Below are 72,089 nucleotides of genomic sequence, written 5' to 3' on the forward strand. Positions count from 1 at the left end.
TGCTGAGTTATCTGAAGACCTCAGTCATGAAGTGACTTTGCTATTCTGTAATGGTGAAGTTCCTTCTCCACCACATTCTCCTTATTTTGGTATGTTATCAAATTGGTTTGTAAGTAAGTCTGCCACTTGCCTGCCACTGGAACAGAGATTTTGCAGACCATGTTTTGGTTTCAGCTATATATTAATAACCCACCATCTTTTAAATGTGACAACTCTTGGTCTGAATTTAGGATCCAAAATGTCAAGAGTGACTAGCACTGAGAACAAAAATGAAAACTATATTTGGATTGGAAATGACCCCAAGGATTATCAGGTTACAACTCCCCTGCCACAGGCAGGGTTGCAAGCTGCTAGATCAAGTACTAGATCAGATTGCCCACGACCCCATCCAAACTGGCCTAGAACGCTTCCAAGGATGAGGCATCCACAACCTCTCTAGCCAGTGTGTTCCAGCAACCCACCGTACTCTTGCTAAAAAGTTCACAAATATCTAAGTATCTCCTCATTCAGTTTAAAACAGTTCCTCCTTATACAATCACTATCTACCCAAGTAAAATTTTCATTTTCTCATGTTTATTTACTTTTTTTTTTTCAAACACTCAAAGGCCACAATGAGACCTCTTTGCAGCCTTCTCATTTCTAGGTTAAACAAGGCCAGTTCCATCAACCATTCTTCATAGGAGGGCTGCTCCAGCCTTCTGACCATCTTCATGGCCCTCCTCTGGACCCTCTCCAAAACTTTACCTCTTTCTCATGCTGAGGGCCTCAGACATGGATGCAGTACTCCATAAGAGGCCGTACAAGAGTAGAATAGTACATGACAATAACCTCCCTATTCCTGCTGGACACCCTTCTTTTCATGTATCCCAGGCTACAACTGGCCTCCTGGGCTGCAAGCATACACTGCTGGCCCATGATAAGTCTTTCACATACTAGGAATCTTAAGTCCTTCTTGGCAGGGCTGCTCTCAAGGAGTTCTGCCATTTTGCATACATATGTGGGATTACTTCATGCCAAGTGCAAACCCTTGCACTTTGCTTTATGGAACCTCATAGGTTCTCATGGGCCCACCTTCTGAGTTTATCAAGGTTCCTCTGGAAGGCTTCCCTGCCTTCTGCTGTATCAACTGCACCCCTCAGTTTGGTGTCATCAGCAAACTTGCTGAGGGTGCAACTGAGTTCATCATCTGTGTCACTGATAAAGAGACAATGGGCCCAAGACAGACTCCTGAGTGACACCTGTCATCTCTGGCCTCCATCTGGCATAAAGCCAGACCACAACCCTCTGCCTGTGATCTTCCAACCGGTTTCTTATCCAGAGAATAGTCCAACATTCTAATTCATACGTCTCAAATTCAGAGATATGGAAGTAGTGAGGGACTGTGTCAAAGGCCTTGCACAAGTCCAGGTAGGTGACATCAGTTGCTTTCGCTTTGTCTATTGATGTTGTCAGTCTTTCACAGAAGGCCTGCAGATCGGTCAGACACAGACTTCCCTTGTTGAAGCCATGCTGGCTGCCATGGATCACCTGCCCATCCCTCATGTGCCTTAACATCTCTTCCGGGAGAATCTGTTCCATGATCTTCCCTGGCAGTGGGGCTCACAGGCCTGTAGTTGCCAGGTTTTCTTCCTTTTCTTATAAACAGGAGGGATGTTTCTCTTTTTCCAGCCACCAGGAACTTCACCTGAGAGCCAAGACTTTTCAAAGATGATGGAGAATGGCTCAGCAACCACATCAGCTATCTCATTTAGTATACTGGGATGCATGCTGTCCAGCCCCATAGGCCGATTCACATTCAGTTGCATGAGTCAGTCTCAGAGCTGTTCTGCCCTTACAGTTTCGGGGATTTTGCTCCACCAGTTCCCACATAGAGGTTCACAGATCTGAACTTCAGGGATATGAGAATGCTGTCTGCCACCAAATACTAAGTCAAATAGTTCACTGAATACCTCAGTCTTATCCATACCTGTTTTAGCAATTTCACTAAATTTCATTTAGCTCATGAGGTTCACTTCCTTTGGCCTGTCTCTTCTGACACATGTACTTGTAGAATCTGTTCTTATTGTTTTTAACATCCCTCAGTTCAGTTCAGTTTTGTCTTTGGCTTTCCTAATCCTCTCTCTGCACGTTCAGGCAGTATTCCTATATTCATCCCTGGTGACACGCCCTTACTTCCAATGTCTGTAATTTCCCTTCTTTTACCTCAGTCTGATCAGCTAGTCCTTTGCAAGCCATGCCTATTTCCTGCTTCCCCTGCCTGCCTTCTTATACTGAGAGATGGAAAGATCTTGCACTCTCAGAAAAGCATCTTTAAAGAGTAGTCAGCTTTATTCTACTTCATCTCTAAGGACTTCTTCCCAGGAGACCTTGTCTGACAATTTCTAAAGCAGCCTACAGTTCATTCTCATGAAGTTTAGGATCCTGATTCCATTCTCTGTGAGGACCATGATCCATTCTTAATATCTTAAATTATCATCTCCACACTGGTGAGCACGAAGTCCAGCAATACTTCACCTCTGGTCAGCCTGGCCAATACTCGAACCAGAAAGTTATCATCAACTGACTCCTGGAGTCTTCTGGATTTCTTATAGCTTGCTGTATTGTCTAGATCTAGTTTAAAGCCCTGCAGTGAAAAATATTTTAAGTAGTTTTGTTTGCTAAAGGCACCTGAAATTAATTTCACAAATTTCCCCTTCCATTGAATACCAGATACTGCCTTAAACTGTCTTAATGTTATTTTGCAAGTCAGTTCTAATTTTTTATTTATTGATTGTAATGCAAATATTGGTAAAACAATAAAATAAAATAAATCTAAAGACTACTCTGCTATTCTATGTTACTTTCATTGACTAGTCCCCTTCTAAGAGCAACCAAGGAAAAACTTTTCAATGAGGCAATATGAAATTGCAAAATTTTCAAAACAAGATTTTCTTTAAATGCCTACTTAGACCCAGCTACTATTTTAAGTGGAATTCACTTAGTGCCACATTGCAGGGACATGTGGATGGTAGCTGGGAATGTGCTCTAGAGTTGGTGTTTTCACATTCAGTATGGGTGTGGTTCCATAGCTGTCCTATGATTACCTCTGAGTAAGAAGTTAACTTGTATTTTGAAGCGAATTAAATAGTTCTAAATCATCCAATTATTTATCCACTCAATGGACTGTACATAAGCAGCAGTAGAATCTAAACACTGTGAAAGCAAGAAAATGGATGTGATTTTACTTAATTGTTTGTTCCTGTAACTTTCACCCTATGACATTAAACATATGCTCTTTCTGAAAATAGTCATTAACCTCTCACATGATGTATAACTAGCTTTATCACTCCAGAAAAAAAAAAATCCCACTTTGAGTTCTGAAAAGAAGATCCACTGGGAGGCACACAAATGGTAAACCACACCGAAGGACACAAAAAGGCCCATAAAACATCGGTAGGGTTATAAAGGTCTATGGATTTTAATTGCTGTGTGCCATTGGGCCTTTACAAAGCAATCAAGCAGGCAATCTCCGAAGACAGCCCTGCCATAATACATTTAACAATAGAGTTCTCACCCCATCAGCAGACTAGGGTTTATGAAGGTCCCAATAGCAATTAATGACCTTGTACATTGAGAGAAAAAGACAAAATTACTTAAATTGGCTATCCTTTCTGGATATATATCTTACAAGCATGAGAGTGTAATTTCAAGGCAAGGAAAGCAGAAGTTTTGATGACAGACCAAAAAAGTCTTACAGATCTGATGTTTCTGTACATGTACTTTTTTTAAGGCACAGAAATCAGCTTTTCAGATACTGCCTATTACATTTTCTGAAAAATGCAGCACAATGCTGAATTTTTAGACAAAACTCAAACTGCATAACTTTATTCTTCTCAACAATCTGGATATTTTTTATTATTATTATTATTATTTCTGCTAATAAATTTGAAATAAAAATGTAAATATTCAACAGTAGTAATAAAAAGTTATATAGACAATATAGCAAATTTAGTCAAAAAGTGAAAAAATGCACATTTGTGATAATCTCACATATGTTTCTTGTGTCTGCAAACATCAATGAAATTTTATGAGGGTACCGATTTAGAGGTGAAGGGCAACATTTAAAACAGCAATAAATGCATGAATGAAATCACTGCATTCTGAATACGACAAAGTCCTGGAATTAAAGCTGAATCTGAAGGTGGAAAAAAATGACAGCCCACAGCAAAAGTACATGTATATAGCACATATACTTCTTTCACTTAGATGAGCATTTATGAATTTTAATACTGTATCAGAAAAGAATATAATGTTATCTTCTGATGTGAGATGAGCTTTTCCTGTTGTGTGTGTCTTGAGGTGTAAGATCACCTTTGTGAAAAAGGAGCAACTAGTTAATTATTTTTTCTAATAATTCCTTCATCCCTCTCTCCCTCCCTTCCTTCCCTCCTTTCCTCCTCCCTTCCTCCTTTCCTATCTTCCTTTCTCCCTTTATTCCTTCTTCTCTTTCTCCCCCCCCCCCCGCCCCACCCCTGCATCCCTCCCTTCTTTTCTTCTTTCCTTTCTTCCTTTCCAGTAGGAAAAATTCTGGACATATATAGATAACTAAGTATCCACTTCCTCTTTCTTCTTCATTTTAAAGAAGCTACCATGCCCTATGAACAGTAAAGCCTCAGGAAATAAAACATGTAAGGATGACTAGAAAATGAATAATCTTCTAGAATTTTCATTTAAAATCTGTTTTAATTTGCATTGTTTGATCTAATTTTAATCAAGCACATAAAGGATTCTAGTTCTTCTGCTGTTGTGGAATTACTCTAACATAATTTTTAAAGGCAAGTTATCCATTTAGTAAATAACATAATTTATTTCCAGAAATCCAACTAAAACGTTTCACTGTTCAGTCAAAGAAACTGCACATGCCAATGTCATATCAGTGCTCAGTTGACAAAAAGAACTGCACTTGCAGAGAACTGATATACACAGTGTAGTGTTGGCAGTGTTCCAGGAAGCCATCATTCTATCCATGCTGCCACTTGTACTGTCCATATTGGTAAACACTAATCCTTCTGTCTTTATACCTCTCTGTTTATAAACAGGTTCAAATATAGTTGAGTAGCTAGAGCATTAAAGAAGATAGGAAGCAGATCTTAGTTTAAATACCTTTTTTTCTTCATGAATTTTTTGTCTTATTACACATAATTTTCAATAGTAACCAGCTGTTATGAGTAGAAAAGATCTAACTGGAAGAATCTGGTATTTTACTTATAGTATTTTCAATGTTACTTGCACTTCTTTTCCTCTACAATGAACAATCTAACACCATTACTGTAAAAAAGAAAAGTATTGCAGTCTTCAAGATTTATCTTCTGGCAGTAGCTGGTAGGAGAGTGGTGTCTCAGAACAGACTGTGTATGGCTAATGATAAACTTGCTCATTTAAAATCTGCTCAAGAATGTGGGGAAAATACATCTGTCCCACTGTCATGCACACTCTCAATTATTATAGTAAGTATGTGTCCTTGAAGAGTAAAAAGTGTGCATTCCTAGAGTTTAGAATATACAAAATATACAAATATTGAACAAATTAATGTTTACCTCCATGTTTTCTAGCAGTCAGATTGCTCAGGACTTCCAATCAAAATCTGAAAAAGGAAAATAAATATCAAATGAACATGGGAAACACAGGAAGAAGCAGACTTTCAACAAAAACAAAAAACAAGGAAATAAAACAAAACAAACAACAACAAGATTTTTTTTAAAAAGTGCTTTCCATTTAGCTTATCCATTGCTCTTAGGCATTTGACCTGTAGGCACAAAATGAAGAATACAGTTTTCACAAACCTGTGGGCCTAAGCTGCCACTTGGACTTGCTTGAGGATGAAAATGTGTATTAACATCTGTGGGTACCACTGAAGAACAAATTACTCTTGGTTGGAAGGCATAGTTATTGCAAGACTTTGTATTCATTTTAGTTTTTGGATTTTTTTAGGTTTTATTTTTTCTTTCTTCTGTTATTACAAAGTCAAGCAAGATATAGAACAAAGTGGAAAAATATGTTCTTAGGAGAAAAAAAATGAAAGAATATCTTCAAAGAGCACAGTTCATTAACCTCGGCAATGACAATGATTAAAAAGGGGATTGGTACAAGTAATAAAACTGATTAAGTCTTGTAACTAAAAATGATGGACACCCTTGACTGGAAGACACTGGCAAGAGAAGAAGAGTGAATACAGATAAAAAGAATGCCTATGAAAAACTCTAAGTCATTTCCAACTTTTTGACAGAACAGGTAATTCTACTTTGTGGTGAAAAACAAACGGAACAGATATTTATGTTTAGTCAATAAAGTTCTTTAAATAAAATGACTGGCTACAGAAAAGAAAGTGACATAAAACTCTTTGCAAATACAATTGAAATGTATTCTGAGAAGAAAACGTAGAAGAAAGCATATGAGTCAGTTGGAGGAAAGAATATGAAAACAGTTTAAATGAAACATTCTAAGGAGACGGCTGAATTTGAGGAGTTAAACATTTTTTTAAGATACATCTTTTCTTAGACCAAACTAGAAGTAAAAATCCATTATTGTGGTGGTAGTTTTTAAATTTCTTTATGATTTTTTAAAATTAATAATTTCATAATTAAGAGGTCAGTTGGTATAGAATGTATCTTTTAAAACATCTTCTATACTTTTTCAATAAAGAACACTCTTGCAGTTATGCTTAAGGAAAAAAAAAAAAGAAAAAGCAGCATACTGCAGATGGCAGACTGATAACACAGTTTAATTTAATTGATAACACAGGATTTAAGGGAGTATTTGTATCTCAAATTTGGATAAAAATCTGTGCTACTTAAATTAGCTAGCTAGATTCCCAAGGCTCCTTCTCTAGTTGAATAGAATAGAATAAAATGGAATGGAATGGAATGGAATGGAACAGACTTATTTATTTATCAGAAGGGACCTTGAAAGGTCATCTAGCCCAATTGCCTGACTGCTTCAGGGCTAAAACAAACATTAAAACAAGTTACAGAGGGCATTATCCAAATTCCTCTTGTGCACTGTTGGACATGGAACATCAACCACCTTTCTAGGAATCTTGTTCTGGTATTTGGCCACCTTGAACACAAACATTTCCTAATGAGGTGTCCAAACCTCTCCTGATATAACTTTGTGCCAGTCTCCCTCATCCTTACATCAGTGACTGGGAAGAAGAAACCTAGAATCTTCCTCTTCTTCCCCTCCTTAGGGTGCTTCAGAGTGCAATGAGATTGCCTCCTGGTTCTTCAGAATTGACAACCGGACTGTCACAGAATCACAGAATGGCCTGGGATGGAAGGAACCTCAAGGATCATGAATCAACAACCCTCTCTCCACCTCTTCCCCCCCCCCACTCCCACTCTCCACTGGCAGGGCCACCAACCTCCACATTTAACAGTAGAGAAGGCTGCCCAGGGCCCCATCCAACCTGGCCAGCATCTCCAGCAACAGGGCATCCAAAGCCTCTCTGGGCAGCCTGTTTCAGCACCTCACCTTTCTCATAGTAAAGACCTTGCTCCTTTTCTGGAGTCTAGAATTGCTCGTGGTATTCAAGGCTTTTCCAGAAAGTCACTCTTAAGAAGAAACTTCTCAGGTACTTTTTTCTGGCCTTTGCAGGTGCTTCTCTTCATTTGCTTATTATAAAAACAAGCTACTCTATGTTGGACAATGTGAACAGCCCTCTTGGAAAGGATCTACTCACTTCCTGTTCTTGAAAGCATATGTTGGTGCTACCTTCTTGAGTCATTTAGTTGTCTTATTTTGTTGTTATTTGTTTAGACATCAACCATGAAAGATGTCTAAATTTATTTTATGCTATTGAAGTTATTTAGGCACTTACATAGAACATATGCCTAACAATATGTTAGGTGCTGGATTTATGTAGCCCTTACATCTTTTATCTCTCAGAAAGTGTTGCTTGTATGTATTCAATTCTAGGGCTGTTCAGCACAGAGGTACTGTTTTCTGAGAAAGAAATCATAGGATCATAGAATGGCCTGGGATGAAAAGGACCACAAAGATCGTCCAGTTTCAACACTCCTACCATAGGCAGGGTTTCCAACCACCAGACCAGGCTGCCCAGAGCCACATCCAGCCTGGCCCTGAATACATCCAAGGATGGGACATTAATAACCTGCTTGGGCAACCTGTTCCAGTGTGTCACCACCCTCTGAGTGAAAAGTTTCCTCTTAATATCCAACCTAAACCTTTCCTATCTCAGTTTAAAACCATTTCACCTTATCCTACCACCCTCCACACTTGTAAACAGTTTTTCCCTAGTCCTGTTTATATGCTCCCTTCAAGTATGGGAAGGCCAGAATGAGGTCTCCCCAAAGCCTTATCTTCTGAAGACTAAACAGGCACAGTTCCCTCAACCTTTCCTGATAGGAGAGGTGCTCCAGTACTCTGATCATCTTAGTGGTCCTCCTCTGTACTCATTCCAAGAGCTCTGTGTTTTTCTTGTACTGCGGTACTCCAGATGGGGCCTCACAAGAGCTGAGTAGAGGGGGACAATCACCTCCTTCTCCCTGTTGGCCATTCCTTTTAATATGGCTCAGAACACAGTTGGTCTTCCAGACTGCAAGCACACACTGCTCGTTCACTTCCAGCTTCTCATCCACCAGGACCCCAAACCTTCTCCAAAGGGCTGATCTCAAGGAGTCCATCTTTCAAATCCATGTCTCTCCAATTTAGAGAGGAAATGTGGTGAGGGACCATGTCAAAGGCTTTGAAAAAGTCCAGGAAGATGACATCCATTGCCCTTTGCCCATCCACCAATGCCGTCACTCCATTATAGAAGGCTACCGGACTGGTCAGGCAAGATCTGCCCCAGGTGAAGCTATGCTGGCTGTCTCTGATCACCTCTCTGTTTTGTATGTGCTTTAACATAGCGTCTAGGAGGATCTGTGCCATGATTTTCTCAGGCAGTGAGGTGAGGCTAATTAGCCTGTAGCTCCCTGGGTCTTCCTTTCTACCTTTCTTAAAAATGGGAGGAAAGTTTCCCTTTTTCCAGTCACTGGGGACTTTACTTTTTTTTACTTTTACATTTTTTACTATTTACTTTTTCAGATATGATGGAGAGCAGCTCAGCAACAACATCAGCCATCTCTCTCAGGAGTTCTGAGCAGGCACGGTCACTACAGCACTGGCTGCCTCCAATCATAACCTCTCTAATGCTCTCCTCCACATTACTAGGTTCATTAAGGCTCCATCTAATACCTGAACTAGGAAGTTATCCTCAATAGACTTCAGGAATCTCCTGGAGTGTTTGTCATCCACCATGCCGCAGTCCCAGCAGATATCCAGGTGGTTGGAATCCCTCATCAGGACAAAGCCTGCAAGCTCGACAATTCCAGCAGCTGAAGCAAGAAGACCTCGTCCATAGGCTCCCTCTGACTAGGTGGCCACTAGCAGATCCCAATTGCTAGATGCCCTTTAATAGGATGATCCTTGATTGTAACCTGCAAGCTCTCAATCTGAACTTGGCTGTTCCTCAGACACAGCTCTTCTCAATCTATCCACTCCCTAACATAGAGGGCAACTCCCCCACTCCTCCTACCCTGACTTTCCTTTCAGAAAAGCTTGTACCCCTCAATCAGAGTGCTCCAACTGTGGGATTTGTCCCACCATATTTCAGTGATAGCAACTAGGTCATACTTTCCCAGTTGTGCCACAAAGTGCACAGGTCTACTGCTCTTTTACAATAAATAAATAAAAACATTCTTAAACTTACATAAAAAATCTTTTGGGGCATCTTTTCACTGAAAACAAAAACAGCTGCAACAGTGGCAACAACAAGAATATCATTAATATTCCTCCTGAAAAATCCTGAAAAAGTGGGGATTTTCCACTGAGAGAGAAAAATAACTGTGGCTACTTGCAGTAAAGACCAAACTGAACCACTGAGCTTTTATTGTTTTGGCTGTTTAGAAGGCACACAATTTATTAGCCAGTAAATACTTGATAGGAACAAAAAAGAGCTATCGGGGCTGACAGATAGAAGCATCACGCAAGATATCATGGCAGAAACACCATTTTGAAACATAGACTGTGGCCCATAGGAAGTCTACCAGGAGAAAACTGGAAATAGGTAGATTATTTAAAACAATAAATATTTACCAGGAATGAAAGACTATGATTTTCAGTAGTCATCACAGTTCAAAATAACAAATAAACAAAAATAAAGAGAAAATTATTTTTCATAATCACTAATCCCTAACAGCAAGGAAAACAAAATTTTAGTCCAAATGTTATGGTTCTGTCCATGTAGATAACTTCTCTGCTACCAGGTTAACAGCAGAAGAAGAATGCTTTAAAGTGGGGTGGGGAATTTACTTCCTCTCTTCCTTTGATCTGATATTTTTCTTACCTGATATAGAGTAGGTATAGTATGGTGATATTGCTTTTTTTGTGTGTGTATTCATGTGATGTTTATTGTTTTATTGAATTCCAGGCACCCAAAATACTAGCATATAGATGTTTCTGCAACTTTAAAAGAAAGTCGATTATTAGTAACTCTGTGTTTTTAAACACTTTTTTTACTTCTTGACACAACTTTGTGGCAAAGAGTCAGATTATATTCTTCTGCTTTGCTGACCTCTGTGGATCTGAGGTCTGCAATATGACTGTGTATCCTTTGGATAACTGCAATCAAATTCAAAAATACTGTTTTCTTTAAATTAAGCTACAGCATATTTCAGTCACAACTTTCAGAAGTTATAGTGCTGATGAGCAACGTATGTATACAGAAAAACTTACCACTTCTAGTCCATGGCCTGCTAAATTGGTGATAGGTAATGGAATATCTAGCAAATTACTCTAAGCTGCAAGTGCAACCAGGTTCTTCTTAAGAGGACTGAGCTTGTAATTACTTTTGAAGCTCCAGAAGGAAATTTTTCACCTTTGGAGAAATAAATTCCTAGTAAGTATCCATGAAAAGCAACAAAGAAATATGTTTCAACTGGACAGTAATGTAAAATACATATATATTAGAAGTGCTTATGTATTCTGGGGGCCCAAAAAAGATTCAGAGGGGATCTCTTTCCTGATGGCAGGTAGAGGGGGCACAGCACAAACACTGCACTAAGAAATTACTTCACATGATTTGTTCTTGCAAAGTTTGTTTACAAAGAAATTATGTTTTGGTTTAAATAGCTGTTTTATGTGATACAATTACTAGGTATGGATGCAGCTATTGCTGTACTAAGGTTTAGTTCAGCTTTGTTTGTTTATACATGCTGTAGCGCTGTCCCTCCATAACAGGCTACTTTGAAGTCTCTGCTGTGTTCAGAGCAGCTCAAGCCACTTGATACCACATTCATTTTGCTTCATGAAATGAGCACTGTAAGCAATTTCAGATTTTCAGCAGAGACTGCTTTGAATAATTTCATGCTGAGAATATGATTCGTATGAAAGAGTAATTTCTGGCAATTTATATGTTAAGTGTGCTGCCAACTTCAAATACCAAGCTACTTATGTCCTGAGCTTGTTTTTATTGTCTGTGATTTATATGTCTTTTTCTAATAATTAAGTTCAGGTTATCAAAGTATTATTATTTTCTTTATTTTTTTAATTTTTTTTTCAACCAAACCAACAATTTTAATTAATCTATATTGTGAGAAGAAGAAAGGACACTCTCTGGGCTGAATTTAGGAAATTTCTGGTCAAGCAAGACGTGTAACATTTAATTTTGCAAGAAGCTTTTCAGAAAGGACTTTGATTAGAGGACTAATAAATATTTCCCGGGAGTGCCTGGTTCACAGAAATTATTGCTAACAAATATGTGAATGGTTCTCCCAGTCCACACTTTGCCAGAATAAACTGCAGTAAGTGGCTGAAGATTAAAATCCTTTTTGTGTGATAGACAGGGCTACTAAGATTGAATGAAGCTGCAACATCTAAAATCCACCTAGGAAAGATGGAAACATTTTTATGAGTAAACCATCTATCAGAATTATGCTTGTCAGTTTTCCTCCGTACTTTTTACTGTTTCTCATTTGCCTTTCTCATATCGTTGCTTTCTTCCTCTACCCTTCCCTTCTTATTACATTCCTCACTGTACATACAAAATTCATCTACACTACACCTTTGCAGTCTCTGGTATATTGTGTTTCAGTGACCTTTTACTTACATGTTTTCCATAATTTTTCTTTTAAATACCTACCCCAGTGCTTGTACATTCTGGGTGGTTAAAAAAAATATGGTATTAACATAATTTGATACTCCATCATAGCTTTTTAACAGTGTTGAATCCACTGCTTCCATACTGAATATACTGACTTTCCTTGCTTTCAGTGTATCTATAGAGAAATACAAATGCATTCCTCCATTTCTGTCATAAATTCCATACACTTCTATGAACTCTCTTTTCTTCCCAGAATAATTTTTGTTCCACAAGATCTTTGTTGTTTAAGCCAAAAGCCCTTAACTCTGAATTTATTCAACATATTTATCTCCAATTTTAGTTTCCAATGAAATGTTTATTGAAGCATGTAAATTTCCATGAAAGTAATGCCTCCTGTTTATTTCCACAGAAACAGCAACAGATACAAAGAACAGAATAACACTATTTGCTAAAGCACATTCTCATTCAAAATACACTGTTCTTCAACATAGTCACTACCATTAGGTGATTCGCATGGGTGAACTGATTGAGATGTTCTTCATGCTGAGGTGTGACTGCTATGCATTGACATTTGGAACATAGCTTGTTTTTCATGTAACTCTTGTCATTGCTGAAATGCCTCATCATTAATCTCGTGCCTGCTGTTTGATCTCCAGTAAAAGGAAGGCTGGTGAAAGGAAGAGAGTAAAATAAAGACTACATACAGAGTGAGACCTCTTCTAAAAGAAATGGGTGCCCTGTTGTCTGGGGGCTCCAAGAAAATGGAGATACAGAATGCCTTCTTTGCTTCAGTCTTTGCTACAAAGACTGCCACTCAAGAATCCCAGATCCTGGAGGCAAGAGAGAGAGCTGGGGGAATGGAAGGCTTCCCTAGGTTGAGGAAGAAATGCTCTCTAAATGCTAGAGTGCATCTAGCCAAAATCAATTCACACAAGCCCATGGACTCTGATGGGATGTACTGAGGGAATTGGCAGAGGTTATTGCTGAACTGCTCTCTATTATCTTTGAAACATCTTGTCAAAGGAGAGAGGTACCTCAAGACTGAATGGTAGCCAGTGTCACTTCAGTCTTCAAAAATGGTAAGAAAGAGGATCCAGAAAGCTCAGTCCAGTAACCCTCACTCCCTAGAACGGTTATGAAAAGTGTACTGAATGTCAACGTCAAGTTATTGGAAAAGTGGAAGGTTAGGAGTAGTCAGCATGGATTCACCGAGGGGCAGTCATGATTGACCAACCAGGTAGCTTTTTCTTATGTCATAATTGGCCAGGTAGATGGGGTCGAGCAGTGGATAATGTATACCCTGCCTTCAGCAATGCGCTTGATGCTGTTTCTCACAGCATCCTTGTTATGAAACTTAGAAAGTGCAGGATAGATGAGTGGATGGTGAGGTGGATTGAGAACTGGCTCAGAGGCAGAGCTCAGAGAGTGGTTCTCAGTGACACAGAGTCTGGTTGAAGGCCTATAAATAGTAGTGTTCTCCAGGGGCTGGTGCTTGGTGCTCGTCCAGTCCTGTTCACCATCTTAATCAGTGAACTGGATGAAGGGACAAAGTCCACCCTTAGCAAGTTTGCTGATGCTATAAAGCTGGGAGCAGTGGCTAACACATAGGAAGGCTTTGCTACCATTCGAAAAGACCTGGACAGACTGGAGAGTTTAAGCAAGGAGGAACCTGATGAGGTTTAACACTAGACGTGTAAAATCATGTACCTGGTGAGGAATAACCAAGTTAGAGGATGAGCTACAGAAGAGAAGCTCTGCAGAGAGGGACCTGGCTATTCTGAAGGACGATAGGTTGACCATGAGCCAACTGTGCCCTTGTATCATGAAAGCCAATGTTATCCTGCAACTATGTTATTCTGTGAGTTTAGAATTGTAGAAACATATTTTTAATGGAAGTCTGATTGATTCAGCTGTATTAAAAATATTTGGGGGAATTTGTTTAAAATACCTCACAACTATAATCTTGGGAAGTATATCAACCCCAGGCAGTGCTATAGGCTTGGGGCAGAGTGGCTGGAGGATTGTGTGGAGGAAACGGACCTGGAGATACTGATTGATGCTTGGCTGAACATGAGCCGACAGTGTGCCTGGGTGGCCAAGAAGGCCAATGGCATCCTGGCTTGCATCAAAAACAATGTTACTAGCAGGAACAAGAAGGTAATCGTCCCCCTTTACTGGCACCTCGAGAACTGTGTTCAGTTTTGGGTCCCTCACTGCAAGAAAGACATTGAGGCCCTGGAACGCATTCAGAGGAGGGCTACGAAGCTGGTGAGGGATCTGGAGCACAGGTCATATGAGGAGAGGCTGAGGGAGCTAGGATTGTTCAGCCTGGAGAAGAGGAGACTCAGGGGAGACCTTACTACTCTCTATAACTTCCTGAAGGGAGGTTGTAGTGAGCTGGGGGTTGGCCTTTTCTCTCATGTAGACAGTGATAGAATTAGAGGGAATGGTTCCAATCTGCGGCAGGGGAGATTCAGGCTGGACATTAGGAAGTATTACTTCTTGGAAAGGGTAGTCAGGCACTGGAATGCACTGCCCAGGGAGGTGGTGGAGTCACCGACTATGAGAGTGTTCAAGAAACGTTTGGATGTTGTGTTGAGGGATATGATTTAACTGGGAAGTATTGGTGATGGTTGGATTGGATGATCTTCTAGGTCTTTTCCAACCTTGATAATTCCGTGATTCTGTGATTATTTAACCAATATAAACATAAACTAGAATTCTAAGGCCTAAGCTACATCTATTTAATGAATTCAGTTATACTGTGTTGTTTACTGACCTAAAATAAATATACATTTATTTTTTTTTTAATTCTTAGAAAGAAAATATTAATGAAGGAAAAAAGAAGATAGAGTGTCCAAAGCATATGGGTGTATGTGAAGGATGTATTATGAACATGGCTCAAGTGCAAAACGTATGTCGAAATGCAGGATTAATGTCCTTTTATTTTGTATCTATATTTTCAAATTTAACTTCAAAATATAATGTATTCATACTTGAATGGAAAATAAATATTCCATAACATTTTTCTTGTCAAATAATAACTTTGCAAGAAGGAATTCATAAAAACAAATGCCTTTTGAAATATTGCTTGAGATGTTGCTGGATCTCTATAAAGATTTCCAGACAGAAGAAATAAGTGTTCTTGCATAAATCATGTGCATGCTTTGTATAGCATGAAAGTTTCAAATATATATCTAAAAGTTTAAGAAAACTTAGGAGTACATTTGATTTTCAAGCCTTGAAAAGTGATCCAAAAGGGCAGTCAAGGTGAATTTTCACTTAGTGCTAATAGCTTTCTAGTTAGCTTTCAGTGTAAGTCCTCTCACAGTTTCTCCTAAACAATTTTAACTGGGCAGCTGGAAGAAAACAAGCTAGGGAAAATAAATGAGACATAGAAAAAATAATTAAATAAATCTACGAAAATGTATGGACAGTCATCTGTTCAAGTTTTCAGGTGGGTTGTGATGGCAGAGGGAATCAGGCTCTTTAGTTAACTAATGGTGGGGGTGGCAAAAGATTGTAGAGATTTATGCAGATAATCTCCTATGCTGAAGAGAAGTTGAAATAGATATTTAGTGGGAAGATCACCAGTGGAAGTTTTCTTTGAGCAGATTCAGTTCTGGAGCCATCTGCATATACTTTATATATAACCTTATATAATCATATATCACCTTATTCCCTTATTTTACCTGAAGGATATATCTTAAATTGTTTTTAGTTAGTACTGCTGGATTTTTATTTTTTTGTACTTTTGTTTGTGTGTTTCTTTCTTTCTATGACAGATGCCAAGAAAACACAGTAGACTTGTTTTTTCTGTGCATTTAAAATAGACATGTTAGTAATGATGCAAAAACTGTTTAGATTTCCTGGCTACTTTCCAAACATCAGGAGATATTGCAGGTTGTCATAACCAGAAAGTACCGAATGGTGAGACTAAAGATACTTAATTGTCTATGAATATTGAAATCAAAGTATCACCATGTTACCAAATACTTCGGACAAAGGTCAATGAAGTTTCAGAGCACCTTGGGTAAGAATGAAATTCTTTTTCCTCTCACTGTTTTTGACTCTAAGTTGATCTGAAGTGCAAGGACCAGGACCTTCTGGTCCTAGGAATCTTCTGTTCTTCTCTGCATCTAGGGCCTATATGTGGAGGTGTAATCTGATTACAAAAACACAGATCAAAAAAAGCATATAATTCCTAGAGCAATGGGAAGGGAGGCAAAGTACCACCTGTCTCCCTTCTTTCCCCTTCTCTGTTTTCAGCAGATAAGAAATGATTGACAGCAAACATAAAAGAAGAGTGGGACCAGGAACTGAAAGGCTGGGTTGGGAGAGGGAACCCAGAATGATTTCACTGGTGTTCTGGAGTGTTACGTGTGTATGTCACAGTATAAAACCAGGCTAAACATAAACAAGGGATATAGTGACTATATGTCTACAAAAATCACACTGAATAATATATGCAGAATATGCTAAGGAAGGATGAGGGATGGGTAGTCCTGGATGTGCACTCTAGGCATGGGGAAACAATAAAGATTATAATGCAGGTATGTGCCTCCTAAGAAAACATAATTCCTATAATTCCTGTTCCATATGGAAATTTAAATTAAAACAAAAACAAACAAACAGAAAGAAAAAACAAACAAACAAACAAACAAAAAACAAACAAAAAAACCCACCAAACCACTTCACAATAATTTCATGTCTTATCACCTTATCTTCTGAGAAGCCAAGGATAGTCAATCTTTCAAGCCAGTTTCATGTGACTGTAAATTTTCAATTGAGTTTTAGTATAACAGATTTCTTCTGTTGTACTAAATTCTGTTTTACCTTGTCCAAATTACAGAGAAAAGCTAATCAGTGACTGGAGAGGTTTTTCGTGCTGTCAAATGCTTGTTTTGGAAAATTCACAGAAAGGAAGAAGGAAAACACAAAATACAAAGCCAAGATGCTAAGATCAAGTTTGCCTATGTAATTAAAGTTATTTATGACTTGGGATTTGTATATGAATATTTCAAGTCACTCAGCCTGAAGGATCATGAAAAGCCAATGTCAAAGGGAATTTCTTCAACATTTTTTATAATTAGGCTACCATGGTTTTTTTAGGAATCCTCTTGCAGAAGATATGATAGATTAGGTTATATTTCTTGATCAGGCAAATATGTATTTCTGTTCAGTTTCCTATAACTCCACACAGAACCTGAAACAACTTTTACCTTTGCTTTCCAACAAAAACAGTTATTTACATATGCTTGCCAGGTAGGGATTCTTCATTTTCAGAGCAAAATATTTTAGGCAAGAAGTGAGTGGAAATTAATGTAATAGTGAAAGCATGTATGTAAGCTCATTAAAATGATCTATTAGTGAAAAGGCATAAAGAACATTCAAGTTCTGTGGTAATATTTTGAAAATGTCTATTTGTACTCAATAATTATATATATATTTGTGATTATAAAGTAATTCTTGAAGGACATTGAGGAGATCTATCAACACAGTATTTCCTTGATATACATGCAGTTGCTAAACAAATTAATATTTTTATAAGGACCTCTCTCCCTTTCTTTTTCTAGTGTCCACGGATGGTGAAAAGGAAAGGATGATAGAAACAGCAAAGCAAAGTCACTGTTCTGATAGGAATGTGCCTCTACATCAGAACTCATAGAAACATAGGCTCATAGATTGGCTTGGGTTGGAAGGGACTCCAAGGTTCATCAAGTTCCAACCCTCCTGCCACAGGCAGGGCTGCCAGACTCCAAATCTGGTACTAGACCTGACTGCCCAGGGCCCCATCCAAGCTGGTCTTGAACACATCCAGGGATGGGGCAGCCACAGACTCTCTGGGCAGTTTGTTCCATCATCACTCTCTGTACAGAATTTCCCCTTATCATCCAATCTAAACCTTCCCTCTATGAGCTTATAACCACTCCTATTTTATATTTTATATTAAGATGACACTGACCATTTGAAATCAGACCACTGTGAACTTCCTTTGTTTTCCTTCTCAATATCCATTTCTCTTCTAGAATTCTGTTCAAAGCTACACTCTAGCTTTGAACATCTTGCAGTCAGTCTATAGTTAATCAGAGTTGGCAACCCTTCTGAAGGTGAGCTTTAAAACAACCCAATCAGAAAAAAATTTGATGAAGTCATGAGAGAAAAAGGAAGAAAAATGCCAGAAAATCTCTTTCTTAAAATTACAGCCAACATCTAATACTAAGTACCTGCAAACACTGGAGAAAAATGAAGTGTCTGTTCAGTCTATGCACCTGAAATGATGCATTTCTTTTTCTGTGGTTTTTATGATTTCTGAACAGAGAAAGAATGTTTCAAAGAAGCATTCATCTAGATACAGGTCCTCTCCTCTCCTCTCCTCTCCTCTCCTCTCCTCTCCTCTCCTCTCCTCTCCTCTCCTCTCCTCTCCTCTCCTCTCCTCTCCTCTCCTCTCCTCTCCTCTCCTCTCCTCTCCTCTCCTCTCCTCTCCTCTCCTCTCCTCTCCTCTCCTCTCCTCTCCTCTCCTCTCCTCTCCTCTCCTCTCCTCTCCTCTCCTCTCCTCTCCTCTCCTCTCCTCTCCTCTCCTCTCCTCTCCTCTCCTCTCTTCTCCTCCTCTTTCCCCTTTCCCCTTTCCCCTTTCCCCTTTCCCCTTTCCCCTTTCCCCTTTCCCCTTTCCCCTTTCCCCTTTCCTCTTTCCCCTTTCCCCTTTCCCCTTTCCCCTTTCCCCTTTCCCCTTTCCCTGCCTTTCCCCTTACTTTTTCCATTCCCCTTCCCTTTTCCTTCCTCCAGAAAAAAACAAATTGAAAGTTATTACTATATATTGAATTATGCCAACCCATTTATTTCACCATCACAAATATTTCAATACAGATACATTTGCAAAACAATATTGCTGTTCTCCAATGAAAAGACTTTGAAAAATGAAGTTTTCATAATTCTTTAAAAATTCATAGTAAAAAACAGAATATGTAAGAAATATCACAGGGACACCACTAAATAACTTTATTTTAACAATTTCCTTCCAAAATATAATGGAAGGAATCTTCTTGTGCCTCTGATCTCTGTATTCCAGATCAGTTATAGAATACAGAAAATTCTGTAACACAGGCATTTTTAATAGGAATAAAACAAACATTTAAACCAAATGTGATGCATCATGTTGACATAACAAATGTGGACATTAATTAAAGAGCAGCAGAATCCAACAGAGAAGTTTGCCCTCCATCTGCTTGACCTGAGGTAATAACAACATTTGTTTAACTAGAGCTGACAGATTTTCTTGTGTTAGTCTTGAATCATTGAAGTTGCCACCCTCAGTATGAATAACCATAGCCATATGTGTGACATCACACAAAACAGGCAAGACACAGTTAACTAATCGTTTAGCTTGCTGTTTTCTCCTTAGTTGTTTTCCTCCTTTGATACTAAGGTCCAGGCTGGGATTTTGAGCCTTCCTGTGCTGTGTAGATAGGACATTATTGTAAAGATACAGAATTTTGGATAGTATTTCATCAAGACTTACACACTTGCACGTTTTCACTTAAAAGCAAGATATCTGATGAATGTTGTAAATTATTCAACCTATTGAGAAATAATGTTTCTATCTTCATTGCTTTTATTTTATTTTATTTTATTTTATTTTATTTTATTTTATTTTATTTTATTTTATTTTATTTTATTTTATTTTATTTTATTTTATTTTATTTTATTTTATTTTATTTTATTTTATTTTATTTTATTTTATTTTATTTTATTTTTTTTTTCCAGAAGTAAATAATGATTTTTAAAAAATCACTTATGAAAATACTACTGTGCAAGATAGAAGGGTGAGCTACCTCCACTAACTCTACAAAAATACTGGGACCACTGGAATTCTTGTAACTAGGAAAGATAATATCCACCCTCTGTCTACTTACTTTCACTTGAGTTTGCTTTATGAAAAGTAAACTCTATTTTGTTTACTGTATTAGATTCTTCACAGCTTTAAATGAAAACTGCCCAATGACTGAAAATTCATTGCAAAATTCTTTTGAATGGCTGGTCAGCCTGTTTGACTAAAAGCTTCTAGATAGTTCAAATGCACTTGTACCCATCTCAAAGGTTTATTAAAATCCTGAAACACTGTAGCACTAATATAAATGAAGGAAATCAGGCCATTAGGAATGGTCACTAGTCATTCCTATGGCTAATCCTAGTCTTCCAAATAAAATGTAGTAAAACAATTAGGGATACCACAACATTTGCTCATATGATAAAACCAACAGGTCTTCAGCAAATCACAGACTTGACACCATCAGTACTACAAAGAAGAAACTCTACTATTCAACTTGCTCATGAAGCAATCAGAAAGATTGTTCTATTCTCTGCCTGATTATGGATCCATTGTCAAGTAATTTTTCACTTGAAAAGTACAAATTGAAGTTCTTCGTCACAGATCAATATTTAAAATTCCTCTGATAGAATAATAATTAGCTATTTAGATAGTTTAATAATAAAAAGGGCATGTATGTGAAGTCCTTCACAGTTATCTGTTCTTCCTCACTCATTCTCTCTCTCTCTCTCTCTCTTTTTTTTCTTTCCTTCTCCACCCCTCCCTCCTGCACCCTTGGAAGTATTTCTTCACTGAAATAAATAGCATTCCTTTGAATTATCTAATTTGAGTTCCTCAGACTCTTTTTTTTTTTTTTTTTTTGACCCATATGACAAGAGTGCAGCCTCACAAGTTCAGGATCGTAAATCCAAAGATTACAAGCATGGGGCAAAATTCATGAGAAAACCTTGAACTCATGGCACCCCTTCCATGAATGCAGACTGGATGTCACCACCCCTTTGATGAATGCAGATGGATGTCACATAGGATTTTTGAAAATACATACTTTTAAACTTTCTCCTTCACTTCTGCCCACCCCAAAGTACCAGTTACTGTGGTCAGATAGGATTAACACATAGACTTCAGCCTCAATAGGATAAAAACAACTAGTTATACATCTAGGTAGATTGAAATTGTAGTTCCTAGCCCATGGTGATAACAAATAGCCTATATTTTTACATTTAGTCAGGAAATGAATTCATTTTTATCTGGTTGGGTATTTTGAAATAAAAAATTATCCTTTTAATACTAATCCAGAAATTGTTTGTTTGCTTGTTTTCTTGAGTTCTACATTGTTTTTAATGAACAGTTCTTTCAATTGAACACCATTTTTTTCTAGATTTTTTCTTTTTATTTTTTTTTCCATTTAACGCAGGGGAGATAAAAAATGAAATGTGTAAACTGTTGATTTAAAAAATCTATTTCAGTAAACAAACATTGACATTTACAGTTCTTAACTCTTCCTGAGAACATATTCACATTTCAAAACTTTAATTTATTTTTTTTTTTAAACAGTCTAAATTATTAAATTTCTATTGACCTCCTTGGATGCAAAACTGAAATACTACCCCATATCTATCTGCATGTTTTGCTACAACATTACGTAGGAAATTAAAACATTCTTTTTGTTGCTGGAATTGGCCAAGGAACAGACAGCATTTTTCTTGGTCTGGAACTCTGATGTCAATATGAGTTAAAATATTCTCTCTCCCTGATCACTGCTGCTTCTGCCTATCTCCTTATAAAGATTATGCTTCTGCTTAGTAAATGAAGAAAGGAATTAGTGATGCTCCTCTCATTTCCTGACTTCCCACAGATGGTGATAAATTCAAATTCAGACTCCATTAAACCTGAGCAGAGAAACCCAGCAGGTGGCTACACTAATGGAAAATCCTGGCCTTGGAATAATGGGAATTGCAACCGACAGCTCTTCTACACCACAAAAAAGATGATGTATTCCTATTGACAGTGTTGCATTTGAGTCCAGAAGGCTGATCTGATAGTTCAGGCTGGGCACAAGGGAGGCAGAAAGCCCCATGGGTATTTTTCTTGGCTACACCACTGTAATTTTTGTCATCTGAACCTTCTATTACAATTCATTGTACAAATCTCATATAAGTTGGAAGGAGAGAGACAAAAAAAAAAAAAAAAAAAAAAAAAAGATAAAAAAGAAAAGAAAACAACCTTCTGCATTTGGCCTACAGGCATACATTTGTTCTTTTTTCTTGTTTTAAAGGACAAATAAAGGTTGACACATAACAGCATTTCCAGCCACTTCTGTATTTTTAATGCTGACATTCTTGGCCCAAGTGCTTTTAGTGTTCCCAGACAAGCCCATCTGAGAGAGTTTGTGCTAAAAAGATGCATAGATTGCCCTGAAGGTGTAATGCCTGATGTTCAGATGTAATTTGTGCAGGAATACTGTGGTGGGTTTTTTTCCCCACTTTCTTTTAAATGTTGGGAATGTATTAGCACAGTTCTGTGAAATGCATGAGGGAAAGTGATTATAAGGACCAACAGACTGATTCTTAAATTTAAATTATATTTTGGAAATGAGCGGTGTGGGGAGCAACGAGGATGCTTCCCTGTTTTTATGCTCTGTCAGCAACTTTTACGTGTAATATGCCCCAGTTCTTTATCTATCTATGTATATTCCTCCAAGCTTTTTGAAACAGAGTTAGTAATGTGGAGGAGTTTCCAAGCAGAAGAAATGGAGAATAGTCCTTACTTCTACTTTATTAATTATAAGATTGATTGTACTGTAACTTTTTTCATGAACTCAGATCTATAGCATTATAGAAACAAGTAAAATAGTAATTGGTACAGACCTGAAAAGCAATTTTTCCAGTAATCTCAATTTAATAATAATAATAAAGCATATTATTTCAGAATAATCACAAAAAGCTGCAAATCTCCATTTTTAACTAGGAATATCTGCAGCAGATTTCCTGGAGTGCTCTGAACAGTATTTACAAAACATATGATTACATAAAATGTGTTGTTTAAATGCTGCATCTAGAAATTCCTGAGAACATCAGGCAGTGTCCATCTAATGTTGTCTTTTCTTCCTACCTTTATTTTCTAAACTGATCGTTCATGCAAAAATAAATAAATAAATAAATCTGTGTGTTTTTTGTTTATTTTGTTGTCATGCTACTGTCCTGCTTTTGCCAAGAATACTCACCATTTATATATTTTCGGAGTTGTTTTTCTATTTTATTTTTTCTGAATTCAGCTGAACTACTATACTGACTCAGAAAATATTAAAAACCAAAATGTTCTTTCCATCACTGATAAAATACTAAAGTATTTAACAGTACTTACATAATGTACATAAAATACATGAAGTAATGTGATTACTTTCTTATTTTAACTACTAACTACCCACAACTCAATTTCAGAATATTATCCTCCAGATTTATGATTTTTGTTGTTGGTATTTCCTTCAGATTCTTTCCAGTTCACTTCACTGTGAGCATTTTTCATAAATTTTATTTTTATAAAACTGACTCCTAAGGTGGAATTTTTTTGACAATTCTTCATGTGCTAGATTTTTTATTATATCAGAATTTCTTCCTTGACACATATTTACTCAAGAATACTTTGAGATCTCAACACAGAGAAATATCACTACAATAAGCAACAAGCATAGTTAATGTGATTAACACCGTGTAAATACATCAAAGTTTCATAAAGTATATTGCAAGAGGGAGCCGTCAAAAGCTCCTATTCACTATATGCCATTTTTAACCCATGGGAAGTCCAAAAGCCTAAGTACAACTGAAGTATTTCAGTCCTCTTTAAATCACATTAGTTGGCCTTAGCAGAGAATAAACTGAACTGAGTTTGAACCAGTGACTTTGCATCACAAGAAACAAACTGAGATAGAACTGATGCTGAGAAACTTCACCAGTATCACTCAAAACTTTTCACAGACAGCCCTTTTCATGGTAAAACTCCTGTGGATAAAAGTTCCGGTCCTGGAAGAGAATACTTGTGTCAGTCCGCACCCACAGTAGCTGAGCTTGCAACCATACAGTAACAGTGCTAAGAGATCCACCAATTTAACATTCTCTTCAGACCAACCTTCATTATGTGGAAAAAGAATGTCATTTAAAGGCTGAGCAAACTCAGTGTCCACACCTTTTCTTGTCACTGCTGTAAGGAAAGAATACACCATGAGGCATCTTCTTCAATAAGAACATGCATCCTTTACTCACCATTCTTGTTTAACATCTCAAATAAAGGCATGTATACATAATGGTAGCTGGTTATGAGGGCACTGTTGTAATCTTTTCCTATAGAAACCTGTTGTAGAATGTTAAATGTTCATTATTTTATCTGAAATGCTCACTGAATGCATAAATATAACGAGCAGACAGTGCTCTGAGCATGCAGAGAATCAGCCTATATGTCTCTCATATTGAAAACAGCCTGAAACCAGAGAGCAGGACAGCACTACTACATTTTTGTAACCCTAAAGGGAGGGACTTTCTGACTAAATCTGACTAGATCGCTCATATGAGAGACCTGGTTTATAAACAATGTTAAATATCTAACAGTACTGAGTACTGAAGATAAGCTAAATTGCAGTGCTTGCATACTGACATGAATATCTTATCGAACTAGCAAGCATTCATATTCCCATATTAGTGATATATCCCATTATGATGGCTGAATATATCTTGGCTTAGACAAAGTGTTGTCTGATAAATAGTCTTAATACATAAATGTCTGTCATGAACAAGCAACAACAAAATGGGGACAGATGTTTGGCTCTCTCTGCAGCTCATCAGCACAGTTCAACTGCTTCATCTGTCAGATGGGTTCAGCCCTAGTCCAGATATAGAGAAGCTTGGTATTTTGAGACTAAATAGAGATAAGTGAATAATTTTTAGCAGATTACACACTCAAGAAAATTTAACATTCTACTTAGAGAATATCGATTAACAGATCGTGATTTTTCTACATGTTCATCAAAAATGTGTGTTCAAAAGCTGCCTTTTGAAATATGTTACTACATGAATGAAGCAAATATGCAAAAACCATTATTGTTGTTGTAGTTTTATATGATGTTTCTGTTTTAAAATGTTAATTCAGAGAAGGCAGGTTGTGAAACTGTGGCCATAAAAATGCAGGAATATTAGTATTTGTGTGGGAAAGGTCTGCTATGTGTGCAGGTATGTGACAGTTTTGATTGTTGCATGCAAAGCTTTGGAAGACAGAGCTTCTTATATCCGGGGCTACAGTGTGAGGAGAGAGGACAAGAGTACAGTCTGCCTTTTCTGCTTCTCTCAAACACATAGAGGAACAATCTTTTCCCTAGAGGTGCTGGAATACAGCTTCCAGTTTCTGAATCTCTTGGGAATTTCCGTGATGACCTTTCTCATATGTGCTGTTTTGCCTTTGGGAAAATTGTGGATCTGGATGATGTTTTGGTCATGCAAAAATAATCATTGCTGATTTTTTATTTTTTTTTTTTAATTGTTATTTTATAGAAGATGAATTAGAAATTAGAAAGCTCTTGGGTCATCTGGTTCATCCTCCTGCAAGTGAAAAATGGCTCTCTACAGTTGGATTTTTTAAATTATTAATTGCTGATAATTTATCAGATTAATTAGAACCTTTTACTAAAAATAAATTATTCAGATTCTATTCATTATCTGGCCACTTTTGCAGGTGGCTATATATTACTCTGAAAGTAGTAAACAGATTATTTGAAGTCTTACCTGAGTGTCGCAGGCAGGATCAAAAGCTCATAGTACCAGGTCCTATACATACGTGTACAGAAATACTGATTCATTGACATGATATCTTTATAGTACAATTACACACAAGCAATTAAACCACATAGCAATAGAGATGACAAGGAAGTGATAACAGTGTAATTTGTGAAATTTCAGAAGATTGCTGCGTGTGTGCTCTACTTATTCTGAACTATGGGTATTTAAAAATAAATTTTATTTTCTATCATATTTATGTCTCTCTTACATAAAGCCTGGTGAACTTCATAAAAGCATCATAACATACATTTATGACAATACACAATATTGAAATATTTTTCATTCTTCTGACTTTCTATGTCTCCTTCCAATTATTTCTATTTCGAGAGGCTTTATATCTGCAGGAAGCAAATCATCTACTTTAGATCAGAAGGCAACAAACTGATTTTACTATATTTGCAGCAGATCCTAGGATTTCATCCTGTAAAACTCTGAGGGTGATATTTTTGAGCCAAATTTAATGTCTGCAGAAAACCTTCCTTCTTAAGGGAAGTTGTATGAAGTTATGTTAACTCTTGAGTACAAATCTTTGACTTTAGATTACAGTTCAAAGCAATAGTCAGGATGTGCGTCTTTGGGTGTACTCAGACTTTCCGAAGCTCTTCAGAACTGCTTCTCTGGTTTTTATCATAAATCATTAGCTTCCCACTCCTGATATCACAGTTCTGTAACAGCTCTCCAGTGTCTACCTCCACCTAACCTTAAAATAGATCATGCCTTCTGGCAAGGGGCAGGAGAAAGAGTTTTACTGAAAGGCTGTGTTTAAGCACAATGGGTGAAGACCTGCTGCTGTGTCATTGCCGAAGGGGAGGTGAGAAAGTCATGAACATATTGAAGATCAGGGACAGGGAATTTGATCTAAAAACTCTGTGTTTTGTTTGAAAGGCCAGTGGATATGTAACTTTACAAGAAGACTCCACCTTCTCTGTTTGTCAAACTGTGTCACTCATTTTATTACTGACTTCTACCTTAGACTTCAAGTACAGAAGAGACAGAACAACTGAGCTTCTCAACTGGAGGAAAAAATAGAAAAATATGAAGATACATTCACATTTGAAAGTAGTTCTAAGGGAAACATTTGGAAAACAAAACAAAACAAACCATTAACAACACCAATGACAAAATCAACCCCTTTCATCTAGCAATCATAATACTTTACACTTGTTATATAATCCACAGAATCTTTCATCAAGAAACCCAAACACTTGACACACATTATCATAGGTTTGTTTGCTGCAATGAACAGGGAAGTAATACAAAATTATTGTGCCTCCTGATGGTCTTTTCAATTTGGTGTTCTACTTACATGTCAGGATGCCAACTAGAGTAGGGTTAAAATATCTAAATATGCAAGGAGTCTATGTAAAAAAAATTACATATGCTGTTAGAAATCTAGAAGATATTTTGATAAAGAACAAAGAACTGTATTCCTCTGTCTCAAAAAATATATTGTTCACAAAAAGCAGAAAAGGCCCTCCTGAATAAGATGACAACTTGCAGCTTTGAAAGATGAAGTAAAATCTGTGAATGTGAAATTCAGAAATTATCATTGTCTCTCAGGATAACAGAATAAAGAAAAAAAGAGCACTTTCTGTATTTTTTGTTAATTGTAGATAATAAGTCTAAAAATCCAGCATTTTAATTGTATTACCTTACACTAAACTTTTCCATCTCCTCGTATTTTGTTTCCTTTGTGTCTGTCTTTTTCTTTCATTCTTTCCATCTTCTCTCTCTCTTTTTCTCTCTCTCTTTCTCACTTTCTGTTTTTCTCCCCCCCCCCCCCCTCCCCCCCCCTTCCCCCTCTCTTCCTTTTTCTTTTTTAATCTCAGAACAAACAAACAAACAAGCAAGCAAGCAAAGAAAGCTTAGCTACCATGGAGGAAAACACTTCAGGAAAGTTCTATCTGATGATTTTGGAGGCAGCTCCAGTTGGCACTGATCTGTTGACACTGAACAAGTATAATAATCAAAGCTGGTTGTTGATGCCCTCTAAGTCTTCATTTATGCAGCTTAATAATTGTTAGGAGCTGCAGCATTTCACAAGTATTTAAATGTCATCACCTGTCTAAAAATACATTGTGAAAGAAGATGAACCAATAGGTAGGGTTTTTGTTTGTTTGTTTGTTTTATTTGTTTGTTTGTTTGTTTGTCCATTGATACCTTATTACTTTGTTGACAATAAAGGATAATTGCTACCGACCCTGTAGTACCTTGTTTAACCTGGATAAATCTACAAGGTCATATCGAGATAACTGACAGTATAAATGTTGTGTAGGATCATGTTTATTCACATACAGTCAGTGTGTAAGTGAGATTTTGAACTAATAGGAGCACATATTTCCTCTTACTGTCCTAGTACATGTTTGTGCATTGCTGTGCTGTTAAGATAGGAATGCGAAAAAAAAAAGAACTTCTCTAAAGAATATCATCAAGCTATGGCACACTATGCAACTGCAGCATTTACAGCCTGTAGCAAAAATAACACTATCTTGTAAGTCTTCTTTTCTTTCATAGTCCCTGTTTTCAGTCCCCTTGTAATATTTTACTTGTGAAAAATGGATTTTCTTAAGTGCCGGGGGAGGTAAACACTTCACGTCAAAAATTGCTAAAGTAGCTAGGCAAGTAAACAGCAATAGTTGCTTTAAAAAACTATACCATAAATGTCTTTGCTTATGTCACATGCTAAATTTGTGCCTATTGAGAACTAGGGTAGTGGAAAGTTAGAAAAGTCATCTGTTAAAATAAATAAATTGTAAAAATGCACCTTATTCTTTTTTTTCTTTCTTTTCTTTTTTTTTGTTTTGTTTTGTTTTTCCTTTTTAAATTAACTTTGCATAAACATACCCTAATTTTTCATGTGTACATTTTGGGGTTTACAAGAATTCCATTGATTTTTTTTCTAGTTCCTAAAATACTTATCTTTAGATTGAACTACTTAAGCTTTAAAAATATTTAGTTGCTAAATTAAATTTTACAAATGAAATAAACTTATGATTTAGGGTAAGATCTTTGATTTTGATATCTTCAATGTTTTTCTGTCTCATTAAGAAGAAAAAAGGAGATTTTTGCAACCTGGACAAAACAAAGTCTTAGTATTACTCAGACACCATTCATTCCTTTGTACTTCATTTGCATAATTGTTACCATTTCTGGATGAGCACATTTCTGTATGTTTTCTTCAAAGCTGTTTCCCCTTTTCCTGGTGAAAACACCTCATGTGATCTTTGGAACAGAGATAAGAGGGTGTTAAGGGATACTGCCTGGAGAGCCTGTGTCTGCATTCTACATAGACTTTTCTCTTCAAATCTTGATTGTCCTGACAGTGGATGGTATTGAGGTATCCTCCCAAAGGTGACAAGGACTGCCCGGGGGTGATGTGTACCCTCATCTATGTGGGAGTCAGAGTGTAGGTGGGAATGACAGCAGGGGAAACCACCACAGAGCCACCTTCACCCTCATTATAGGCAAAGCCAAGATCTTTCATTCTGTCAGCTATGATGTGCCTTCCTTTATGTTGGCAGCCCTCTGTACACCAGGGTCTGCAGCCAGAGGAATTACTGTTGAGCTTTCAGCCATGCTGGTGTGGCTAAGAAAACAAAACAAAAAACAAATCTCAAAAAACTCACTTCCCAAGGCCATTGATGAAACAAAAGAGGTCAGAGACCAGGTGCTGGTGATAAATTCTGTACTTGTTTGACATCAGAATTTGTCCTATACATGAATTTACCCATTCATATTTTCTACAGCTCAAAACCAGGAGATTTTTAGTAAAGCTACTCACTGGACATCAGATCCACCTTCCACTGCTCATTTCCTTTTTTGCTAATGCATTCAGTGCTAGGAACTAAGGTGCATTTCTGACAGTACTGAAACCCCTTGAATGTGATTGGCTCAGCATATCTCTGGGCAGCTTGCAAATATCCTGTCAGTTCACATTAGTATATTTCCAGTCTAGATATTCTTTTAATTTTTTTCTTTAAAGACTTCTAAAAAGAACAGGAAGAAAGTTGGATGTTTCCTAAAGCAACATTCAAAGCAATTAAATGAAACCTTTTTAACAGCATGATCTTTTTCATTTTCACTATCACCTCCTTAGCCTTAAGGAAAAACCAAAAGAAACCTTTGAAAAATGATGATTTTTTATATTTAATATGTGATCTTTTCATGTTTCTGCTGTTGTATGCTTTTGAGCTGTCTAACAACTATGGATATGTAGCTGCCAGAAGGGCAAACTTGCCTCATATCCTGTGAAGAGGTGACTACCTGAAGTGTGGGTATGAAAGAAGGCATAAGAATTCTCTGAAAGGTTTTACTACAGAGAACATAAGGCTGAGACCTTCATCTAACCCTGGATGCACATTATTCTTAATAATGCATATCTGTACAGTTTTTTTTTTTTTTTTGCAGACTTTAAGTAGTGAGCTTACTAAAACTGACAATATTTTACAGAAACAGAAAAAAGTCATGTTTCCTGTATCTTTCACAGTTCTTTAATTTGTGACATATCGCTTTTATCTCGTCTTGCTTTAACACTAGATTTAGTTTAATTAAATTTATGTCAAATGAACACATGAAATGAAAGCAAAATCAGAAAGCCTGCAGTTGCCCATTAGTGAGTCAGTGACTGCACAGCGAAAGGCTTTTGAAGCCTGGCTTACTGCCAGAACAAGCTTGCAATGATGCTCAGAGACACCCATGATGCTTTGAAGAAAGGACTTAGCTGACCTGAACGTGCTCTGTGGAATCAGTCCAGATCCTCATAGGCTGGTTGTAAAATCTGTAATCAGTCTTCGGTCTTCAACCATTTACCTATCAAGTGAAAAGAGTCAGGGTGTGGAACTACGGTAACTGTACATAATTAATTAGAATAGGTCACCCTTCATATGTGCCTAAGCCCTGCTCCCCTTCACATATATCCCCCCCCAACACAAACATACTCCCAAGCATTTTTTAAACCATTACATATACATTTATCATTAACCAGCTTTTTTTTTTCTTTTTAAAATAATTTAAATGGATTGCCAGATCTTCTAAATACCAATCATCACTGCCTTACCTTGTGCAGTGAAAGCAATGTATGTGACTGTAACTGTGTCTGCCAACCACGACCCAAATCTAATGTATTGCACTAACATACATACAAAGTACTTCATGAGTATGGGGTGAAGAGAGTCAGCACTTTTAAACAGGTCACTGCTATCAAAGAACAAATAGGCTGAAACAAGCTAAGAAGACTGCTTAGAAAGTGTAGAGTTCTAAGTTCTAGGTCTGCATCTTCAGGCAGACCTCGTTATGAAGTACGGGAAGCTGAAACTATAATTATTGTGTGTGACCTCTCTTTGGGTATAGTCCACAGTGAAAACTGCTTTGCATGGTCAGCTTAATCCACTGCCAAGCGGACTAGAATTTGCACACTTGTTCCAGAAAATATTCTTCTGTATGAACCACTGGTTTAAATACCTATCAAGAAGTAGCTATTCTGTACTCTCTTCCAAACCTTTTCCTCTTACAGAAAATGTCCTCTAATATATTACTTATATTAATATATGATATTAATATAATATTATTATATTAATATATGATATTAATATAATTAATATATTGTATTAATTATAATATATTATAAATATATTACATGAGTTTTGATTACTTGCTATTTTAAGGTAAACATCTTCATGTTGTGCAACTTTTGGACATATATCACTCATGAATTACAGAACAGTCAATAGTGTTATACAGTAATTTGATAGGAGTTTTATTGCCAAACAATACTGAAACAATAAAATCTCTCTGCAATTAGTTTGTTACTGTCATTCTAAAAGATCAGTTTGCATTCTGTTTGCACTCAGTTTAACAGCTGCTAAATCTTGATTCCTATCTCAGTGCTAAGATTAATTAATTAAGTTTTGGGGTCTGAGCACTACATATCAACCTTTTGACAATTCTTTTCAATGTGAGTATTTAGCTAAACTTGAAGTGAAACAGATAGTTTGGATTTACAGTGTGTAAACAACTGTGGCTCAGTATATATTTATCTGACATTATTTCAAATTTTAAGGTTTGTCTTTAGTATTTCTTTGGTCCATAAGTTCTTAAAACAATTTATTTTTAGTAAAAGTGTAAAGCAATTCAGCAGTGACAAGAAAGTTTTGCTCATCAAATTACATTGATTTCAAAATCCTCTAGAACTCTTTGTGGTATTTCTTTGCATGGTTATATGCATATATTTCTTAAAATCCTATGATTTGCATTAAGATCACTGTCCACTGTTCAAATAAGTGAAATAACATAGATCACATTCACAACCTAGTTCCTGGGTTTCTGGCAGAGAATATGTAGGAGCAGAACCATTTGATCTTGTGTATGTGTCTTGTATATATATCTCTATAAAAGAAATAGAACCTTTCTCAGTACCTACAGTTCATAATCACACATATCACTCTGTTCCTCACTGAATTGTACACTCTACATCATATAAACATGGAAAAAAAAATATTATTAAGATTATTAAAATTACCCCAAAACTACACCAAATATTCAGGGTGTTAAAAAATCATGATGAAACCTATTTCAAATGTGCATGAACCTAAGAATTTATCTAAGAATTTCATCGGTGCACTGCAGCTGCCATATATCCTCATGTTTGGATGTTAGGAAAAAAATAGCAAAGTGCAGATTTTGTACATTTTTACATGCCAGAAAGGGAAAATATATTGTTATTTAAGTACTAGAAATAAAAGCACTTGTACTAATGCCAGCTAATTTTTATTCTGCAGGAGTCAATACGTCAGAATTGTGTGTTACAGTTTAGACTAAACCCAAACCATGATCTTATTTTACTTTCCCTTTTGACTCCCCAAGATCTTACAGCACAAGATCTGTTACATATTTTCAGTGTTTTTTGTTTTGCACATTATCTTTTGCCAACTATGGTCTATCCATAAAGATAAGGCATTTTCAATTTTACTTTCAGTAAAGTGAAATCAACAAAGAAGAATATAATGGATCTTAGAACTGCATATTTAAGCTTATAGTTTGCATGGTAGTAAAACTGTAATATAATGAGGTCTTTGCTTTCTATCATTTGTATTTAGCTCAATCTTAAAATTCCTTTTCATTTCCAGATTTGGAAAATAGTTGTATTGCTTTCTGCTTCCCCACTTTATGAGAATAGGGTGTATTCAGGATAGCAGAAAAAAAGATTACAGGTTTTGTTTGCATATTCCATAAACTTGATGTCACCAGGAAAGATGGATTTTGTTTTTTAATACTAACCATCATTCTTAAAAAGCCAATCTTCTTCTTGTATTGAGTAAAATCCTGTTTTTATAAACCTTGAAAAAGTTGTTAAGGAAAACTTTTGTGCCATCAGCTCTTGACATCAACTGCATAGTACACATATTATTGTCATGAGAAATGTCAGTTTCCATGTTATGTATGCAACTACTGATTTTGCTGCAGAGCCTTTTGCAAGTATTTCAGGGAGATTTTATTTCCTTGAAGAGAGACCTAAACCAAGGAAAATAATCCATACGTTAACTTGGAGAAGAAGATGAAGGATACCAAAGAGCAGCAAAAAAATTATGTTGGGCAAATAGCAAAGTACCTAAGTAAAAAGGGCGGACAGACCAACAGAGGTCTTCAATTTTTGAAGCTTCTTCTTGCATTTTGGAACACCTGTACTGTCACCCCATTTTTTTTTTTCTTACAGACCCATATTAGTGATAACTTTTGTCAATAAAAAAAGGAATATTTGTTCTGTTTGATTCAAATTTTAAGCAATAAAGATATTTTATAATTTTAAACAGCAAGAATAACACTTGAACAAATGAAGTTTTATTTACACTCTTCAGAGAACAATGGAATTTACCCTATGACACTCTGCAGATATTTCTTACAGCACTGAAATTCGTTACTGCTATTGATTTTTTCCTTCCTTATTTGTTTGTTCCAACAGATTTTCCCTTACCCACACTTCTATCCTTTAATGGAAAGATTCTTTAGGAAGGATGTTTTATGGTCTTTCTGGCTTACATTATTGTTAAGCAATATCACCTCTTTAGGATGTTTGACATTTCCAAGCTTGCTTTGCAGTTCTTTTCAGGAGCATCCTGTTTCCTTTTGTAGTAGAAAACAAAGAGATAAACACAGGGAAATGATGCGAACAAGATTACAGTTTTCATCAAAATGCCATATTCATTGCAAATAAGAAATAAACCTCTGTATAAAGTACACCAACCAGAACATATCACCACCTGTCAGATTGAGAAAAAAATACCTGCCCAATTTGAAATCCATGTTATACGTAAATGTCACAGAGTTTCAGAGCTGAATGACAGCTTGATTTGAGGAATCATCCAAATCTCACATTTTTCATTATGATTCTGCAGCTTTTTTTTTTTTTTTCTTTCTAAAAAATTGCTTGTCTTCCTGAAGTATATAATAACAAAATGAATTTAGCAAACTGATAATTGTGTGTAGAATGATTGGAATTCAAGTAATTCTTTGTTTGTTTGTTTGTTTGTTTTCTTTTTATTTTTAATATTGTTTTCACAGCATAACTTTTGACATTGGAACAGATGCTTTTTAACAGCCTGATTCTATTGAGAAGTATTGATAAAATTCCAGATTAGAAGGCAATTTTGCACAATCCAATGAATCTTTTCATGGCAGAGAATCTTCCTGAAATTAAAATCAACTGATGTCTCAACTCATTTAAGAAAAATATTCAGATCTATGCCGGTTTTGTTAATGGAAGAAATTTAATCTGCGCAAATCAACACAGATGGCTGTTAAAAATGCAGTAATTTTTATTTTATTTTATTTTATTTTATTTTATTTTATTTTATTTTATTTTACTTTATTTTATTTTTTACATTCTGAATTGGAGAAGTGATCTTCGCTACAAAGAGTTAGTGCATACCTCTAACTACCAGAAATAAAATTCCTCTTAAAATTTTGCAGTGGTAGGTGAATCAAGGTCCTTCCCTGTTTTTACTCTATTGGAATTTTATTTTATTTTTCCATTCAAATATGTACTGATATAAGGAAAAGCAGGTGCGAAGATTCACAAACATAGACATAGAAGATCACTGTTCCTGCTGAAATTATAATTCCACCTGCATAACAGATTTGGTCATTTTAAAGATCCTAGTCTATTTATGACTTGCAGAACAAGCTCTATACCTATCAGTTTACACCTGTAACAACTGCTGCTTTAGTATATAGTAACATGGTAAAAGAAAAATATTTTGGTATGTGCTTTTCTTTGAAGCAGAATTAACACAGAAAAAATACCTTACATGTACAAAATTAAGAGGAAGAAGGAAGAGTTCTCATTAATTTTCTTTGTGAAACATCTATTAGGCTGCTTAGTTCAGGAGGTATTGTTCTGTGGGCTGGAAGAAGCAGTAAGATATGTGTCTCCTGGGAGAGAAAGAGAGAAAGAGGGAAAGAGACAGAGAGAGAGGGAGGGAGAGAGGGAGAGAGAGGGGGAATTACATGCTGATTAAGAATATGCAGTGAATTTATGACCTTACTTTTACATATACTATTTAGTAGCAATGGGATGAGGTGTCCGAGTTTGCAGTTCAGAGGTCATGCTGCAACTTACAACAGAAAAGTAAAATATAACCAGATGAATATATGGCTTTACATTATACTGAAAACTTCAGACTGCAGCAGTTTATGCACTGATAAGTGACTGGTTGCTAGTTTTTGTACATTTAGATGACAAAAATTTACAGATCTTAGGTAACTGTAATGATGACAAAATTCTGCCTTTCTGTGCTGATTTTGTCATCTGCTTCTATCTGGCATTCTATATGAACACATATTTTTGCATATATTTTGTTTATGTGCAAGCCTTGGCATTTTAGCCATCTCCTGCAGAGGCCCCTTAGTACCATATGCTTCTGTTTTTCTTCATTGTGTGATGTGATCTCTTCTGACTGTTACATGCACGTGAAAGGACAGTGGGCTTTTGGGGGAGAAGAAACCATGCTTTAAGAGAGCACACGTCAGTTGGCCTTCAGTGGTTTGGAGCTGATTGGATCTGACAAGTGTTGTAGCTACTCATCGTAATGGATGTCTCTGCTTTAGCAGAGAAGAGGTGAAAAGGATGCAATTCCCAGTGGAAGAAGGCAACATGAACTATTATTTAATTACTGGCTAATATAAAAATCCCTTGGAATCCCTTGTTGGTTTGCAGACTTGCCTCTTCCTTTCTGTATGAGGCAACAATAAGGGTTTTTAATGCAGCACAGACAGCTAAACCTGCTAGGAAAACAGTTCCTATAAGATGTAATGTACACATTCCTTTATTTTCTGGAGCACAGAAGTCTGCCTAGATATGCAACCACATCTTGAAACTGAGAAATCAGTTGCCTTTTTATCTCACTTAAAAGATTATTTTACTTAATGCACAACCTGAAACAACAGTTCTACATTCAGTAGCAACCTTTCCTGAGACATGAAAGTTGTTTACTTTATTCAGAAATGTTTGAGTACTTCTTCTACTGAATCCCTTCACCTTCTCTCTTTTCAAGCACTAATGTTGCAATTAAGTTCAAAACACATCTATCCCATTCCTCTTTGAAACAAAAATTCACATATTTTTCTTTTCTCATCTGCTGAAATATATATATATATATATATAATCTTTTCTTTATTACAGCCATTGCATGAAGAAAAGAATATAAAAATCTATCAACAGATTTAAAACCATTTTCTTTCTTTCTTTCTTTCTTTCTTTCTTTCTTTCTTTCTTTCTTTCTTTCTTTCTTTCTTTCTTTCTTTCTTTCTTTCTTTCTTTCTTTCTTTCTTTCTTTCTTTCTTTCTTTCTTTCTTTCTTTCTTTCTTTCTTTCTTTCTTTCTTTCTTTCTTTCTTTCTTTCTTTCTTTCTTTCTTTCTTTCTTTCTTTCTTTCTTTCTTTCTTTCTTTCTTTCTTTCTTTCTTTCTTTCTTTCTTTCTTTCTTTCTTTCTTTCTTTCTTTCTTTCTTTCTTTCTTTCTTTCTTTCTTTCTTTCTTTCTTTCTTTCTTTCTTTCTTTCTTTCTTTCTTTCTTTCTTTCTTTCTTTCTTTCTTTCTTTCTTTCTTTCTTTCTTTCTTTCTTTCTTTCTTTCTTTCTTTCTTTCTTTCTTTCTTTCTTTCTTTCTTTCTTTCTTTCTTTCTTTCTTTCTTTCTTTCTTCCTGCCTTCCTTCCTGCCTTCCTTCCTTCCTAGAAATGAAAAGGGAGAATGAAAAATAACACAGGAAGGAGAAGGAGGAGGAGAAGCAGAGGAAGAGGAAGAGGAAGAGGAAGAGGAAGAGGAAGAGGAAGAGGAAGAGGAAGAGGAAGAGGAAGAGAAAGAAAAGAAAAAGGAAAAGAAAAAAAAGAAAAAAGGGAAAGCATATCTAATGTTCAAGATAAATGCACACAGTAGCCAAAAGAAACTTGTAGCCTCATTAGCGCCTAATGATTTCAGTTAAAGATGTAATACTGTTTTTAAATCTACTTATTGATATTAATTTCCTTTAATGTTCACTTAAACCTAACTAGGTATTCCACTATTGCTATGATTAGTACTTTAGAGTATTAAGAATAAAATAATATTTGGATAATTTAATTCTAAATTTTAACTTACACATGAGGTTTTGGACATTACTGTAGGATAAATTAATAAAAAATAAAGAAATAAAAAGATTTTTTCATACATTGAAGAATATAAAATATGGAAATAAAGCTTCTTCATGCCTAAATTGCTGTTTTGTTTGTTTTGGTTTTTTGGTTTGTTTGTTTGTTGTTTTTGTTTTTGTTTGTTTGTTTGTTTGTTTGTTTTTGTAAGCTACTGCACAAGGAAATACGCATGCTGGAATTTATTAACTGTCTCAATACAAGCAGCTATGTTCCCACTCAAATAAAATCTATTAAACTAGCAGTACTATACCACAGTTAATTATTGACTTTGCATAACTGTTCATAGCTCTTTGTAAATTATATGTCACAGACTTATGAAATTAATAATAAATTATTTAAAATATATGTTGCAAACACTTTGCAAACTTAAAAAATATAGAAATAATCCAACAAATACTGATATTTTGAATTTGACCTTAAAAAAGGTGAAGCAATTTGTACAGTCAAATAACAATGTCTGGAATTCAAGCTTTGCCAGTAGGACTGATCCCAGTTTTCCAAGTCACACTGTCTCTGTGTTCCTCAAAGCCTCACATCCCATCAGTTTGGTTTTACTCTTATTAATAACACTATTTTTGTTATGCTAACACATTTTGGGCATCCCATATTCCACATTAATGCTTCATACTGAGAAGTATCAACATGTGACTTTAGAGAAAAAGTGCAGTCTTCTTACAGCACCTGTATTTGCCACCAATAACACCGCTATACGCTATCTTAAAGTTTGAGTGTTTGTTTTAATAATTTAATAATAATAGTTTATAGCTCACTATCTACCATATAAAAGACCTCTAAGAGTAAAATGAAATAATCCTAATACTAGGGTTTAGAAAAAGGATCACTTTTTTCTAGTTGTGCATTTTATTTTGAACTTTTTAACATCGACATCTAGCAGATTGTAATACATGAATATTTTGCCTTTTCAAAAATGGCTTATAGAAACATCTAAATTAATTTAGATATGAATGTATTACATGAATGCTTTGCTGTCTGTTATCTGCTAAACATAGACCATTCAATTAGAGATGCATATTTCTAATTTTCTCTTGAACATCTCAGATATAGAAAGCATCTCTCCTTTCTTGTCATTCTCTTCCTACATCTTAGAATATGAGGTGATCTCAAGCATTGCTGCGCACAAAATCATGTGACACAGACTGATCCAGAGTCCTACTGTTAATTGATAGCAAATAATAGATAAGGTAAATGACTGGAGTGGCTTTCAAAACTGTTCACAGAAATAACCCCTGAGAAAGATCAAATGTGCTTTTGATTTTATCAACACACATTACTTTTTCCCTCAAACTGCAGTTTGCCAAATAAGAATGTGTTATCCTGACTAGTATTCAAAAAATCAAAAGATGGGTAGTTCATATGAGAAAATCTGAACAGAAAAGAAACAAACAAACAAACATACTCACTTCAAGATTGAAAATAAGGTTGAAAATCCACCGTAAACTGAATCAACAGACACAAAATATGTGCTAGAGGTTAACCTTCAGTGTTTTATTTGTACAGTTAGAAAAGTGCAAGGTAAATCTTCCTAACAGCACTATCAGCAGAAGGATGAGAAAATCAGAGGAATTCCATGGAATATCTAATGGAAAAGAAAAAAAGAAAAAGGGAAAAAAAAAAAAAGAAAGAAAGAAAGAAAGAAAAAGAAAACAAAGAAAAAAAAGAGGTGGATAAAATCATTTGAAGCGTGAGTGCTGTCAGGTTTTTTTATTTCAACACTGTATTTCTGCTTTTAGGCAGCATCTGTGTTGAGAGCAAGACAATGTATAAAGGAAAAGAGATGCTTGATTCCATTTACTAAAAAAAATGTTATTGTGAATGTTAAATATTAACAACAACAATTTATCATTCCTCAATCAACATGAACAATTGCAATGACTAACTGTGTTTTACAGTACTGAACATGTAAGAGAAACCTGGTGAAAACTGGGCTAGAAAGTATAAAATGTTTAAAAGAATATAGCAGTGTAATTGTCAGCCACGCCATAGAGAAACAGCACACCCCATTGTCACAGAGAAAGAACCACACTGTTATATCTGCAGTCAACTCTCGGGAGACTGGGTGCTTCCTAGCTGATTTTTGGGAGAAACAGAATCAGGAAGTGCAAGGAGATCGGCATCCAATTTGCCACTGGAGGAGCAGTAGAAAGGTCGATGTCTCTGCAGACCAGTTCTGGAGGGTAGGATATGAAAAGCATTCCCTGTGGGTACAGTTGATATTGCTCATGTTTTCTTGTCTACCAACAGTATGGCACACAATTTAAAGACATCCATGGCTGCTTTAGCCCTGGGCTATATACATTGGCCAGGTTCCTGTGAGCACATTGCCTTTGTCAAAGGAAATGCTCCCCCCTTTTCCATGACAGCACATCTTCAGTACCCTCTGAAGCACACACCAGCACAGTGCTGCTTGCAAGAGAGGAAACATAAATATAGACAGTACTTTATATTTCTTCCTACAGTTTTGCACAGATGGCAAGTGTTTATTCCTTTCCATGTGGCTGCACACTGGACAAGATGATCAGGACAGATGATTTATAATAGAGATCTCTGGAGATGAGTTTCAGTCTACAGTGGTTTAATTTCACTGGGATGCCCATAAATGCGTACTGTTTGTTGTGGCTAGCTAGCTAGCAGCATCTTGTTATTGCTAGAACTGCCAATGTGTAGCATGCATAGATGAAGATTCACCTTTTGCTGTTGTTCAGGGACTGAACTTCAGAACTATTTAAACTTACTGGAACTGAAAACTGCTCATGTATTATTACTACTTTTTTATTCTTTTATTATTTTTTTTTTCCCTTTTACCACCACTGCCATTTACTCAAAGATACCAAATATATAAAGTGTCTGGGCAGGGTTGCTTGTGTACGTCAAGTAACAGCGGAGGAGCATGGGGGAAAGGGAGGAAAATAGATCTTTCTAATTCTGGAGTGAAACAGTGACACAAAACAACTTATTCCTACTAAAAACTAGAACTGGATAGTTCTTCATAATCTGTGAAGTCTTTAGAAGAAAGTATGCAACTGAAGGCTGAAAACTTGAGCACAGATCCAGAACAGAATATTTGAGATTTACCAACTGCACTTCTTAATCATGAAGCAGGGAGGCTGTTTCTTAATTTTGTTGGTCCACTCACACTCCAAACAAATCTGAAACCATTATGACTCATGACAGTTGGTTGATAGCGTGGAAAAACCTCATTTACTGACTGGCCAGACAGTTTTAAAACCTTCAGATATTTCTAAGTCTAGGTTATTAACTGTCTGACTGTAATCACATCTTCACCATAGGGAGCTTCAAAAGCTTTTCATTTGCATTGAATCAGTTGCCTTCCTCCCTGTCTTTTTTCCCCCTGGAAATAAACTTAAATAATTCAACAAACTGCACACATGGATAGTGATTACTGAACCATTCTGAAACACTCGAGGCAAATGGACCATTATGTAGTGGGAATTAAAACTTTCCTTGCAGTCACTAGGAGAAAGATGTATACATATATATGTATAATATCTCTCTCTCTCTCTCTCTTTCTCATGTATATGTCTGTGCATGTTAACAGAGTATGTGAAGAACAATATTTATAAGCATTCCCTTCTCATAGAGACCTTCTACTTGTCCAAAAAATTGCTTTCATACAGTATGTAGTGACTGTGTTAAAAAATGACCCGCAACCAATTATACTGAGTGCAGTGTGTGCATTGTTAAGGCAGCAAAAGGCCCTTTTCTTTTAGGGGGACTATATCTTACCACACTGAAAGAACATAACATTTTCCTTTCATACCATGCATTTGTTGGAAGGAATCTATGGCATTCAGCTGATAAACTCCCTAAGTGAGGTAATGTACTGTCTTGTATCATTGTATGTCTCTGTTAATAATTTTAATACTTTACAAAAAAATGCATTTAAAAATTTCCGCAAATTGGCTGTTTCCATTGTATGCTCTATTTTTCTTTTAAAAAAAATGGAAAACTTGTTTTAAATTATAAAAATAATCTTTTTATGACAAGTAGCAAGAAAACTCATTGCTTACAAATAACACAAAACAATTTGTCTCTACCTAAAATGTCCAGTTTATTTTCAAAATTTCTTGCACTTAATATTTCCAAACTGATTGCTGCATCTCACCCAGCATCTTGGCCTTTTTCCATTTCAGTACAGATCCTTTCATGGCACTCCAAGTACAGGTTGTCAGACTATTAATCTCTCAGTGTCTGATTTTCACTTATCTACAATCTACCAGCATGTGGTTTGTTTAGGTTTGGTTTTGGTGGGAAATATACAACTTTTGAAGCAAGTGGCACATCACTGCTTACCTGAAGAGATGGAAAGAAACAAATAAATCTAGCTCATAAAATTTCAAATACTGGAGTCTGTGATATCAGAAAAATTTATGATATCTAACAGAAAAACAAAGAGGGAGAACAAAATCTCACTAAGTGAACTACTTAACCTGAAAATATCATCCTTACTTTTGAGCATAGTAACAGCTTTCTATTTAAGTAGAGATACACCAATCTGGGAATATCAGGTGTATACAGTATATTAAAAATAGACTCCAATGTAAATATATTGATAATGTGCTATGACATTTAATGCAAGTAAAATTTTAAATCATAACTTTAATAATATTTCTTAATCTTTCCCAATAGTTTAATTCCTTCATTTCTTCTTTCCTTCTTGGAATAACTGACCATTCTTCAGATTTAATAGGTTAAAGGAGAGCAGAACTTGTCTTTTAAGAACCTGTCTACTTTCATATTATTATGGAAATCTATCTTTTATATAGCATCTCATACTATTTAAAACACTGTGTTAAGTATCTACAGGACTAGATGTTGTTGAGGGACCTCATTTTGGCATTCCAGTGCTTGAAGATATAAACAGGAGGGAGACTGACATTTCACATGGTCTAATAGTGAAAAGACTAAGGAAAATTTCTTTAAACTAGAAGTGAGGAGATTTGGACTAGATATTATGAGGAAATTTTTACTCATGGTGGTGAGGCATTGGCACTAGCTGTCCAGAGGAGCTGTGGATGTCCCAACAGTAGAGGCATTCAGGGCCAGGTTGGGTAGTTTTCTGGGTAGTCTAATCTTGTGAGTGGCAACCTTGACCTCTACAGGGACTTGGAACTGAATGGTCTTTGACTTTGCAACCCAAGCCATTTTATGGTTCTATAAGATTTTACAAGCTGACAAAAACATCTGGCTTTTGAGATACTACACCACAACTTGCTCATATAGTATTAAAAAATCCTCTTGACCTCTTCATTTATGGCTAGGTCCAGCAGAAGAACTGACTGAGCTGTTGTGAAACTCTTAAAACTATTTTATGTCCTTGTCTATCTTGGTCCCACTGATATTGTTGAAAACTTTGCATTGAGATCTGGTAAGAACTGAAAGATTAAAAAACGAATTATGCATAATAATCTTTTTGATACCCACTTTATGTTGGCATATAGCACTCGAATTAACTGTTTTTCTACACTAAGCATGAAGAGGGAGATCTCTGGATTTGGAACCAGGCAGAATAATATGACAGTAAGCCTAGAACAACACAAAGTAATGAAAGAGGAAGCACGATCATCTACTAAGTAAACTAAACTTTCCATCTCACTCAGGAGAATATGAAAGGGAGATAAATGTGTGACTTTCTTGCCCCAGCAGCACTGACAGCTACCCATCAGATCCTAATTACAAATGTGCAATTGAGTAGGACATTTTGATTAGAACTTTTCGTATGTCTGTTTTTTAATGCTGATATTGAAATTTAAAATGAAAATTAATACAGGGACACAGTGTAGTGGTGGTGGTGGTGGTTGCTTGTGGTGTGTTTTGTTTTTTTGTTGTCCTTTTTTTTCAGGCAAATCTCCATTTTGCATTTTAAATAATTTATATGATTCAGCTATGATCATGAACTATATAACAATACTGAAATCATAGATATTTATATCATCGCTATTTTAACTTTCAAATACATTTACTCCTCTGCATGTTAATTTCTTGCCAGTTTCTGTTGAACACTGCTGCCTGCTGATCACTAAAAACTACAATATTAATTTTCAACTACAGCTTAAGTGTTATATGGCAGAAATCTAAGACATCCACTTGACTACATCTCAGTCTTCTTCATGCATGAGAATCTTCCATATAAGTGGTTACTTTCCAAAGCAGAAGCAGTTCAGCATGATAAGAATTCAAAATGCCTTTAAGTTGTATTTCACTGTCCTATTGAAAATCAGTCCAGTGTAAATATCAATAGTTTGGTATTGACAGTGGCTCCCACAAAGGTAAAAAAAAAAAAAAAAAAAAAAAAAAAGGAATTAAAAATAAATGAGTCGATAGACAGACAGAAAGACAGGTAGATAGATACACAGAGACATGACTGAGGACACCGCACCCATGTTACTGTGCTAAATAAAAATGACATCAATTTTAGTATCTAGAACAAATTTCATAATAGCTAGAACAATATTTCAAAAACAAAACCACTCTCTTTCCACAGATGCTCCTGGGTTTGAACTAAGCAGGTTTAAAGCTGAAGAAAATATTCATCACAATTTGAAAAAAAAAAATCAAAAATCTACCAAATAAAAAGACAGAGCAAAACAGGGTTAATAATTAGTGCTTAGATTTCTGGCAAATCTGAATTTGTGGATATTAGGAAGTGATAACATAATTCTAATGAAAATCGAATAAAAAGGGCTTCTACGCTGCCATTTCTCGCAGTCTAGGCTTCAAGGTCTACTTTGGTTTTAATTTATTTATTTATTTTTTTTACATAGAGCTTTATTTTTATATTTCTAGAAAAGGAATGCAAAAATAAGATGTGATAAGAGAGGAAGAAAAATAAATAAAACTTTCATTATAATTCAAATTTTCGAAGCACTTATATTTGACCCCAGAGAACTGAGAGGCTGGCAAGAAATCAAGGGCTGATTTTCCTTTTGTGCCTTCTTCTAAGGCTCCTTTGTATTTATGTGTAATGTTACTTTTTCACTTGTTATACTGTTTCTTCCCCTTTCAACAATTTGTCACATCTTTTCTTATTTCCAGTGAACTTGGATCTAACTGGAATGAAATTCACTCTGTACAGTAACACAAGGATAAATTCATGGCATTATTATTACTTTCTTGCTGTTTACACTGAGTTTAAGATCACTGAACCTCAAGGCCAAGGTGGTCCAAAGCAGAACAGCACATTACATACAGGTAAGCAGAGCTAATTCATGCTAGATATGAGAGCATAGGTGTGAACATGATCTACAAATAGTTCAAATTGCACCTTCACTTGCATATAATGAGGTTGCCAGGATTTATGACCAGAATTTGGCTTCCATTTTTTCACATCATGTTGTTGTCTGCTATAATGGCTCAAACAGGGCAGAAGTAATATGAACTCCTCAAATCTTTATATAAAGTCTAAACCAAATTCAGAGGTCCAAAGTTTGGAAGGGAAGGTAATGAAAATTTATTTTTTTTCTTCCTTCCACAGTACTTCTTATTTTTTGCACTCCTTTGCTAGAAATATAAAAATAAAAGTTTATTCAGGAAAAAAAAAAAAAAAAGTGTCTGTGCCTCATTTGCAGAATAAAGAGATTTGGAATTTTCAGCTAAGTACATGAACTACTGTGTGAACTTAAATTGCAAGACTAATATTCACCTTGTATTAGTTGGTAGCATATGCCCTGCTGTGATTTACTGGTTAACTTATGCATTACCTGTCGACATTATGAAGTGGAATTATACCTTGGGCACTGGTAGCTGAGATTTTCCAACACTAAGCAGTAATGGAAATTGCTAATCCCAACACATTCTTTCATGGAGTTCACATTATGCAGGTCCACACATTTTGCTGTACTCAGCTGTTTGATATAGTTCTTCTAATAGTGTTAAGATGAAAGAATAAAATATGCCTCTGCGCCCTAATATGGATTACAATGTGATTTCAAGAAACAATATAATGTTATTCACAAATATGGTTTACTCAATTATACACCTGATACTACATAGCTCAACATCTGATGATTAGACAACATTCAAAATACAGACACACTTTATTTAAGATGCAATCATTTGACCACTGGAAACAAATATCAATTTGAAAGTCCTTGCTCTAATTTCTGAAAACTATGATGTATGAAGAAGCTCTAATTTCCATGGCTATTAAAAAGAAAATTATCCAGTTTCTAGATGAAAGATCTGGAAAGAAGCTCTTGGAATTCTTAGACTTTCCACATCTTTCTCGGACTTAGTTTTAGAGTATGTTTTATAACATCTTAGCAAAGAAAGCTTTAATCAGATTATACATTAGGCTCAGCTGATTAATTACTCTGTTATAGAGGCAGGATTGTACAGGGTTTTAATTCTGAGAATCAGCTTCCCTAGACCTACCTCCTGCCATCATCTGTCGGATTATGCTTCATTACTAGTCCATTCATTTTCCAGATAGATCAGGCAAAAAGGGAGCCAGGAACACACTTCAGTGCTTTCTATTTTGACGATTATGGAATAGAGTTAGCAGAAAACAGTAATTCCCCATCCTCCTATACTATTCTTCCAAAGAGACAACACAATTTCCTCCTAGCAACTATATCATGTGCAGCATAAATAAATAAACAGGATTTGTTTGTTTTTAGCAGATTTAGAAGAAGTATTTGTGGGTGTAAAAGGGGCAAGGGTTGCTTAAAAAAAAATTATTTAACTATTTATTTAATTATTAATAGTGAGAAATAAAGTAGGGTGCAGATTTACAGTTTCTCATTCATAAATATAATCTATTTAATGCCATACATGTAAATAAAAGAAACAGAATTGAGTAAAAAATATATGAAAAAAAATATCCCACCATGAACCATAGAAAAACTGTCCATACAGAGTAAGAGTTTGATAAAAATACATACTTCATTATAAAAAATACATACTTTGTTACAAGTACATATTTGGAAAGCTGTTTGTTTTCTTTGCAACTTTCTGTTACAGTATAACTTCTGTAACTTCTTAAGACAGCTATTACTAATGGAAACTCTACAAATTTTTCTTTAAATAACTTTTAAATGATGAATTTTCAACACCTGTAAAAATATGTCACTGTTTCTCCCATAAAGTATTGCAATACTATAAGTTATCTACTCAACTACTATATATACATACATACATACATACATACATATATAAAGATACTTTCCTTCAAATAATTGCCTACTTATCTATTCAACTGTTTTTCAGAAGTGCACATCCTGATATAAAAGGTAATAGAAAAATAAGGTATGACATGCTATTTATGCATGCTAGAGAAAAAAAAAAATAGCTGGAAAAGGATTTGTCACAGAAAATATTAAGCTCCTTTTACTGCCTATATGCGTCTTGATTTTGAATATACAAATTAGAAAATTGAATGTATTTTTGTAGTGAAGAGATTCAAAATTAGAAGCCTAGGGCACCTACCTGATTTATAAAAGTGCTGAGCATCTAAAAGTCACATTGCCTTCAGATGTTTTTTTTCTGATATCACCTGAGACTTTGATCCAGTGATGATCTACATTTTGCATACTGCAAGAATAATCAAAACGTACTAGTTATCAAAATCATATCAGGACACGCAGCAAGCCAAATGACAAAACGAGAAAGCAATCAAAGCTAACTGGATTATTTTCATTCTTGTCCTTGCATTTTCTCAGAAATACTGCTTCTATTGCAGGGAGATGTCAGAGAGAAATATTAGAAATTTAAAATTTTCCTTAAACAAATATATTTCTAAAAATTCAGTATGCTGATTCCTTGCTTCCCTTCCCTTCCCTTCCCTTCCCTTCCCTTCCCTTCCCTTCCCTTCCCTTCCCTTCCCTTCCCTTCCCTTCCCTTCCCTTCCCTTCCCTTCCCTTCCCTTCCCTTCCCTTCCCCTCCCTTCCCTTCCCTCTCTTCTCCTCCCCTCCCCTCCCCTCCGGTCCCCTCCCCTCCCTTTCCCTCTTGTCCCTTTTCCTTTTCCTTTTCCACATTTACTACTTTTACTACATAAAAGTATCTATGAAGGAAACAAGAATTTCAAAGGCAGTGGGAGAATGATTTCTCCATGCGACATATCTGAGTAAGAGGAGAGGTAAATGGATGAACTGGTGAGAGCCCCAAGAGGCATAAGTTCACAAAGAAATATATTATCAAATTTGTCAAAAGCAATTTAACAGCTCTGGATGAAGACAAGCTAGAAATCCTGCTTCATGTAAGACAGGGCAAAAGACACTGACAAAAGCAAATAGAGAAAAATGCCTGAGGATGGGCATTATGAGAAGGAGCTAGAAAGTTTATGGGTGAATGGTCACTTCCTGGTTACATCAGTGGAATGGATGCAGTGATTAGTTTAAGAAAGCAAGCAAGAAATTATAGAAGGGAATAGAGTGACAGGGCATTACAGGTAAAAGAAAAAGTTAGTAAGGAGCAGTAAGAGAAGTAATTTCTAATTAATGAAGGATTTGTGTGCTTTTCTTCTAGAGGCAGTCATGTCAAAAAGAAAGGGATATATGCATGCGAGGATCTTGTTTGAAGACAACAAGTGCTAGTTTTGGAGTATAGAAAAATGGATCATACCTATAAGTTTTGTGATGACATGCAGCTTCTATGATAGGCATGGGTCAGTAAAATCATGAAGGAATTTATAGTCATCTTGCCACATTCTATATACATGAAGCTCCAAAAGGTAAAATAGTACCCCATTAATCCCATATGGCCTCTGGATAAACAGAAAAATCCTTTAATCTCTGACTCTAATCCTTCCCTGTTTCTACTGATACATTCACCAAATAATAAAGATTGTGGACAGTAAGAAAATGGAAAATGCTGAAAGCCTGGCAGAATCATATACCAAAGGAGAGGCAGTTTAACCATGAAAGCGTGAAAAATTGGGCTAGTTACAGAAAATACTGGGGAAGACTGGATTTTTTTTCACTTCAAGATGCAGGTAAAATAAACAGTGACCTCAAGAAAATCAATGGACTTCCAGGAATGTCTTGAAGGCATAAAGTCGCAGAAAATTATGAGTTAGATCAGATGTTCAGCAAAGAAAATATTGAAATTTATGTCATTTAAAAGTGCAAATTCAACACGTACTTAATTGTGTTGTTATTAGAGAAATCTGTTTGAGTTAGACAAAATAAAAGGGCAAATCATTGTAATTTACTTTACAGATGATCTGTAAATTCATTTATTCATCACTTTTTTTTTTTACTCACACTATGGTTGCCTGAATTTTCACTTTGCATTTAGCTGAGTCCAACATCTGTTTAGTTCTTAAATCTATCATTTCAGTATGTTCTTTTACTGTTCCATTCGGTGGCTGCATGTAACTTCATAGCATTATACAAGCAGTGGTGTGAAAGTGTACTGTGCCATAAGTATGCAACTCAACAAGTATTTTCAATCTAGAATTTGAAGACAATTTGGCAATATCTTAAGAGCGAACAAAGTAGAATGACTCCCTTAGAGAAAAATAAATATGCATTTAATTCCTCCAGGTTCACTATTCTGAGTTTCATCAGAGACCCGCAAGGAAGAGTAGCAATGAAAGGAGTGAATACAGGCTCTAAATAGTGAATTTCAGAGTATTTTCTTATAATTTTTGCAAAAACTTTGCAAATCCTAAATGAAGCTCACTGTAAATACATCTATCTCCAAGCTGGTTGACTATGTGTTCTACAGATAATTATATAATTTGAAGTATCTGTAACTGAAGGAGAAACTATCAAAGAATTGAATAAGATGTTATCCAAAATATCAGCCTCTTGTATTACCAAGGTGTTAAGCAGACTGATAACATTGGTTAGAGAGATGGGAAGTTTACATAAATGAAAAGATAGGGCCTATAGAAGCACAGAGGAATGTTTTCCCACTCATTATTGAGAGGAAGGGATTAAGTTTGTTTATTTTCTGAAGGCGATTGATGAGATCTGAGAGGAGAACAGAGGAGACAAAACTGTCACCAAAATTGACAAGGATATTGGATGAACAATGATATCCAAGGTGATAAGGTTGATTCAGGAAGAAAATTATTTAGTTTATTTTCAACTATACACAATATTTGCACATTTCAGTTACTAAATAAACACACACAAACTACATTTGAAGACAGACTCTTATATTAGTTGTTACTATTTCTTCTGCCCAGAAAAAGCTTTTGTTACATACGAACATGTATTTCAGCAAAGGTACAGAATATTTAAAACTTATTAATAAACTCTGAAAAGCTATTTAAATGCTTACATTATTAAGCCATTCTTTAACACAAGGGTGCATTACATATCTGGCATAAGAGACAAATCAGATGAGCTCTCAGTATCTTCAGTGCTGTCAAACTCTTTTGTGAGAGCAATGTTATTGAACCGACTCCACACAATTTTTTTGTATTAATACAATACAAGTGTAGATTTAATGGGCAATTTTATTAGCAGAAGAGAATCTTTTTGACCGCAACAAAAACAAATGTCTTCCTTTTGCCAGTCAAAATACTTTTTCTCTTAAGACTGCATGAAGATCTGTGTTTTGTTACTCACCTCCCATTAAAATAAGATTTAAGGTACTCTTCCTATTCAGAGTTATATCATTAGGAATTCAGTAATGGTAGATGAAATAAAAACCATTGTACAGTAATGATGTTATCAAATCAAGAAGCTTTTCTTTCAGAAGTAACTTCAGAGTTTTCTAACTTAGCAAAGAAACTTGGAAACTAATCCTAATCACTGGGTTTTTTTTTTTTCAGAGACATTTCCTCATTCAAATAATGGCAAAAACTCAAATCGCTAACCAGGACAAAGAAAAGAAATGTGGTCTTTCACAATTTGATTCATTTTAAGGTCCTGTATATGTAAATGATTCTGTAAGTATCTCAATGGTAAAAAAAGAATATTACATATCTGAAGTGGAGCAATGCTCTGGCATTCTCTAGTCCTCATTTCTAAGGAACTGGAGACATATTACCAGTGCTATCAAAGCAATTAAACATATGCTTGTTCTTAAACAGGTATACATATAAGCAAACAATTGGATAACTATTTATAAGCCCTTCATTATTCAAATAGCACACTGTTAGTATACTGTTTAATAACAGAGATCATTACATCTTTAAAATTTTGTTCTTTACATGTAACTTTCTACCTTTTCAAGTAAGTCTTGTACTCTCTACTTCTTTTTCCTTTCTCTACCATGGGAGTCTTGATTTATTCCTAAAGTTTTTCTCTTTCTTTCCTTTTCTTTCTTTCTTTCTTTTTTTTTCCCCATTTGCCTCTCCTAGCAACATTTCCTCTAATCATCTTCTCTAGGTTATTTATTTATTTATTCCCCACTGTTTTCAACTTGTGGATTATGCTCTTTTGCCTACATCCTCTAGACCTCTTTGGCTGTAACAGTGGAATAATTCCTGAATCTCTAAAGGAAATTAAAAAGATCGTGCTACAGAAAGAACAGGATAAAATAAGGAAGTGAATGGAGGAAGAAAAAGAATGTCCTTACAGTGCAGGATGGCAGGTCATAATGATGCTGAGGAGGAGAAATTAATTTGAAACAGGCATAGGAACAACAAAATGTCTCCAGCTTGAAATTCTTGAAGTTGGCTTTGGATAATGATATCATAAGAAAATTTTCTGAAAGTATGAAATTTAAAATCAAGCACAAATTCTAGTCACGGAAATTATGTATCCCAACCCTAAGATAAGGAGATTTGATACCTATCTCCCCGACTTACTTAATAGAATTTTCCTAGATATATTTACACATGGGAAAACTGGATGGAACTATAGTCTGAATAAAGCTCTGGAGAGGTCCAATGAGCTAGGGAGCACAACTGCATCAGTAGTTGTTGTAATAGTGGCTTTATGCAGATGAGCAATTTCCATTCCAAATTTCTATGATCATTGTTAACCATGAGGATCAATTGTAAAAGAATTGTAATGCCCCAGATTCTTTGAAGATTTAATTGTAAAGATGTCAAGTCATATTGCAACCTGTAATCAATTTGTAATGTAGGGCACAGAACTATTGAGGATTCAAAATTCCAATTGGCTGAAGGTTTTTCTGTGTCAAAAGCAGAGTGGTAAAACAAGACATACGTTGATTTCTTCAGATACACACTTTAAATTCAGTTTGGGGGAAATATGGAAACATTTGCATTCTTGATTCCTCCAGTAAGGCATTTCATGTATTCTAATTGTTTTAAAATCAAAAAATAATGAAAATTTATATTAGAAAATGCTTATTTTCCAGTTTACCTGTATGTTGTCATTTAGGGACCTTGATATGCCATACAAACATTTAAAGCAAAGTAGAAAATTAAACAAACAAACAAAAACCAAATAAAAAAAATCAAGCCTACCATTGAAAGGATGGATTACATTCCAAGAAATGCAAATTTCTTAAATTGTGTAATCTGCATTACTTATTAGAGCAGGGAGCCAATTAAGAACTCTCCCCTATTCAGTTTAATTAGGCTAACTACAGGTAAGGGAATCATATGGTAGAAGGAAGGGCATTCAGTAGAGAGACACTCTCATGTATCTCTTTCATGTCTGCTTCCTCCACTGTGACAGAGTTAAAGGCATCTAGTGCTTGACTTTCACCCTTCTAATGCTAGAAAGTAAATGAATCACGCAGTCTATAATACTGAGACTTTGATCCTGTAAGCCCCAGACAATCTCTCTGATACTAGAGAATGAGAAGTGGGTTGTAAGGAAGAGAGGCAGCTGGTATAGTCTTTTTTTTTTTTTTTTTTTTTTTTAAATCAAAAATGCTGTAAAGTTTTGTATAATTCCTAATTTCAGCTATGTTATGTACATATGTGGTCAACAATTTCATGTACATATCTTCCAAAGTGACTAGAAATGAGAAAATACTTTGTACCCTGAACTACATTCTAATGCCAAATCAAAGTGCAGTTCAAATTATCAAAACTAAGAGAGATGCAAAGTTAAGATAAGGTATGGAAGGTGGAGAGGCGGGGAGGGGAGAGGAGGGAAGAGAAAGGAGGAAAGGGAAAGGGAGAGGAGGGATGGGGAGGGGAGAGGAAGGGAGGAGAGGAGACACAGTTTTACAGTTAGACAATTCTTTCTTCTCACTTTTTATTATAACACTTGACAGTCTAGGAACTTTTACTCTGTTTATGCAGCTTTGGAAGGTAAGCCATGCTTTGCAAGTGGTGGTTCTTAGAGAGAAGTGGTCTTTTTTTTTTTTTTATTCTGGGAGAAAAGATCAGATTGGACTCACCACAGTCCTTTTGTCCTGATACTGTGACAAACATGTGTTGCTTTGGTGTGCACATGGGTACAATTCCTCATAGGAGATGCTCCCCCTTCCTTTTCTCCCACTCAGCCTCAGAATTGTTCCTGGAGTAATTTTCAGTTCTAAAGGGTCAGCTTCTGCTCCCATTTACAACACAGGAAACCTCCTATTAATTACAATGGAAGTATAACCGAAAGTCTAATGAGCACACAAAAATCCTTAGCATCAACTGTGTTTACATTCACATACTCTTAGTTATTCTGCTTCTCTTCCTGAGTCATATCTCCTTTAATGAGAGAAGATGGTCAGTAAACTGCAAAGATCTTTAGCTGGCATTGAGCTATGCCTCTAGAGTAATTATTTTGTACTGTAGAATGATTACAGGCTGGCTGTTGAGGTGAGATAGCTAAAAGCATGCAATTTAGGAGCTGAGGATGCAGCTCCTAAATATTTCTGAGGAAATAAACCTTATAAACCAGAAATTGTACACTAGATTTTCAAGTATTCTGTACTGTTTTTACCTTTGGATCACAATGTTGACATCAATGACAAAGGCATCTGTATACAGAATTTTGGAATTTTTCCTGCTCACAAAAAATCTTGATTATCTATATCATTAGTGATGCCAGTAAAATGACAGATCAGGTCCAGTACCCTATGATTCTATGATTGTATGATTCTATATTCTTGTACAATTGAATTCATAGAATCTACATTAATGCAGAATTTCCAAAATGATATCTTCACTGCCAGTTCTGGAATGAAATAGGTGAACACTTTACTTTGCAAACCTTACATTAAGACCCACATTTTACCTATCTGTTATGAGTCAGTATGTACCAGGACTGTACAATTTCTACTCAAAAAGAGAAAAGAGAAGTTTTAAGAAAACTTAACTGAAAGGAGGGTTTAATTGCAATTAAATGGAGAAAAAAAGAAAAAAAAAAGAAAAGGAAAAAAAAAGAAAAGAAAAAAAGAAAAGAAAAGAAAAGAAAAGAAAAGAAAAGAAAAGAAAAGAAAAGAAAAGAAAAGAAAAGAAAAGAAAAGAAAAGAAAAGAAAAGAAAAGAAAAGAAAAGAAAAGAAAAGAAAAGAAAAGAAAAGAAAAGAAAAGAAAAGAAAAGAAAAGAAAAGAAAAGAAAAGAAAAGAAAAGAAAAGAAAAGAAAAGGAAAGAAAAGAAAGGGAAAAAAAAAAAGAAAATAGATATATCAGCTAAAACAAAACAAAACAAAATGCTTTTATGACTGACTCTCATTTGAATTTCTAACTAAGTTGACCTGAGATTCTAGACAGAAATAACTATTTTTAATCCCTAAGAGAGATGTCCAGATGCACATCAACAGTTTTCAAGACTCAAGTGGCAGCTGGTAAACTAGATTGTATTCTTTTTTGAAAAGCAGTATGACGAAGTTGTTTATTCAGCAAAACAAACTGTTCCCTGTGTCCGTTAACAAGGCTGGCTTTGTGCAGCACAGACTTCTGCAGTGCTGACTCCTGTTTGGAACCATTTCACACTAATTAGAAATAAGAGAAAAGGCTGTGTTCATAAACAACCTATCAAGACCCTTTTCAACCCACTCTTTCTGAAAATTAACTCAGTTGTAACCCTTCATGAATAACAAAGTTGCACAAACAAGTTGGGGAAAATATATTGTTAATAATCATCAGCTGGCTGTGCAAACTGCCAATGCAAATTTCATATAACGTTAACCAAATTATAAAAAATGATGAGCTGTTGGCTGCTGTGAAATTCCCTCTGTAAGCCTACAACCACATTTGTTTTTTAAATGTTTAGCAACACTTCAAAATGAAGAGTTAATGTTCTGGAAAAAAAAAAAAAAAATCAAATTGTGTTGATCGTGCAGTGTAGATCTGTATTTTGTATATATGTGTGGAGTATGGGAATATAGAAAGGATTTTCTTGTGGAGGACAATTTTATTTTAATTATATATTAATTAAAATAAATATAATTATATATATATATAGTTATATATATGTGTGTGTATGTATGTATGTATGTGTGTATATATATATATATTTAAGGGTGATTCTTTTCACTAGCAATAAAAAGAAGGTATGTTTACATGTTAAAAGCTGAAGCTGAAAATGGCATATAGGAAGTGTTCTCAATAAATAATCATGCAAGACAGAGGTTCATTTCTAATTTCTATAGGCATCTTGCACTTTGGGCAGCATTTGCTCATGGGAGTAATCCCCCTTAAATCCATGGGGTTATTTGTGGAAATGCCAGATGTTATAAGTCAGGACTGTAGTGTTGAGTTCTAGTGCTTTTCACCTCATAGAATGATGGCAAGGTGTCATATTTGAGATATGTACATTTGGAACATTTTCTATTATCAGTTATGAAAGAATTAAATTTGATGTTTTGGACATTTCCAGCATGCTATGTTTTGCTGATATTCTTAAAAAATTCAGTTAACAGAGTTAGATGCAGATAACAAAGATATGTGCTTCAGAAGAATTTTATGAAAGGAGAAATTCAGAACCAAGAGTAAAAACTGTATAGTTAACTTGTATTACAGAATATCTCATATGCACACACACACACACATACTCATACACATAAACACAAAAAAAAACCAAAAACAAATAAATCTGAGAAATTATCTGAGAAAAGTTTAATCATTTTCAACATAATTCAGTCTCATTACTAAAAACCATCGTGTGCCCCGGTGGCGCAGTGGTTAAAGACGCCGCCTTGCAACACTGGGGCCCGGAGTTCGAATCCCCCCTGTGGCGCAAGTGGTAGAAGTGCCGCTCTGCTACACAGAGGCTCGAATCCCGGGGGCTGGACTCGATGATCTCTAAGGTCCCTTCCAACCCGCACGAAACTATGAAACTATGAAACCTTGGGGAGGGGGCCAGGGAGGGGGGGGGGGGCAGGAGGGGGTAAAGAACAACTGAACTTAAGTGGGGAAATTATTCACAAGAAAGCTGTTGTTCAATTGCTATAACTTAGATTCCTCTTCTAAAATCAAACCTGTGTCTCAGATCCTGTTAGAGGTGTCTTTCTGCACAGTAATTGTCTGGTATAAATGAGAAACAAAAATAGGAAGAAAAATAAAATCAGTTAAGACTCTATAGCAAAAACATTACTGTACAGACTTAATGTGTAGCACTCTCAAGTGTTTTCATCACTTATATGTTATCTTTTCATTACTGTACCCTGCTCTTACAGCTTTACACAACTGCTAAAAAGATAATGTTACACTGTACCATCCTTATGAGCTCAGTTTCAGGATAGCTTGAAAAATTTGTAGAGGACCAGTTATATTTCTTAATGAAGACAGAATCTTTCCATTCCTTTATGTGAAAATAAAATTCTCCTTTTGACAAATTGCTGATGTAGACTGAGCTCTGCTTCCAGAATCATAAACAATACAAATAGTTTTATTACTCAGATCCTAAGACTGAAAAGACAGTTCTAGGTACTTCAGCCTGGTTGCAATGGGTAGACTGAACTGAGGAGACTATACGTGTCTCATCATGAGCTCATACAGAATGAATTATAAACATCAGGAACATGCATGCCTAAACTAGTAAGCATTAACTTGAACAATATGTTAGTCTTCAAGTAGGATCTGTTTTCTTGTTTTCACAAACAAGATTCTGTTTTTAACTCTCAAAAAATTATATATATGTATAATCTATATATTTATATATATATTTATATACATATAATATACATAATATTATATATATATATATAGACACTATATAGATGTGACACTATAGACACTTTTAAAGATATATATATACATATAAACTTATTCTCATGTGAAAAGCATTAGAGGTGATCACTGTATGTTTTTTCAACTCAATTTTCCACCTGAAATAATAAATTATTAATTCTAATGCTAAAATGTGAAAACCCAACAGAATTACATGAGGGTCATGGAGGTCAAACACATCTTTTATGCTCTGGTAGCACCAGATCACAAGAAGTTTTTGGCAACTTCCTAGAATATTTTTTCCCCTTTTTTAAAAAGAAAGAAAGAAGGAAAGAAGGAAAGGAAGGAGGAAGGGAAGAAGGGAGGAAGAGGAGGGGGAGAGGGAAGGAGAGAGGGAGGGAGAGAGAGAAAGAGTAGGGAGGGAGGGAGAGGGGAAATAAATTTCTTTGTTAAATCGAACGGTGGATATTTTAGTGGCATGTTACTATGTTTTCTGTTTAATTTAGGCTTGCTTTTACTCAGAGATAACTGTTGCATTTTTGAACTTCATAATGGATTTTAATCCTAATCTCCTTGCTGTATTTTACCTGAAGGACAATGTTTCCATTCTGTCTACTTCTTCACTCTTTCAGGTCTCATTGTTTGCACTATGCACTTCAAGTTTTACTTGTTTGTTTGTTTGTTTGGTCGTGTGCTATTTAAATCATTTTTAAGTGTGAAATTTGATTTATTTGAAAGAAAAAGAAACATAACACCTATGTATTCATCTTATTTTAAAATCGGGCAAAGAACATGACAAAAATATTCAAAGAAGAATTTTATGGTTTATGTTTTTTTATGGAGAAGATGAGAGAGATAAGGAAGTGATTCAGCTAATCAGAAATTTGCAGACTTTCTGAAAGACTGCATTTGGCCAATGAGCTCATCCATACTTTCACTGACCATGTGAATTTTGTCTTTTTTATTTTTTATTTTTTTGCCATTTTGGGAAAAGATGTCTTGAAAGCAATGTAATTCTGAAAAGTATCATTATCTGGTCAGCTAACAGTGGTCATTTGTACTTGTGATATTTTTGAAAACACTGTCCCCTACTGGTTGAAATTTTGGAATGGAATACTCAAGAATACTCACACATTACAGTTGTCCATGGACAGGTCAGCAGTGGATGAAAAACTGCTGTGAAGATGAGAAGCATTCATTATTTTAAATAGAAATATATTGTGATATGAGTCCATTATGAGTACATAACATCTTTCTCAGATGGAAATAGACATTAGCAATGAGAAAGAATAACCAAGTCAAACCATGAATAATGTTTCACGTTCATTTACCTCTTATCCTCATAGTGTTCTACTTTCTCCTCATTTCTTCTCTCTTATTTCTTTTCTTTGATATTTTCTCATCCAAAAAATAGTCATGTACAAATCCTTAGAAACTCCAGACTGGAGCTTCCAGTAATATGATTAATCCAAAGCAGACTTCACATGCTACAATGAGTCAGCTGGATAATCCTCTAAGGAACTCTAGCATGTTCATAACCAGGTAGTAAAAGGATACCGTTAGGTCTAAGTGATGATAGTACAAAGACCATCAAACCCATTTCACAAGCCTAATTCTGACTTTACCTACCAGGTGCTTTGTAATACAAGAGACAGTACAGAGCAGCAAAGTGTCAGAGTTTTATGGCTTTTAGATCAAATCTGTGGAAATGACCACTGCTATTCATCAAGAAAGAGCATGGGAAATAAGAAAATGAAAAATATTCCTAAAGAGCTTATCTCTTCACCGAGGGGAAGAACACAGAAATAATAACTATGGACTGACAGATTTACTAATAAGAACTTGTTAAACATATTTCACATACCTTCTTTTTAATTATAATTATAAATTCTCCATCACTACTATGTTTCATTTATCACCTGGGTTTGGACTTCATCTGGAGAATAAATCATCAGGAGATCTGCAGGTTCTGAAGTCAGTCTTCAAATCTCTCATAGGAAGCTTTTGTGCAAACACTAAATTAAGCACTCAAGAATTTTCATGCCCTTGCTCGTTGAATGAATGGTTTTACTGCAGTTTTGCAGTGGCCCATCTAAACTGAAATTCTCCATTTTTCTGGCATTCATATGGATAAAATTTTTCATCATGTGGTAGACTTTTCCTATTGATTATATTAAAGTAACCGGGCAGTTCTATTAGAGAAAAAGCATGCATAAATAGAGATTAGTTTCATTCATCCTAACTATCAAATGCTTTCTCTGATCTAATTATTTCCAACATTTTACAGGACATCATTTCATTATACCACCGAAAATCCAGTTTCTGGCATTAAAATTGTTTTAAGACCACTATTTCCCATTCTTTGTTAGCTGAATACATTTTGCTCAGAATGAAAGTAGCAGAAAAAAAGTATTGGCTGCATAGAAGTCCTTTGTTAGTGCTTTTGAACTCCCTAGTTGTGGACTACAAAGAGTCCAGAGCGCTGCCTCTCACCACCATAGAACAGAAACATTGAGCGCTGCCTTTTTTTTTTTTTTTTTTTTTTTTTTTTTTGGATCTTGATACTTGATATACAGGATACATTACTGAGTGTCTATAAAAAGGTTTGTGAACCTTGATGGAAATCAGAGGTGAAAACGACAGTTCAAATGTCTGGTCTGGGTTTAAAAGATCTATGATAATGTATTTTTACTTATAACAGATACTGAGAAGGAAAAAAAGAGCCAGCAAAGCAGTGTTCAGACTTATATTACACTCTTTCTCTGCTCCTGCCCTTTTCCTGAGCTGTCAAACCCAGAGCATTCTCTGAAAACTAAAGTGATTCTAAGCAGGTTACCAATCTGTGTGTTATTTCTTACTAGTTGCCTCTTTAGGATATCACTCAAACACAAAGCCTACATGATTCTTTTCAGCTACAAACAATGAGTCAGGATCTGTGATGACTTAAAGCATGCATCATTCCCAGATTTAATTACAATGTCCTGTAATAAATTTTTAAAAATATTTCTTACTTCATATAGGAAACTTTACAAACTGTTAATCAGAAGAAAAGCAAGAATGTACCAAAAAACCAAATAATAATTGAAAAGCTTTTGGCATTTCATACTTACTTAAGTCTGTAACTCAAGAAAAAAATACAAGCAAGTGAACCCTTTGTTCTATTATTTCCCATAAAACATTAATATATCTTAAAATCATTTCTTATGCAGCACCTACTTCAATCACCTAAAGGATTTTAATTAAACATAAATAATAATTTTTTTTTTAAAAAGTAGGTTTTTTTTTTTTTTTTTTTTTTTTTAAATCTTTCACATTCCTTTGAAGGAAAAAGGAACATTATTTTCTTTCACTATTTCCTAGTTTTTTGTTTTTATTTTTGTCCAAAGATATTTATGGAAAAAAAAAAACACCAACAAAACAAAGCAAACAAACAAACAAAAAAAACCCACAAAAAATCCAAATGATGTATAGCTTTTTATTCCTTATTTTAATGTACTGACAGACTTCATGGTGGATTTACAACCCATTGAATTCTGAAGAGGAAAGGAGTCGAGAATGTTCAGTGTGTTAGTGCTGAAAAATCTATACCTGCTGTACAAATACTTGTCATTCATACTGCTCATTATTTGTTCAAAAAACAGTCACGGTAATCAGTGGTAAATGATTCCCAATCACTCTCAATGGACTTTCTGTCTACAGAGATACCAAATCTCTTTCAGAAATAATAAGACAAATCCAGTCACTGTCACCACAATCATCCACTGTCTTCAGAAGCATGTAGGTCCTCTACACTATATACATTTTGAGAAAGGCATGAGTTGCAGTGTCAACTTTCTCAAACCTTGGAGGAGTTTGGATGCATGATTTTGTCTTAATTTATAATGGGAATAACTCTCAAATTCCCAGGTCAAAAATATCAAAGTTATTTAGTTGTCACTGATTTTAGTGAAGCACATTTGCAAGCATGTTCCTTATTATATATAGTATATATATGAAATGTGTTGTTGTTACTGCACTTGAAAATTACCATCAGCAGTCAAGTAATACATCAGTCATTGTGCAGACACAAACCTGAATCCAAAAAGTTCATAACTGTGACTGTAGAAGAACAATAGTGATGAGTAGCACAGAGATGTCTGAAAATTAATGACAGACAAATAAGGACTGTCTGAATAGACAGCTTAATGTTAATAAGCTTGAGTTAGAATTTACAGTCCACTAACTCCTCCATACTACAAGGACCTTGATGTGAGGTGCTTTTAAACTAGAATAAGTTGCCTCACGCTGTTTCCTCACAGGGAGCTAATGCAGAGTAACCAGCATACTGTAAATTTGCATCCCAGTTTACCATGGAATAACTTCCCTGAGTAGATAAGTTCTAAAACAACATGTACAGGGAAATCAACAGCTAAGATTGAATAATTATGAAAAACTGTTCAACTTCTTGAAGTTTCTCATTCCTCTTATTTTTTTTTTTCTATTTTTTTTTCTTTTTTAATCTATATTTACAGCTCTTTCTGTGGGATAATGTCTGGTAACATATTTGTCATATGTTTTTCCCTCTTATTTCCTCTTAATTCCTCTTTTTCCTCTTTCCACGGCCAAATGCAATAATAATTAGGTGCCTCCAAGAAAAAAATAAAAACAGAAACAAAAACAAAAAAAAAAAACAGCTTTGTAATTTATATTAGAAGTGCTTTTTCCTCTTCATTTAATGTTGTGTCATCTAGTCAAGGGGTGGAAAAACTTTCACCTAACTTAAAAAAATTTGCAGGTGAAAAAAGGTTAAATAGGCAAGTACAATCAGTTCAAGTTTGTAAGCAGCTCACAAACTGAAACATACCTGCACAAAGTGACCACATTACTGAAAGAAAAAAAAGCACTAGAAGCAATATAACTCTTTGCATATATAATTTATAAGAAGGTAAAATATAACTCTAAACATGTCAGGAAGACAGATTGAAAGCTGGCTGTAGAGAAATTACATTTGTGAGCAATCAGAATTATTGTTACATTAAAATTATATTCCTTAAATGATCAGTGCAAATTTAAAGCCACAGCTGAACAATAATTGCTTTCATTTGTACCACTTCAGGGAAACATAAGCAGACCCACTAGAAAAGAGACCATTTAAATGTAAATCAGAATTTCCAATCACCTGAACAGTGGCACCTTTCTACTTTTTTGTTGTTGTTGTTGTTTAATTTTTTTCCAGGAGCAAGGTGTATGCAAAATCAAAAGAGCATTTGAAACGCTGGATTTCAAGAGAGTAAACTGGAACTCTAACTAGAGTTAAGGAAAAGATGGTACTTTAGAGTTCATATTTATTACAGTATGTGAAACCAAGGATGATAATCTGTTTCCTTGGACAAGAAATTTCAACAGCAGATATTCATATTAAAAATAATCTAAAAGAAAAAACAAATAGCGAGAATCAAAATAAACACTGGAAAACTCCATTGCAAAGTGAGAATACAAATCAATATCTTTATTTTAAACAAAAATTCTATATTGTGAAGGTAATAGCAGATGCCAGGGACAAGAGAAAAGACAGTTACGCAAAAATTGTTTTGTATTATGAAGATCATTGATTACAAAGAGCTTTAGCATTGGGGAAATGCAAGTGAGTGACTTACATTTTTGATAGGACAAAACAGATCTGAGAAGACAACACAAAGACACCAAGAGAGAAGGACATTTTATATTAATGTTACTCTTCCTGTAAAAACATTCCAAATTTCAAAGAACAAGGCAGGATGGGAGAAGATCCACTGAGAGTAAACAGCATGCAAAAACAAAGTAAGAGGTATGCAGAGCTTGGAGAAATCTTCAAAGAAAAAACTAACAAAGGGAGCATATTAACTCCCCTAAGGATTTACAAGTTTGTTACCATCGGGAAAATATAGGTAGATATTTCTGAAGGATCAATTTGGGCCAAAAATAAAGTTCAATAAAAGAAGCTGAAGTATATTCTCCTTCTTTTCTGACCTGCTGAACTACCCTGTCCACAAATATAAGGAAGTTAAGGAGGCTAGATGGATATCACTGATGATTTCCTTGGACCTGAAAGTTATTTGAGAGTCATAGAATCATAAATTTGCTTAGATTAGAAGGGACCCCAAACATCACCTAGTTCCAACCCCCTACCATGGGTAGGGCTGCCAACCACCAGGTAGGCTGCCTCAAGACCCATCTAACCTGGCCTTGCATGCCTCCAGGGTTGGGCCATCCACAGCTTCCCTGTACAGCCTGTCCCAGTGCCTCACCACATTCTGAATAAAAAAATTTCCTCCTAATCTAAATATCTGCTCTTTTAATTTTAAACCATTCACCCTTGTCCTATCACTGTTAGATCATGTAAAAAAGTCTGTCTTCTTTCTGATGTAAGTACTGCAGGCCACAATTAAATTAAGCCTTCTCTTTTTCAAGAAAAACAAGCTGAACACTCCAAAGTTTTCATCACAGGAGAGGTTCTCAAGCCCTTTGATTGCCTTCATGGCCCCCTTCTGGACCCACTCCAACATCTCCACATCCTTTCTGTACTGGAAGCCCCAGAACTGGACACAATGGTCCAGATGAGGCATCATAAAGGCTGAGTTGAGGAGGACAACCTCCCTCTCCCTGCCAACCTCCCTTCTGATGCAGCCCAACATACTTTTGGCTGTCTGGTGAGGCCGCACCTCAAGTACTGTGTTCAGTTTTGGGCCCCTCACTGCAAGAAAGACATTGAGGCCCTGGAACACATTCAGAGGAGGGCTACGAAGCTGGTGAGGGGTCTGGAGCACAGGTCAAATGAGGAGAGGCTGAGGGAGCTAGGATTGTTCAGCCTGGAGAAGAGGAGACTCAGGGGAGACCTTACTACTCTCTATAACTTCCTGAAGGGAGGTTGTAGTGAGTTTGGGGTTGGCCTTTTCTCTCATGTAGACAGTGATAGAACTAGAGAGAATGGTTCCAATTTGCGGCAGGGGAGATTCAGGCTGGACATTACTAAATATTACTTCTCGGAAAGGGTAGTCAGGCACTGGAATGCACTGCCCAGGGAGGTGGTGGAGTCACCGACAATGGGAGTGTTCAAAAAACGTTTGGATGTTGTGTTGGAGGATATGATTTAACTGGGAAGTATTGGTGATGGTTGGACTGGATGATCTTCTAGGTCTTTTCCAACCTTGATAATTCTGTGATTCTGTGATTCTGTCTGAGCTGCAAGTACACACTCTAGGCTTGCATCAAGATTTTTTGTCCACCATGACTCCTGAGTCCTTCTCCACAGGGTTGCTCTTAGTGAGTTCTTCTCCTAGTTGCACACTGTAGCATCATAGGACCTTAAAAGGGTTCAGATTGGAAAGGACCACAAGGGTCATCTAGTTCCATACCCCCTGTTATAGGCAGGGACACTTCCCACTAGACAAGATTTCTCAGAGCCCCATTGGGCTTCAATGCCTCCAGGGTTAGGGCATCCACAACCTCACTGAGCAACTTGTTCTGGTATCTCACCACCCCCACAGTAAAGAACTCTCCTTGGAAGTGTCAAAGCCAGGTTGAATGGGGCCCGGGACAACTCAATTTCTTCCTAGTTTAATGATTGGCAAACCTGTCTGTGGCCGGGGGTTGGAACTCAAAAATCTTTGAGGTCCCTTCCAATCCAAGCCATTCTATGATTCTACAAAATCAATCCACGCACCTAACAAAGCAGACTAGAAGTCAGCCAGGACCACTTCTCAAAGCAGACAATTATTAAGTCATGCCCATGTTCACTCCTCATTAATGGGAGTGGGAGCTCACAGAACACTTGTGTTCTCAGATGTCAGGTTTGACCCTTAGCTCAGAGACTGATAGGATCTGGATAAGGTGAGAAATAATAAAGGGAAAGACACACTGAAATTTCATTTGTACTAAACATAGCTGATTGAGCATCCACTGAAGAAAATAGCTAAAGGGCAAATTCACTGACCTTTAATTAGACCTTGAGGAGAGAGAGGAAAATTTGTTGGTTCCTGTGTATGTGCTGACTAGCAACTTTCGATAGGACCACCACAGTTGTAATGACATTTGACCATATTGCTCCACTTAGTAAGTGCAGAGAGAGATAAGAAAGGATTATTAAAAAAAAAATTTAAAAAAAAATAAGTCTCTTTCAGCCTTATAGAAGACATTAAAAAAATAATCAAAATCATTAATATAATAATCTACACATGATATAAATACAGGCAGAAAACAATTCTGTAACAACATTAAACACTTGAGGAAAGATGTAAATGCCCTGCAGTGAGTGGAGAAATCTCTAGGGAGAAGAGGTGAGTGTATTTAAGAGATATTGTTGAAAAAATGTTATGGTGTGTACACCTGTCAAGCCCCTAGTACAATAGGTATTCAAATCCTTTTTAGTATAAATTATGGCCATAATTTCAGCATTTACTTAACAAATGCTTTTTTAAAAGGTTTGGAAAGATCCTTGAGTTCAGCTTTACAAAGATAGAGAACTGCAGCTTGAAAAAGGTTTTGAGGAAGATATCTTTATGCTTACCACTATCAGAGAATGTACATATGTATGTATATAACCTGTATATTGTTAAGATTAGGTTTCCTTCAGTTTAATGAGACTAAATAAAACACTTGCACTCATCAATCAAAAAATCAAAGGAGGTCATCAGCAGAAACAAAATAAAGGGGTTCTGACCTAAAACAATCATGAGAAAGAAAGACTGACTGTTCTACTCCCTTTGCCTGTCTTTACAGAATTATAATTTACAGTTGAACACCAGCTAATATATCCTCTCGACCAGAGTGACTTTTATAGTGCTCTGAACATTTTTCATTTGTTCATACTTCACTAATAACTTATTTGACTCCAAGGGAACATAAGGTCAATGGAATTACCCCAGAACTTGAAATTCTGAATCTAGTCCCATCTTCCTCTCATCCAGGTTATAATAGCTTGGGATGACAACAGTCCTGATGAGTGAGTGCTATTGTTAATCTACTTAATGTTATTAAATGTTCTCTTCATTACTCTAGCCTGCACGATTTTTAAGTCAGCCTAATAGATACACCATATTTATTGTTTGCACAGCACTAAGTGTTAAGAATTAATAGGGATTTCATGATGAATAATTATTCAGCTTAACAGTATTTTCCCTGTAGGGTTCTTCTTATGAGTTAACCCATAAATAATAAAACAGGAACTGTAAACATTAATGTTGAAAGAAACTTCATTATTAGGGCTCTCAGAGAAATATTTTCCTGTTAACTCTAACAAAATGTCATGAAGTTTTCAACTTACTATAGAATCTTTCTTACTTAAACTTCATCAAATCCCTTAAGTTACATACTACCAGAATTAACTGTGCTGCAAATTCGGTGTTTAAGCCTCAACATCATAGTTAAAGAGTCCAAACCTGTCTTTCTAGTTCTACAGTCTTATTTTTTTCTTGATCTAGAAATGGTGAAAATATTTACAGATCTTCTTTCTACTGGACAGCTGAAATATCTTGTCCCAGTCATCTTACTCTGAAAACTAAGAAAATTGTGAAGAAAATTCCATACAGTATTATAATTTCAGTAAAAATGTGTGTAATTTTTTTCAATATAAGCTAGCTTATAACAAGGATTTACAATAACACTCACTGTCTCCTTTTAAATAATTATTTTTTAAGAAACTGATATTCTATGGCTCATGTACTCTGTTCAAAGACAGTAAATCAAATAAACAAAAGTCGTCAGCTGACAACCTAAAACTCTCAATTTCTAATTGTTAGCTCTAACTAATCCAATATTAGACTTTGCTTAACCAAAACATTTTATTTCAAGATGAAAAATAATGGAAAACCAGAACATCTTCTTAAAATGGTGTTTCTATGCAGTTAACCTATGCAATCACTGTACTACCGAAAGCTTAAGATGAATAAGCATGTGCATTCTACTATATCTTTTGTTATAATGTGGCTGTTATATAGCAAAACACAACCGTAGTATTCATTTTTAGACACTGTTATCAGGTAAAGCAGTTTGAGCAATTCTTTTGGTCTTTAGTCAAGCACTTGAGGATCATTGTTTCTTTCTTTTTTTAATTAATTAAAAAAAAAAAAAAAAAAGGTTAAAGGTACAGGAAAAGATATTATAGCAAACAGCTTGCTATAATAGATCCAGCAAAGATGTCAGTGTCAAAATATAACAACCAGTAATATTCACTATGGGAAAATATCCCATTAATGAACATAATTTCTGGTATATTCTTAGAAACCTTGATAACGATTTCAGAATATAAATTTGCTTTAGAACAGTATTTTACTTAACAAGGAATTTAGTTGAAAAATCATCAGACTGTTACCATATTATTTTTTAATACATTTTTCTCACTGAGAGTTACACTAAGTGTAACTTTTCCATGACGACTGTTGACGAGTTTCTACTGACACTACCCTGCCTCTTCTACATACATGCTCCAAACATTAGGAAGCCCAAAAACTGACGTAATAGATTTGGGCACAGTTTTATAAGCAAAGGCACCAGAAGAATCTAAAGTATCAAGTTTAAGTCAGATTTTAAAAGATACTTCTTTCATCTGCTGCTCTACCAGTAAAATGTGTTTCCAGCCACTTCAAAGAGCCTCCTCTCCTGTAGAATAAGATTCAAGTGATTCTGTTGTATCAAGAAAATTGAGTAGACCAGAAGATACTGTGACATAACAGACTCTACAGCGTGAAAACTTTAAAAGTGTAATACCATACATATACTGATGCATAGTTACATAGTGAGGGACTGTTAAGATGACCTCAAAAGAAGGAGTGAGAAAAAGAAACTGGTAACACAACATTACATCTAAATGATCAGGCTCTTGTCAAGGACAAGGAACCAAGCAAAGCTGTTTTTCAAAAGTACTTTACTGAAAAGAAGGTGAGAACTTCTTAATGTCAGACTAGGCACCCAAAAGAATGAATTCATGAAATTCATTAGAATTAAAAAATATCAGATGAGTGAGAAAGCATTTCTACTTCACAAATACAAAGCCCATTGGCGTCACCGATTTAGAAAACCGAATAAACATATCTATCCCTGCATTCCTATATGGTTTGCAATTTTTAAAAAAAATTTAATTTATTTTTATAACATTTTTATATATATTATTTTAATTTATGATGATTTTTGTTTTTAAAGCTAGCTCAATTCTTTTTATATTCTTATTGCCAGATATATTGGAGATAATGATGTGAAAATATGAAATGTTCTATTTCAGCTTGACTACCTCATGCAGAGCAGGAGTTGAAATATTTCTATTATTTCTTCTGTTCCTAGTCTAGAAACAGTAAAACTCCTGCTGGATGTTCTATTAGTGATAGGGGGGGAAAAAAAAATAAAAATATCAACATTGTTGAAAACAATTTGCACACGTCTGTGCTTTATTGTCAGTGTTCAACAATTCTAGATCCATAAAGTTTGTTTTTTGAACAAGTTTTGCTAAAAACATACAAATAATCATTTATTTTGGCTCATGCATGACAATTTTATACTAAATATAGACCGAAGACTTAGATCTTAGGTGTTCATAACATATGAATTTAATTGAGCAAAACATGACTTACTTGTATGAGTAATTTAACTAGCCTTGATAATGGTCATTTCTTGAGTAAATATAAATAATTATTAGCAAGGAGTTCATGGCTTTATTCATAATTTATCATCCACTTATTGATTTATATTTAACAATATGGTACAGCTAGCATGTGTCATTTTGCTATAATCCTGATATCAGTGTTATCACTATTAACAAACTTTTTGAATCTATTTCCATTTCTGACATTTATGTAGAAAATAAGTCCCGAGAGCAGCAGAGATGATGGGGTGCATTACAAAGACCATGTTCAGCATGATGAGGGAGGCAATCCTTACACTCTGCTCTGGTGAGGACACATCCGGTGTATCTTGTCCAGTTCTGGGCTTCTCAGTTCAAGATAGTGACCTCCTAGAGAGAGTCAAATGAAGGGTCACAAAGATGATTAGGGCACTGTAGCACCTCCCATTTGAGGAAAGGCTGAGGGATCTGGGACAGTACAGCCTGGAGAAATCTGAAAATAGATTTCATCTGTGCTTACAAATATTTAAAGAGAAGATGTCAAGAGGGTGTATTCAAGCTCAGTGGTGCCTAGCAAGAGGACAAGGGAGAGTGGGCACAAGCTGCAATACAGGAAGTTCCATCTGAACATGAGAAAAAATCTTTACTGTGAGGGTGACATGGCATTGGAACAAGCTGCCCAGGGAGGTTGTGGAGTCTCTGGAGATGTTTAAAACCCATCTGAATGCCTACTTGTTTATCACACTGTAGAGAATATGTTTTAGGATTTCCACTGTTTCCTTTCAATCCCTTCAACACTGTGCTTGATTCTGTGAAAGGTTTATCTGAATCTGAGTCCTGACAACCAAAAGAAGCAAAACATAAACTGTACAAATTAAAATATTAACATAATTTCCTTTGATTATTTACCTGAAAAGACCTATTTTACCCTCACTAAAATAGAAGCACTTTCAGAGTGATATTTTTTATATATATGTATTTCTTATCCTTTGCATTATTAGATATTACATAGTTTTAAAACATGTAGGAAAATCACAGCCAGAACATCCAAGAAAGGCTTATACTTTTACATTTTGACTTTCTGCAGAAAGCAGTGAATTTTATTATTTTTTTTTTTTCCAACCTGACTTTAGAAATTGTAGTTTCTGCAGAGTTTAAGAATTCTCTTTGGTATAAAAAGGAAGCAACGGGTTTTACTCCTGACCCTAAGGGATTTTCTGTGCAGAGAAGTGAATATGTGCTGAAACACATATGTCAGCGGCTTCAAATGCAGCTGAGAGGTTTGCTATAAAATGGGAGGGGCAGAAGGAGGTGGGGTAATTGGGAAGATCCCAGAAGGGCAAAGTCCTATTCACAGGTGGTTGAAATTCATCAGGACAAAAAAGCAAAATTGGTGTTCAGGTGACAAGAGAGACAGGAAAAGTCACATGCCAGCTCTAGGACGTGAACAGAGCAACTTGAAAGCACTCGCTGTCGGCTACCTGGAGAGTTCTTAGAGTCATGTTCATGGCTTGTTATCTATGGCAGAAAAGCTGGAAGGAGAAAAGAGAAAAGGCTTGAGCTTCAGGGTTAAAAAATTTATCCCTTTCTCCCTCAACTAGTATTGAATAGAAGAAGTGTGTTTTATAAGGGAAAGGAGACCTATCCAGCCCATGTTAACAGAAATATACACAGCAGATATACATGCATGTTTGCACAGAAACACATATATGCTTATAAAAATCACATATAAAAGCAAGTATACATATATGACATAATGTCTATATTTTTGTTGCTATAATAAGCATGAGTTTTAATGTATGTGAATATATATATATATTTCTTAAGACAGATCAACTGGTATATCTCTTATGGGTATTAGAACAATTTATCTTCATGCCTTCTGAGGAATCCACCTCTGTCAAAAACTCAAAATTTCTCCAACATTTGTTATTAAATTAACTGGGTGTCATGGTTTTGTAATTTTGTAATTTTGCTATCAGTATTCCACATCATAACATCATGTAAAGCATGGATACTTCTATTGAATGTGCAGTCCACAGAAGAAGACTACATATCCCAGAGAACAACACAGGTAGTGATAAGTCACAGGACCAGGACGCTATATAATCTTGTTCCCAGGTTGGAGTGTTCTTTTTCTTCTCTCGAACTTCTCGGAGAGTGGGAAGGGTTCCAGCCGTGTCGCCTAGAGTTCACAGTAGGCCTCTCGGTTTTCGGGGACTCTCTGTTTCGTTCAATTTGTTAGCCTCAATTATATTATATTGTGTTATCTTGTATTTCAATATCATATTTAGTAAAATAAGTTTTTCCTCCTTAGATTGCCGCTGTTTTTATCCCATTCCCCTTTTCCCCCTCCCTTCTGGGCCCCAGGGGGGCCCTACGGGGTGGCTTCCTTTGTCACGGGCATAGGTAAATCTAAGTAACCCGTGACACTGGGTATTATGATGTCTAGCATATGGTCATGATTCTGTGTATCATTTTATACAATTTTTTTTTGCTATGGTCATGCATATGATGATGAAGCTACTAGGGTTTCACACTGAGAGACAAATATATCATTGACTCTAAGGTCTATTTAGCCTATATAAAATATCAGGTTGAGGTAATAACTCACAAAACGTATTTAGAAGGAAAAGAATATATTAATGCTATTTAACTGCCATTGTAGTTTATGAATTCATGCTTATAGGTCACATTATGCTTCCTCAGTAGTGAGAGAATACCATAATTGTTACAGTGTTAGGGCAATTGCCATTGCAGTGCAGATTAATTTCAATTAGTATATTTTTTTTAACCAGAAGTTTTCCTGTGCTTTCTATTGATATTGTTGCAGACAGCATGGCCTAAAGACACCAGTGAGCTAAATTTTTCTTAAAGGAAAAATAGCTCATCTTAGGCAATCTAAGCAAATGCATTATTTCTGGACTCTAATCTTGCCTGGATTTGTTTAATGGGTAATTTCCTGAATAGAAATCTGATTTTTCTGTGTACAGATAACTCAAAGAAAGCAACCAAGGAGTTCATAGAACCTATTTCAGGACCTGAACCCACATGAATGTTATAGGGGCTTTTTCTACCTCTACCTAGCTCAACTGGGAGTGACTCAACAGGAAATTAGTTTAATTCTGCCTTTGGAGGGAGGGGTCAAAAAACACTGCAGTGTCTTCAGGAGATTATGATGGTGTTAAGATATCTGCAGGGAAGCTATGAGATGTCTCAGCAAAATCTGTTCCTTGTGAACAGACCTCTATCTAGTATAAGTATTACTGGGAAAGAGGAAATAGACCATATCTGCTGTTCTCTTGGACTGAAAGTGAACAGGGATGAAAATGAGACTGCTTTACTTAACCAAGCTTCCTCAGACTGTTTAAGAAAGAAATTTGTCCAGTGTTCTTGACCCTGCATATTTTCTTCTTTTTCTGACAATTTAGTAGTACTTCCCATCTTTTAAACCCATTCTTGAGAAGAAAAAAAAAAAAAAAAAGTACCCATTACTACTTGGTAACTGTGGTCTTTGATGCTGTATTTTACCATGTATGTATTACATTAACTGTCTTTTTCCTCATGTGGGGAATCTGAGAAAATTCAAGAAAAAAATCTTCAACTGTTACCTGTTGTTAAATATGCCTTTCGAGGTTGGAAGGACATCCATCATTTTCAGCTGAAATTCAAGTAAGGTGCTTAACAGCGTACTGTTCAATTCCACAGAGGGATTGCTCTGTTGTATGTAAGCAAAATGTGTTTGTATGAGTAAATTAATCAAGGCTTTCCATTTCTATCTGTTTAAATTTTCCTACACAAGTCATCTTCATTTACTACCTCCTAATTGCTAAGTTCTGATCTCATGTTTTGTAACCTTTTCTTTTGTCTCTTTATAACCCTAAATAATTTGCATATATCACCTTTCATTGACACCTCAGTATGACATCAGTAAATGGGGAGGAAGTAGACTACTGAGAACAGCAAAATATCCTAGTCATTCCATCTGTTATGTTTCAGAAAAAACACTGAGAACATTTGGGATTTTATGGCTTTGTCAGGATGTCTTTGGGTGGGGAGTTCTGAATGCAGCTCACAAGAAAACCAAACC

At 35.6% G+C, this 72,089-nt stretch overlaps 2 long non-coding RNA genes across 2 annotated transcripts; both read right to left on the reverse strand.

Annotated features, from left to right (window-relative positions):
- Nucleotides 1-21,386: 21,386 nt before the first annotated feature.
- On the reverse strand, nucleotides 21,387-33,294 carry LOC146753934 (uncharacterized). Its single transcript, XR_014939358.1, has 3 exons — nucleotides 33,065-33,294; nucleotides 25,736-30,598; nucleotides 21,387-24,164 (listed from the first exon to the last, which is right to left on the reverse strand). It is a non-coding gene; the product is annotated as an uncharacterized LOC146753934 (long non-coding RNA).
- Nucleotides 33,295-33,671: 377 nt separating this feature from the next.
- Nucleotides 33,672-48,161, reverse strand: LOC146753935 (uncharacterized). The gene is made up of 3 exons (XR_014939400.1): nucleotides 48,065-48,161; nucleotides 46,931-47,035; nucleotides 33,672-35,215 (listed from the first exon to the last, which is right to left on the reverse strand). It is a non-coding gene; the product is annotated as an uncharacterized LOC146753935 (long non-coding RNA).
- Nucleotides 48,162-72,089: the final 23,928 nt, after the last annotated feature.

The sequence above is a fragment of the Coturnix japonica genome, chromosome Z, assembly GCF_054131305.1.
Source record: "Coturnix japonica strain WE chromosome Z, WE-NBRP24, whole genome shotgun sequence".
In the NCBI taxonomy this organism is placed as follows: Eukaryota; Metazoa; Chordata; class Aves; order Galliformes; family Phasianidae; genus Coturnix; species Coturnix japonica.